Source organism: Podarcis muralis, chromosome Z (assembly GCF_964188315.1).
Source record: "Podarcis muralis chromosome Z, rPodMur119.hap1.1, whole genome shotgun sequence".
Classification (NCBI taxonomy): Eukaryota; Metazoa; Chordata; class Lepidosauria; order Squamata; family Lacertidae; genus Podarcis; species Podarcis muralis.
In genome coordinates, this window is record NC_135673.1 from 39,099,106 (window position 1) to 39,171,194 (window position 72,089).

Here is a 72,089-nt window from a genome sequence, read left to right on the forward strand (position 1 = left end):
GAAAGCCTTAATCTTCGGGCACGTCCACCAAAGGTGATAAAAGGTACCTTCAGTTTCATTACATTTCCAACACTTATTATCAGGCAAATGGTAAATTTTTGCCAGCTTGACTGGAGTCATGTACCACCTGTAAATCATTTTCATAATATTTCCTTTAGGGCATTACATGCCGTAAATTTTATACCGGTGTTCCACAACCATTCCCAGTCAGCAAACATAATAGTTCAACCATAATGTCAAGCTATGGTTTAGCATTCTGCTCAGGCTCATACACTCCCCAATCTCTGATGAGATTTTAAGGATGAGATCTCAAGCATCAGTTTCCTGTTTTCTGCTCTTATAATGCTGTTGTTAAGTCTGAACTGGACTGTGAGGCTGAAACAAGCCAAGATCAAACTGTGGTCTTTTACCATACTTGCTAACAAAGCATGATTTAAATCAGAGGTAAGAAATTTCAAGACTGGTGAGAAAATCCAGGCTTCTAAGCCTCTCTAACCAACCATCAATACTCAATCCAAGCCACACACTCTTCCAAGTCATCCCAAGCCATGTCTCTCAGTGGCCCTGCTCTTCACACTCATTGAGTGTTTTTGCCTGACTGGAATGTGCCCTGATCATGTTTCCTGTTTTCCTGGATGTAGGAGAGAGGGGCATGTGAATGTGTACAGAAACTACCCTAGTGTACAAGGGCAACATTTATATTTGTTGCTCCACTCACTTTGTCTCTGGCCCCTTTGTCTTTGGGGTTGGTGTGCCTCTACCCACAAAAAGGTTGGTGGAATGTGACTCTCAGGCTGAAAATGTTTCTCCATCCTTGGTTTGAAACACCCAGTTTGAAACACCACGGAACAGGGTACGCCAGGTAGTTTAAAACAAGAAGCAGATGTTTCCAATTTCCTCTTTCTCGTCGCATCAGAGAAGGAGAGGGCTGGAAAAGAAGCAACCCTGAGGCATGAGCAGGTTCATTCACAAGATGCTAAATTATAATTGCACATGATATCCCAAGGAGCCTCTGTGTTAAGATAGTTGCGAAATTGAATTTAAATCCACACAGTCTCCGTTCTTCTTACTCTCTTTGATGCGAACATGAAATTAGAAATACACTAAGTGCTAAGTGTTCTAATCATTAGCGGAAGGATTAAATGAGGCCAGGGGAAAAAAATGGAAGAGATTAAGCCATTCCCATGCCCATCTTTGCAAATGTGATATGGATATCACCAAACATTTTGCTGAACGTTCGCTGTGCTAACCCTTCATTTCACCCACACTGTTTAAAGCGATTCCAACATTTCGTTCCTGCAGCACTTTCAAATACGTAAGTAAGTAAATAAATAAATAAATACACCCAGCTTTCTGGGATGGTTGCTTTTGAATTATTTGTATTTTAATCTCCCGGCTTGGGAAAACAGATAGAAGAGCCAAACTCTCTCCGTATCGTTAGCTGAGGTATAAATATTTGATCATGCTAATTGGCAACGGGACAGAAGAAAGCGGAGCCATGTTGTGTAAAGAGTGATGCGCTTTTGGGGTTTTGCAGTTTTCTTTGTTTCCCTTGTGTTAAGCAGATTTCACTTGGATGGGTTTTGGAGGCATTTGTCCATTTCCCTGGTTTGGGAAAGCTTTGCACTGAAGCTTAGGGCATTGTTGTTTCAGCTGTGATTAGTTCAGATGGAGAGCTTATGTAGGAGCTGGAGGCTTCACTCTGTACTGGCTGCTGGGTCCTGATCCAGGCAGGTGCTTAGCACCCTTCCCCCAACACAAATTCATATGCAGCTACAACAGTGGCATGGAGGCACCTGCCTGCTCAACATCTCCTCTTCTCCTGTAGTCCTAAACTGGTCAGGAACTCAGGCAACTGGTAAGTGACCTCTGGTCTGGGCAGGGATGGAGCAGAAATTCATTTTTGTTTGTATTTAAAAGCAAAGCTACCTGATTTACAATTTGTGAAACAATATGCAGACTCAAACATAGCCACTGGGGTGTGTGTGTGTGGGGAGTTCTTCTTTTTCAGTGGAGTTTTCCAAATATGTGATGTGTACAAAAACACATATGCTAGATTAGCAAAAAAGAGAGAAATCTGTACATTAATCAAAACTGCATACAAAGCTATTTATCAGGTGAAATTTGCCCCAAAATGCTGACAACTTTTGATGAGAAATAAAGAAAAAAACATCAACAGCACAAATTGCTGCAGAAATCTGGAGAACTGAATTAAAGATTGGAAAAATGAAAAACTGAGGGTACTGAAACGGATAAATCTGTCTAACCCTACCTGGGACAAGGGGTGCTTGAATCCAACAGATCTTCATCAAAATGTTTATTCGGCTTTACGCCCATCATGAAACACAACACAACAAAACAAATCAAATCAAATAAAACAGCGGACTCGTACAAGCCACAAGTAGTATAACACAGTTCACAACTCACAAGGACAGACATTAGCCATTCATAAGAAAAGTTTAAGATTAAGATTAAAAATTTTAGGCACTACACTAAAATCAATATCTGATGTCATTATAGAAAATTCTTATAACTATCAATAATCAGCTAACATTCCATTCCGTCTCTTGTACGAGAGGACGGCTGTTAGGAATTTAGCAACCTGTAGGGTAATATAAGGATCCACATCTTGAAGAACCCAGGCCAGCTGTAGGTTTACTGGATTGTCAGCCATAGGCTGGATTATGGGGTTTAGTATACTAGCACGGGCTGAACTGTACAAAGGGCAGATAAACATAACATGATGTAGAGATTCAGATGTTTTCATTTCACACGCACACATTGAAGGGACTTGGCCCTTAGTGAATCTATGTCTCAGCACGTTTGTTGGAAAGACATTGAACCTAGCTAGAGCTATGAAGGCATATCGGTGAGGCTGAGGGTACTGAAACGGATAAATCTGTCTAACCCTACCTGGGACAAGGGGTGCTTGAATCCAACAGATCTTCATGGGGGCTGGCAATGCAGGAGTTTACAGGTAAGGAGGGGAGGGTGCTACTGCCCCTGCTCTTCCTCTCAGGAAACCCCAGGTTTCATTGCACTGCTTTAGGCCAAATTCCAATGCATCTCAGAGCACAAAAATCTTCCAAAACAAAGCTGTGCATTGTATGCTTCCCTGGTTATGTTGTTTGAGAAATCCCACGGGTCATTTTGTTATTGTTGCTCCAACACTTCACATAGGATGTTTTTCTTTTTCTTTTTTTCTTTTTAAAAAAGCACAACAATAGCAAAACCTTTGGGATATTTTATGCCCCAGATACTTCGAAGGTGAATTCTATATGGGCACATATTTCTGCTTCCCCTAAATCTGTTTTTGTTTGAAATGTTTTATTCCAACACTTAAGCTTGATAAAGACTAAAAATTGGGGGAACATTTTTGATACAGTGGTACCTCTGTTTAAGAGCAGCCCTGTTTACAAACTATTCGGCTTACATACTCTGCAAAACCGGAAGTAGTGTCCCGGTTTGTGAACTTTACCTCGGTCTAAGAACGGAATCCGAATGATGGAAGGGCACCAGCAGCGGGAAGCCTCATTAGGGAAAGCACGCCTCAGTTTAAGAAGGGTTTCGGTTTAAGAACGGACATCCAGAACGGATTAAGTTTGTAACCTGAGGTACCACTGTCTTTTAATGTCCTACTCACTTTTTTTTTTAATGTAAAGGAAATTGGAAATTGAAAGGAAGCTGCTATGTATGGGGTCAGACCATTGATCAATCTAACTTAGTTAGATTGTCTACACTGGTTGTCAGCAGCTTTCCAGAGCTTCAGAGAGTGATTTCTCCTAGTCTTACCCAGAGATACTGGAGAATGAACATGGGATCTTCTGCATGCAAGGCAGATTCTCTACCGGTGGGCTACAACCCTTTCCCAAAGGTTGCTTTACACAAGATGAATGACAGCTATTTCCATGTATGAAATTGCATGGGAATGCTGCCATGTGCGAGAAACATATACTGTACTTTCCCGTATATAAGATGATGTTTTTTCATTTAAAAATAATGTTAAAAACTTGGTGTCATCTTATACACGGATAGTGCATATGGGGGCCGTGGGATTGGTTGCTCCCGTGAGCCAGAGATTGTCAGTGGCTAGTGATCGTGTTATTGGTGGCTGCAGCAAGGGCTGTTCTTGATTGGCTGTCGCTGCAGTAATTGTGTGGGCGATTGGTGACTCCTGCCAGCGAGGGGACAGATGATATGTGGCTTCTGCGGCGCGGTCAAGTGGAAGCATAGGTCAGGCAGGTGAACAATTTTTGGCAACCCCCCCTAAAACAAGCCCAACAACTCTGGGCAATCTCCCCCATATTTTAAATTTGGAGTACTCAAAAATAGGGGGCGTCTTATACATGGGGGCATCTCATACACAGAAAAATATGGTATGTCCATGCACATGCAATTGTGCAATTCTGTTTCATGCCCCACCCACTTCTTTCCAACTTCAAATCTGAGTTCATTTTGTGCAGCCTTGTTCTTAGGTAAGGTGCCTGCAGGAATGTCAAAGGAAGTCAAAATAACTGAAATAAGATTAATGAAATAACTTGGGGGCTTGCATATCTCTGGTTTGTTTTCAGCATGTGTACAACACTCATCATTTGCACATTTTCCTGTATAGTCTGTATAGTTCTTGAACCTATTTGAATGAATTAGCTCGTACTATAGTCATCAGGTTAATAAAACGTTTCTCTTCTCAGGGAGGTGAGGGGGACATAGTGTTAAGCAACTGCAGATAATGTAGTCAAAGATCCTGGTTGATGATATAATATCAGGGCTGGGGGAGGTGGGGAAATAAAAATGATGCAAGCTTTTAAGTACAGGCAATGATTGATCTCTGCATGTCAGACTGACACACAACTGTGCATGTGTGCATCACAGCAACCTCGAAGTGGCAAGAAAAGGGGCATAATGGGGCAGGACAGAGGTGAGGCAGGGGGAGCATAATGGGGCATAATGGACTGTAATGGGGCGAGGCGGGCTCATGTGTGCTCTGCCATCCTATGCAATGACCCAGAACGCAACCACCATGGAAACTGGGGGTTGCCTGTACAGGCAGCAACTGTTTTGCATGTGTTTGATTGGCACATGACACGGCTGGCAACACATGTGCCATTTTTGACCCTAGAAGGGGGTGGAATGGGGCGGGGCATGGAGGGGGTCAACAGGGGGTCAACATGGAGGAGGGCGGGGCATGGGAAGACCTGTATTCCTGTATTCCTGAGCACCAAAAACACTTCACTTTCATTACTGAAGACCTCAGAAGTGAAAATCCTTGACAACTGAATAATAGAAATATACAAAGAAAGACAATGAACTATATAAAACTTGACTTTGGAAACAGATTTCTACCTATTTATCTACATGCACTGGCATGCATTCGAACTGCTAGATTGGCAGAAGCTGGGACAGAGCAACGGGAGCTTACGTCGTTGTGGGGATTCAAACCGCCAACCTTCCAATCAGCAAGCCTTAGGCTCAGTGGTTTAGGCTGAGTATAATATTTACACCCTCCCCATCTGACTAGCCACTCTGGGCAGGTTCCAACATTTATAAAAACATAGAAAAACATTAAGCATCAAAACAAAGCTCCAAAGGTTGTATTGTTACTTATCCTCTTGGCTCTGGGGTTGCATAACTCCATATCCTCCAACATTTCTCCAATGAAAATAGGGATGTCCTAAGGAAAAGTGGGACATTCTGGGATCGAATCAGAAACAGGGACGGCTTCTGTAAATCCAGGACTGTCCCTGCAAAATAGGGACACTTGGAGGGTCTTTAGTGAGGCATTATCCTAAGGACACAATCTGGACAGGTCAAAACACTCATGACATTGAGCTGGGTTGGGGAGAGTTGTGACCTGGGAAGGAAGAGTTTTGAGGGACAAATAGAGAGTCTTTGATGGTGACATTTGGCTCCCAGGCCTGAAGTTCCCCACCCTTGGTCTTCACTGACTCTGCAGGTTCTCTCTTAGACTCTCCCATCACTTGCTACCTGGTCTTTTTATCTAAAGAGTCCAGGGTCCTTCTGCATGCAGTGCAGGTGATCCACCCCTGAGCTAGAATCTTGTTCCTTCTGACTGTACACAACTATAAAGTTACAAGCATCCCCCGCTTTTTTTTAGTTTACTCATGGGTAGAAATAAGTAAAAAGCATTACATTTTATTTTATTTTTTTACTTCCCAGAATCAAATTATAAAAGTAACAAAGAGACAGTAAACAGCTTTGAGATGAGTGCCTTGTATGACAACTACTGGATCATTAACCTTAAGTGTTCTATCTTGGTCCTATTATCTAGTAAAATACAATAAGTAGTAGACTACAACAGAGAAGTAGATGGCTCATTTCCTGATTCTTTTGCAAATATGTACTGTTTAAATGCAGCCTAAGGAGGGAAACTTTTTTTATAGATAGGAACATTGGGTAAATAAATGTAATTGAACAAATACATGCAACAGAAACACGCAGTCACTTGGCTCTTACTGACTCACCAACTGGAGTGTAGCTAAATTATAGAGTACAATGCTTTGCATGTTAGAGATCCCAGGTTCAATATCTGCCATCTTTAGGTAGGGTTAAAAACCTGGAGAGCTGCTGCCAGTCAGTGTAGACCAGGCTCTACTTTGTCTTTTGTCTCTGCTTTGCTATTTTAAGGGTTTAAAACAATGGGTTATTATTCAAGAGCCGCATAGTGTCCACAGCTCAAGCAACCAGTAATCCCCCACATCTGTAGGTGCAGACACATCAAGGGGACTACAAGCGGGCAGACAAAGCATGTTCTCCTTAATAGAGAGCACTTGTTGTGGTGGGGTCTAGCAGGCCACCCCACTGTTGCTGGGCAGATCTGTTTGGATGGCCGCAGGCTGTGATTGGGTGCTTGAATTTCTGGAGAGATTTTGATGTTGCCAATTTGTGGGTTGGGCTCAAAGGTTTTAAATATTGGGCAGGCAGCTTTGGGAGTCCTCTTTTGCTGCGTGCAAAATCCTCCCTGAACTGGGGATTCTGCGCTTGACCTTGCTATGCAGGGGCCTGGTAGGAATTTTGTCCATTTGGCTGATTGGCTGGAGCCATTTGGTTTTTGCCTAAAGGTAAAGGTAAAGGTACCCCTGCCCGTACGGGCCAGTCTTGCCAGACTCTAGGGTTGTGCGCTCATCTCACTCTAGAGGCCGGGAGCCAGCGCTGTCCGCAGACACTTCCAGGTCACGTGGCCAGCGTGACAAGCTGCATCTGGCGAGCCAGCGCAGCACACGGAACGCCGTTTACCTTCCCGCTAGTAAGCGGTCCCTATTTATCTACTTGCACCCAGGCGTGCTTTCAAACTGCTAGGTTGGCAGTTTTTGCCTACTGCTTAGCAAATCGTCACAACTTGTAAGGTTTGCAGTTACGCATTGGTTAAAAAATTGGTTGGGGTGGGGTAAGTGCCTACCCCTCCAATGCTGGTGTTGCAAGGGAATTCCGTTAAAGGAATCCAGGGGCTTGCCATGCTTTTGTCCAAGTCCCTGGCATCGGGCTTGGGTCGCGCAAGCCTCTGGGAGCGTGCGGGGAAAGGTGAGGGTCTGCTGCCCAGCTTCATTTCTCCCCAATATTGTTTTCCCTGACTGGCTTCCACTGGAATCCGGAAGTCAGTTCTGTCCCTGGACGGGGGAACAGATAGTCGGAACCAATGCCTAAGCAACCACTCACAGTTATGTACTTAAAGTTGTGGCCAAAATTATGCAAAAAAACCTTTTTAAAAAATCTGTGTGATGTGTGAGTTATTGGGGTGGCTTGGGGACCTCAACCCGCAAATTTAGATTAAGGTGTTTCTCATGCTTCTCACACTCATGCACCTGTTTCTATCCTCCATTCCAGCAAGCAAGAAACATTAAAAGACTCAAATTACACACTGAAGCCAGGCAAAAAACAGGGTGCAAAGCAGGGCTGGTGAGGCGTGTGGTTTGGGAGAGAGAGCGGCCTGGGGAGAGTCTCAAGGGCCAGACAGAAAGACCTGGAGGGATGAAGTTGGCTGCTGGGCTCCAGGTTTCCCTTCCCCAGTCTACAAAGATAGGCACCAAAGTTGCGGGTCAACAGAGGAGAACAACTTCTGCTCTTTTGCATCATCAGTAAAAGGTTGGTGCTGATGCTGTGTTGGGCTTGATAGACTGCAGTACAGTAAGTAGATTATCCTTCCATCATCACGCCTCTTTCCTTCCAATGTATTTCCCCCCTAGCGACATAGTCTGCATTTTTATTTTTACCAGCTCGCATTTCTCAGCTTGTCTCCATGATTCATCTCGTTGCTCCCAATTAATAATTATCTATAACTCTTCTAAATGGCTTTTTTGTTGTTGCAAGTAGCTCTGTCAGGAGAATCATCTTCAGTGCCCAAAATACCTGCTGCCAGCTCAAGTTGTTGCTGTGGGCTCTGTTGTGTTGATCAGGCACAGAGTCTCCTTCACGTTCCCTGCACTGCTGCTATTCTATCTATTCTAACTTTGCAGTCTTTGGAAAGTTAGAGGATTTCCAGAAGGATTTAAGAACAGCCTCCCCAAAGGTTCGTCGTGGTTTGCCAACATGATGCCCATGAGCACCAGTGTGCCCCCACTACTTCTTATGGTTCCTGCAAAAGTTTTGTTCTTTCTGCTTTGCACCAGTTCAAACCTTTGTACACAGAACACTCACACACCCGTCACATGACTGACTTTCAATGGATGCCAGGATCGGACAGTTATTCTGAGCAGATGAGAGGTGCAAAGTGTTTCTCCCTGTGAATAATGGCAGCCCTAGCTGGTGGTCTTTGCCTTCTTTGACAAGGCAGCTGAACGTGATGGTGGTGGTGGGTTTTCCTGCAACATATTGTGACCCCATCTCTTTTCCTGCTCTTGTGGGTGTGGCAGCTATTTGGTATTACACTATGCCCCAGAAGCAGCCATTTTGTGCCCACAGCACTTTCTCAATGTGCTCAACGGCTCAGAAAGGTTGGTGATCCCTAGCTGTCTCTTTCAGTCAAATGCCTCTGTTCGTTTCTAACACCTGATATTCGGACATATTCTGCCATGGAACATGGACACCCACTATCATAGTTGGGTTCTTTTATGAATCTGTCTCTTCTTTCTTTCTTTCTTTTCTACACCACTAAGCCTTTACTCTTTTTGTGGCAGTGAGCTGCACAACTTAATTATAAGCAGTGAGTTATTTTCACTCCTGGACGTATGGTTGGTCAGCTGGATCAGGCCAGAGCTCCATCTAGTTGAACATCCTGTTCTTGCAGTTGCCAAGCCAACCAGGTGCCTGTGGGAAGCCTGGAAGTAGCACCTGAGAACAACAGCACTATCATGTGGCTCCCAGCATGTGGTATTCAGAAGCATACTGCCTCTGCCATTGGAAGCAAAGCATAGCCATCATGGGTATCATGACTGATAGCCTTCTCCATTAATTTGTCTAATTCTCTTTTCAAGCCACACTTCCTTAGCTGCATGATCCTTATGGGATGAATAAGCTGCAGGTATATAATATTATTTTTGTGTGGCTAGAGTAATCACTTTAGGAAAGGAGTATTAGTCCACAAACTAGATTATATTTACTCTCCTGCTCATTCTTCTGATTGATTTTATGATAGTATATTATCTATATGTAACAATCATTGACCCTGCTTCATATTTTGTAAATTGTTTGTATCGATTGAAATGGTTCATTTTATATTTTATGATTTTCTTTAAAATTAATAACATTTTTTTTGTTTGTTTTTGTTTTAAGAACTATTATGGGAGAATGTCTCCCTGATACACAGCGGTGGTCTGTCCATTAAAGTGAAAGGTGCATTGCCCCAATAATCTTAGTCTGCTCTTCACTAGTACATGTCCACATTCATTCTTTTTGCCCTGGCAATTACCCTCCTCATTCTCAGTTCTACCCTTGTAGAACTCAGCAGAGAGAAAAATGAGGACAAAGCTAGAATTATCCGGCTCTGCCAGTCATTGGTTTTGGCCACAGGTTCCCCAACCTTGCACTACGTAGACCTTCAATCGCATCTGGCAAGGCAGTTCTTCTGGGAATGCAGAATGCATTGTTTGACTTGTATATTGTTTTAGGACAAGTTTAATCTGACAGCAATTATCCCACAGTTCCTGTTCCTCCAAATTAAACCATATTTTTTCTAAAACAACACTGCTCCATTAAATAAAAAAAAACAAAACCCCAGCATGGGGAACCTTATGCCTTGGGACCAAATGTGGCCCTCCAGCCTCTTATCAGGCCCTTGGGACTCTCCTAGACCACACTTTCCACCAGTGTTTTCATCTCAATGGAATGTGTCCTTGAACTCTGATTATGATTCTTGCTTGCCTGGGTGGAGCCTAGAGAGGAAGCTTGCCTACTGTACCGAGTTAAGATTTATAATAATGGCTCACCTACTTTTGCCTGTGGCCCCATCTACTCCTGACATGTGGCTCCTGGAAGGTTGCCTAGAAGGAAATGTGGCCCTCAGGTTAAAAGAGTTTCCTTAGCCCTGTTCTAAACTAATATCAGAATGTTACACTTGATGTTGATATAGACCTAAGTAGATCAAGCCATCAATGCCACTTCTGGGTCTTGCCAAATATGATACCAGTTGCATAGGCCAATGAAATACATTCAAATACATATATGTGGCTATGTCTGACCCATTACTCCTCATTCTTTCCTAGAGCAAAAGAACAAAGTGTTATAAAATGGAATCACCATAAATGCACAGCTATTTATTTGTAGCTGTGTATGGAAAGCTGTGGCACGTTGCACAGTTGAATCTGGTTGTGCTCCCAGCCTCATAAAAAAGAAAGAGGGATTGTTATATGATCCCACCACAATATATTAGAAGGCTGTAACCCAATAAAGGACCCACAGTTAGAGAGTAATGAGAAGCTATAATTTTGAAATGCTCTTCCAACGTTGAAATTTTTCCATTTCCACTCTTACATATGATTCTGATTTCAGGCACAATTAGCACCAGAATTAGAGGTTGTTGTGTGCAAAGATAGAGTTTAAAAGAAGGTTTATTGGTGTTTGTAAGCAAGTTCATATGTTTATATGTTTATATCCATCTGCATTTTAGCAGCTCTGTTAATGCTTTAAAAAGGCGGCTACACAAGGATATTCTGATATATTGGGAAATTAACATCCTGGTTGAAGCAGTAGCATAGCATGGAGGGGCACAGGGGTGGTTGCCCCAGGTGAAAATTTGTTAGGGGGTGCAAAATTTCCACACCCAGTGCTGCCTCAATACAGCTCTTCTGTAACTTGGCTCCGATGGACATGGCTTCTCCATTCGAACCAGGAAGTGACCTCTACACACAATGGAACTCTTTTTTTCTTATCTCTGCAGCTACAATATCCTGAGTGATATGTATGCCATTAGGCAGTTGAATTCACATGTATACTCTGTCTGTTTCCCTCCCACCCATGCCCTCCGTGTGGCCCGGGGCACTGGTATCCCACGCTACGTCACTGGATTGAAGTGAACCATGTCTAAATGCTATTGAAAGCACCAAGCCTTAAGTTAATCACAAAGAACATGTTTTGTTGCATTTCAATTTGTGATGGTGTCACCATTTTTTCCATATTAAATATATATATATATATATACATAATAATAACCAAATTTGGCTGGCTTTAGTGCAGAGATGGGAAACTTTCTTCAGCAAGGCCACATTCCACTAGGGCAATCTGCCAAGGACCCATGGTAGCAGTGGGGGAGGCCGGAGATGTTGGTGGGTGATCCAGTGGCAAAATAAATTTGGATTTACTGAACAGAAAAAGAGACTGCCCTGCTTCAGTTTTCACTGTGTCTACCTCCAATTGGAATTTTGAGCAATTCTATGCAGAGGTAAGTCTCTCTGGTTTTGATGGAATAAGCATACAGAGGATTATATTATCCCCCCCCTTTTTTTTACTATGACAAGTGAAATTAATTCTTCTTTGACTTTAGTGTGCCACAAACGTACAAGCCTACAAATGCATGTGCACACAGAACACACACAGAGAGAGCAGAAGCATACCAATTTGTACTCAGACAGTTGAGTAAAAACTTCTTTCCCTCAAGGAATACTGGCGGGGTGGTGGTGAGGGAAATGGTTTGTTTGCTTTTGTTCTTAAAAAACCCTTTTTATCAAATAAAATATGATGCTTTCCAGTTGTTCTGAAGCTTCACAGAAAAGACAAAAAAAAAAATAAAAATAGACACTTTATAAAGCCAGGAAAAATAAGGAGGGAATTAGCAGAAAATCGGAGGGGGGGCCTTTAAAACTTAATGCTTTCCTTGGTATGAGACAAGCACCAAGGATCTGGTAACAGGAGTGGTTGGTGGGGTGTCACGAGTGATGGGGTGCTGGTCACCTGGCTTTCCAACACCAAACATCACTGCCTGTAACTGAAAGTAGGAGAGACTTGAGACTCAGCTACATTAGTCAGAAAGCAACATTTTGTATGCATTATAAACATGCAACACCAGGTGGTGTTGTAGAGCAGAAAACTTTTTATGTGGTTTTACATAGGGTTTTTTTCTTTTGTTATAAGGATTTAATTTACAACTTATTTATAGCATCCCCCCCCCCCCAGTGTGTAGATCACCCTAGGTTGTGAGGTGTTCAGCACTGTGGTGGAAGCATCAGGGTAGCTCTCCTGCCATGCCTACAGAGCAACAAGCTCCCCACTGCCTCTTGCCTCATTCACCCCTGGTAGCTAGACGCAGTGCTCAGGGCTGGTAAGCAAAATAAGTAATGCCACCCTTCCTGCTCCACCAAGCACTACTATCTGAAAGTTCTTCTCTGGTTCTTTTTCTGAAATCCAAGCAGAAGAAGGACTTAAGAACGCCCACAGTGTCTGCTTGCTTATCTCCCACCACTAAAACTTCCTCCCACGTACTTTTTCTTGCTGTTCCAGTGGTATGAAAAATGGAAGAAGGCAGGTTGGTCTCTCTTCCTCTTCCCCTCTCTGACACTAAACATCCTGTTAGGGGTGCCTGGAAGGTATGACAATTTCTGCTTGTACTGTGTTGGAGTTGGGTCACTGTGCATCATGTTGTTATATTGTAAAATGCCCTGGGATTATTTTAAATAAGTGTGAGGCTAGAAATTTCTTAAATAACTAAATACTTTTTTTCTGAAATAAGTAGTGGGGGGATACTAGTGGTAATTCTTTCTTTCTTCTTCTTAGGGCAGAAATTGGAACTTCAGGTGCAGGGCCAAATGTGACCCTCTGGTCCTTGGGACTCTGTCCAGGACACACCCAGTGCACAGCTATGCCATCTTTCCCCAAGGCACACCTCTCAGTAGCCTTGCTTCACACCCTCCTTGAGTGTTCTTGCCTGGCTGGAATATGTCCTTGAACTCTGATCCTGCCTATTGCTTGTCTGGATGGAGGATGGAGATAGGTGTGTGACTGTGTGGAAACCAGTCTGCCATTAAAAGGTAAGATTTGCTTCTATTGCACCTTCCACTTTTGCCTCTGACCCCACCCATATGCCCCTTCCAGACAGCAGCCCACAAGGCAGGTCACCCTCAGTCTGAAAAGGGGTTTCTCACTCATCCTGGAGATAGAGGAGAGACATCATTTCTCTCCCCCCAACAACAACATCATTTGTCAAACCTCTGATGTTGCAAAGCTAATGCAAGAGAAGAAGTCAATCCTGCTTTGTAGACAAATGCAACACATGCAATGGAAGAAATGTCAGATCCATAGTTTCCATTAATGAGGCATCTCTGCCTGCATAGCCGATCCATTTGCTGTATGCTCCCTGGGGGGAGGGCTTCTTCTCTCTGATTTGTATGCAAGTTCTCTGAGACATGCTGAGAAAGACAAAGAAGTAAAACAGATGGGCTTGACAGATGAAACCATCATCCTCTGGTTCTTTTTTGGCCAAGAGAGCCATTAAACCTGTGAACTAGTCGCTTGAGGGGTGTAGAACACCATCAGGTACAGGTTGATGTGTCATTAGGCAGAGGAGAAAATAACAAGGTAAGCTTTCTTAGGCTCCTGCAGACTGAAGAGTATAAGGCTGCAATCCTCATGCTGCTAACTCTGGAGAAGTTCCAGCAAATATTATTGCTTTAGGTGAGTTCTTGTTGAGGTGGAAAAGCTGGGTCTGAGGAGCTACATGTCACTTTATATTCTCTCTTCCCAAATCCCTCCTAATAGAAAATTAGGGGGTCGGGAAGAAGAGTCCTAGGCTATGTAGACTGATGCCAACACCCTGTACTGCACAGGGAATTTATTGCGTGGCACAGCATTCCATCTTGACAACACCTGCCCCAGAATTGTGCAGGCCAGACAGGGATGGGAATATCTGTCAATTTTGGTTTCTTTCAGTTTGTTGTTTCCCCCTGGTTTTTAGTTCAGTTCTCCACACTTCCACATCGGTTTGTATTAAGAAAGCACACACATATTTGCATGCATTTTTTGTTTGGTATATGCATTTTTGCAGAGCATTCCTATGCAGATACTAACGTAGTATATACATATTGGTATACATTACTTGGCTGAAGAATTGCATTGCAAAATGTGGAGAAGGTGAGTTTCAAAACATGGCTGTGTTTCGTTTCACATATCATTTCAGAAAGCATAAATCAAATAGGTTTGAAATGAGACCTGGATTGAATTTCTCCCCCACCCACAATTCCAGCTCCAGACCACACTGAGAACTTAATGTTTGTTATCGTATTGATGTGTTACAGACCTTACAACAGGCTTGTAAGGTAGGTCACTATTATTATCTTCTCCATAAAAACATAAAGGACCCCTGACAGTTAAGTCCAGTAGCGAACGACTCTGGGGTTGCGACGCTCATCTCACTTTACTGGCCAAGGGAGCCGACGTTTGTCTGCAGACAGTTTTTCTGGGTCATGTGGCCAGCGTGACTAAGCCGCTTCTGGTGAAACCAGAGAGCGCATGGAAATGCCATTTACCTGCCTGCAGGAGCAGTACCTATTTATCTACTTGCACTTTGATGTGCTTTTGAACTGCTAGGTTGGCAGGAGCTGGGACCGAGCAATGGGAGCTCACCCTCTCAAGGGGATTAGAACTGCCGATTTTCTGATCGGCAAGCCCTAGGCTCTGTGGTTTAACCCACAGTGCCACCCTCTATTGCTACCCTATTATTGGGTATTGTGTCTATTTGACAATTATAAAAGTATCAGACAGCACTTCTCACAGGCTTGCTCTGGATTTTTTTTAGGATTTGGTTAATTGCTAAAATAAGCTATACGTTACTGTGATTAATTTAACAGAGGATTTTTTAAAAAATAATAATAAAATCTGAAATGTTTCAGCTTCCTTGTTCATTGACTGCTCTGGTAAAAATGAAATGATGCTGTTTCAAGGTGGCAGTTATACAGCTTTGAGGACAGAGTGCTCAGAAAGCTTTCATTGTTATAGAAATGCCAACAGATCTGACAATATCAAGAAAGGGAGAGAACTTCTGGATGCATACATGCCGAACACAATGATACCTCATGGCCTCTACCTGATTGATAGCACCAACATTGCCAAGCTTCAGGGAATGAAACCCTTCTGTTTTGTTAATCGTAGATGTGTGTGCACACGTGTATTACTTCCATCAGATGTGTGGGCATAGCATAGGTAAAGGTAAAGGTACCCCTGCCCGTACGGGCCAGTCTTGACAGACTCCGGGGTTGTGCGCCCATCTCACTTAAGAGGCCAGGAGCCAACGCTGTCCGGAGACACTTCCGGGTCACGTGGCCAGCGTGACAAAGCTGCATCTGGCGAGCCAGTGCAGCACACGGAAATGCCGTTTACCTTCCCGCCGGTAAGCGGTCCCTATTTATCTACTTGCACCCGGGGGTGCTTTCGAACTGCTAGGTTGGCAGGCGCTGGGACCGAGCAACGGGAGCGCACCCCGCCGCGGGGATTCGAACTGCCGACCTTTCGATCGGCAAGCCCTAGGCGCTGAGGCTTTTACCCACAGCGCCACCCGCGTCCCTGTGGGCATAGCATAGGGGACACCAAAGATGAATAGAAGGCACACACCTTTATTGCAACATAGGAAGAAGAAGAAGAAGAAGAAGAAGAAGAGGAGGAGGAGGAGGAGTTTGGATTTGATATCCCGCCTTTCACTCCCTTTAAGGAGTCTCAAAGTGGCTAACATTCTCCTTTCCCTTCCTCCCCCACAACAAACACTCTGTGAGGTGAGTGGGGCTGAGAGACTTCAGAGAAGTGTGACTGGCCCAAGGTCACCCAGCAGCTGCATGTGGAGGAGCGGAGACACGAACCCGGTTCCCCAGATTACGAGACTACCGCTCTTAACCACTACACCACACTGGAAGCAGCCGTATACCTGGCCAGGCTATCTGTTCATCTAGCACAGTTCTGTATATTCTGCCTGGTGGTGGCTGTCCAAGATCTCCAGCATGACTGCTACCCAAACCTACTACCTGTGATCCTTTTAAATGGAGATCCTAGGGCCGAGGTGGGTGCATTTCTCAAGCACTCCCCCCCCCAATTCTCTAGTGAAGGCCAGCTCCTTCACTCATAGTAAAAAAAACCCATGACTTTTATATAATAAAAATGGTGACTATAATAATGGTAGAAGTAGTAAAACAACAGCGATGTTATTCCCACTTCATAACAAATCTGAAACCATTTTCAGTGCTTCTGCACATTGCTAAACATACAGCTTCTCTCATTTGTTTGATTTACAGCTGATATTCAGAGGTTTCTAAATGGGGGTGGAAAATTGAGTCATGTTTCAAATTAGTTCACATCAAGCCATAGCACCACTAATGCAAAGGTAAGAATGTTTTCTGAAGCGGGGAAAACAAAGTTAGAGGGGGATATTGCCTTGTTAAAATTAACCCCAAGCTGTCTCAAAAATTAATTACACCGTGGAGGAAGCTTTTCATTTTTCTAGTGTTCCAGTGTCAGCCTTTTCCTTATCTCTTACAGTCACACTTTTTGACAATTGATTAGTACTGTTACTCTACAGAAGGAAAACACTAACGAACAGAGAGAAGATAGGGATTTAATTATTTTGGCATTTTTGAAGTCGCCCAGGGCCTTCCAGAGTATGTGTCCAACCATGTTTGAAGCTTCGTGCTATATTCCCCGGCTAGGGAAAGCTCTTTAGTGTACCAAAGGAGAAACACACGGTTATAGATGGATAAATGTGTCAATTTTGGTTTCTCACAGTTTCTCATTTTTCCCAGTTCAGCTCAGTTCGTCATATTTCCACATCGGACAGATGTTTGTTTTTTAAAAGGTCCATATGAGGATTACCGGTAAGTGCCCATGTCTCCTCCTGATATCCACATTTCTGTCTGGATTTTACCTGGGACTCAAGTACAAATGAGGGAGAAATTTAAAGGCATCCTCTACATCACTCTGAGCAATTAAGCAGTAGGCAAGGTGCTGAAGCAGGAGGAGACCAACTGAAATAGCTAGGGCTGGTGACCAGTGGTGGCCTGCAGGACACTCGCTTGCCTCCCATACGCAGAAGCCAGAAATTGCGGGTGGCACTGTGGGTAAAAGCCTCAGTGCCTAGGACTTGCTGATCGAAAGGTCGGCGGTTCGAATCCCCGCGGCAGGGTGCGCTCCTGTCGTTCGGTCCCAGTGCCTGCCAACCTAGCAGTTCGAAAGCACCTTCGGGTGCAAGTAGATAAATAGGGACCGCTTACCAGCGGGAAGGTAAACGGCGTTTCCGTGTGCTGTGCTGGCTCGCCAGATGCAGCTTGTCACGCTGGCCACATGACCCGGAAGTGTCTGCGGACAGCGCTGGCTCCCAGCCTATAGAGTGAGATGAGCGCACAACCCTAGAGTCTGGCAAGACTGGCCCGTATGGGCAGGGGTACCTTTACCTTTACCTTAAGGGGATGCCAGTGTAAACCCCAGGCATCAAGGGACAGCAAAGGAAGACAGTAGAGGAATCATAGTCATGCATGATAGAAATCTTCCTATCCTCACTTCTGTCAGGCAGCTTGGAAGGAATTTGGGAATCCACCAGAAAAAAGGACACCAGTTATTGCTATCTCTCCGAGTACAACACCAGCCCTTATTTAATGGTAGAACTCAATGTGGTATACCTATGGATGTATCCAATACTTCTCCTACTCAGTAGACCCTTTGGAATTATTGGACATGAATAACAAAGGTCCATTACTTTCAGCGAGAATTAGTTGTACAATGGTACTTTGGTTTATGAACATAATCCATTCCGGAAGTCCGTTCTTAACCAAAACATTCTTAAACCAAGGCATGCTTTCCCATAGCAGCGGGGGACTCAATTTACAAATGGAACACACTCAACAGGAAGCGGGACATGTTCTGCTTCCAAGGCAAAGTTCACAAACCAAAACACCTACTTCCAGGTTTGCAGCATTCTTAATCCAAGTTGTTCATAAACTAAGCTGTTCTTAAACCAAGGTACCACTGTATATAACCCCTGATTCCAAGATAGACTTTCACCCACTGATCAGACTTACATAGTTTCAGCAAGGTTATTGCATCCTGTGCTCTCAGACCATGCAAAGACTTCTGCAGAAAAACTGGGAACTTGTATACAGTTGCATGGATCTGCCTCTTGCTGATTTCATCAGGGTTCGTGTAGATTTGTGAACAGGACTTGTGGACTGAGATGGCAATTTTTGAACAGGAAAAATCATCATAATTCATCAGCTAGATAGGTTCCTCAAACCAAGAAATGTATCACAATTAGTTCCACTGGAGCACTGATTGGAAATAAATTTCTTATAAACATGCTCCAGGCAGGTCTCTCAAACACCCTACCAATTAATACATACATTTCAACTTTTCTGCCATTGGAAAATTGTATTCCTTATTCAGGCAGACAATAAATCATTATGAAAATACATACATCAGTGAAGCGGAAAATGGTAATTAATTGTACATGGGTATGGAAGGATTAAGAAGATTGAGCATAAATGGAAATGATCCGAACTTGCATTGGCTCAAGCTGATTTTCAGGCACCAAACCTTATTTGTTTACATGCACTAGTGCCCTTTGGATGCCCTAGGAAAAGGATAATGTGCTCTGAGCAAACAAAGGTCTGCTACAAGCTGATTGCATGTAATCGTTCTGCGAAAATATGCACGTGTTGGGGAAGGGGACTTATTTCTGTAAAAGCGTGACTATTATTTATTTGCTAAGTGTGGATCCCAGTGTTGTGGGCAACTAGATTTTCCTTCTGGAAAATAAATTCAAGGGAGATCTGCAGTTGGAATTTTATTAGAAACAGGAGCAGATCTAACAGCTTTCCCAGGTGGAGGCAAACACTTTGAAGAACAGTCTCTCTTTTCCTTTAAATATCAGTTTCCCTGACTTTTGCCCCAAAGCCTTACATGTCAGCATCAGTGTGCATACCCCTAACTAGGACGAACAAAGGTATGCAGAGATGTTTGTGTGGAAGGGGACTGTGGGTTCACCTATGCATATCCATAACCTGCCAAGTACCTTCTCTATTCCAGTGCCTATTGAAGCTCTTCCCACTTCAACAGGCCTTCCAAGCAGGTATCTTCATCTCAGTCTGTACCTGTATTGGATTTGGAAGGTTTATTTAAGGCTTTTTTTCTTTTAAAAGTTAAATAGTGCTATTTTTTTTTTAAAATGCTAATTAATTTGGGGATGTTTTATGTTATAGCTCAGTTGGTTAGAGCATGGTCCTGATAATGCCAAAGTCATGGGTTCAATCCCAGCTGCATATTCCTGCACTGCAGGGGTTAGATTAAATGATCCTCTGTGTTCCTCCCAACCCTGCAATTCCATTATTCTAAGTGATTCATAAATAAAATAAACAACATGTAGGCTGCATGGATGGGTACTGGCATGATTCTGGAGCTGAGTGTCATTACAGTGGTACCTCGGGTTAAGTACTTAATTCATTCCGGAGGTCCATTCTTAACCTGAAACTGTTCTTAACCTGAAGCATCACTTTAGCTAATGGGGCCTCCTGCTGCCGCTGTGCCGCTGCAGCCCAATTTCTGTTCTTATCCTGAAGCAAAGTTCTTAACCTGAAGCACTATTTCTGGGTTAGTGGAGTCTGTAACCTGAAGCGTATGTAACCCGAGGTACCACTGTATTATTACAATGTCTTATGTGCATTGCTTCAGTTAAGAAAGAATATGTAGCACTAATCATCTGTTTGAAAAGAGGAGAGTGGTGCTTCATCATCCGCCTAGGGATGGAGGAGAAATAGCATTAAGTTTACATTTAGAGATGAGTCCTGCCTTATTCACACTTTCTGAAACAATATGCAAACCAAAACAGCAATCTTCCAAAATTCTCATTTCTCTTAATTTTGCAATGCAGTTCCCCAGCCAAGGTGCATGGACAAAAATGCATATACCATGCCAAATCTTGCATAAAAATGCATGCATTTGTGAAGATAACATCGAAAATGCATTGGATTAGGGGAAATTGCTTTACAAGAATGTATGTAATAAGGCAAACCTGCACATGTACATTTGGAGAAATTTGCACCAAAATGTTGGTGACATTTTTTTCCTGCAAACCTGTGGATAACTGAACTTTTTTTATATATATATAATATTTTATTAAGGATTTTCTTGTTTTACAGAAGTGTAGTGCCTCGTATCTTTTTTTCCTTCCATGTAACATTTTTACAAATCCATTTCATTTGTTGAGGCATTAGGGGGAGAAGAAAAAAGAAAGAGAGAAGAAAAGGGGGGTGGAGAGAGGGAAGATGGATGGGGGTGGGGTCGGGTGGCGGTGTTTCTATTATGTTTAGTGTGTGTAGAGTTTGGTGTCAGCGTTGTTTGTGTTGTTCACTTGTGTTCCTTTGGTGGTGAGAGAGGTTGGGGTTGGCCTAGGGTGTGATTGTTTGCTTGTGATTGGCTGTGGTGATCTTTGTTTTTGTGCGTGGGTGAGGTGGGTGGGTGCTTTGGATCAGGTTAGCCATATTGATTTGTATGCTGTTGGTGGATTATTGTCATTGTCCTGTTGGACTGTGTGTGTGATAAAGGGGAGCCATACCGGGGTGAAGGTGTCTTCTTCTGTTTGTCCCCGTGTCAGTTTCAATTTATTAGTTAATTTTTCTAGTAGGGCTGTTTCCCATACTATTTGGTACCATTGGTCCATGCTTACTCCTGACAGGTCTCTCCAGTGTCTGGTTATGGTATTTCTGGCTGCTGAAAGCAGGTGGGTTATGAGTTCTTTGTGGTGTAAATGGGCATTGTTGTCTTGGAAGATGTTTAGTAGGGCCAATTCTGGGGTGATGTCTATTACTTGCTTAGTTATTGTACATATTTCTTGTACGGCTGTTGTCCAGAATAGTTGGATTTTGGGACACTCCCACCACATGTGGAGGTGTGTGCCTGTGGAGGTGCACCCTCTCCAGCATTTTGGTGAGGTTCCTGGGTGTATTAGCGCTAGTTTCCTTGGTGTTAGGTACCACCTGTAGGTGAGTTTCAGTGTGAGTTCTTTTCTTTTCGTTGATATGGATTTAAAGGGGGGTTTAGACCACATTCTGGTCCATTGAGTGGGGTTAATCTCATAGCCTATGTCATTCTCCCATTGTTTTTTTATTGCGTCTAGCGGATTTGCGGGATTTTGGAGCAGTATTTTGTATATTGCGGATACCGTCCCTTTACCGTTTCCCTTTGTTGTTAGGAGGAGGTTTTCAAAGGTTGTCAGGGGCCTAGTTGCTGCTGATTTTACTGTTGGGTTGTTTAAGAGGGCATGTAGTTGGTGTTGTGTTAACCAGGGCATTTGGGTGTCTTCTAGTTTGTCTTGTATTTCTTGTGTTGACAGGGGTTTGTCATTTTTATAAAAGTCTATTAGGCAATATAAGCCTTTGGCTCGCCAGGTTTTTATCTGGAGGTTTTGTGCTGCATGGTGGGTTAATGGGTGGTACGCCAGGGGGGTTAGTGGGGATGGGGTTGGGGATAGTTTGCCTATTTGTGTTTTCCATGCTTTGAGCATGGTCTGTGTGTACCTGTTAAGTGTTGCGGGGATTTTCTTTAGTTTGTTTGGGAGGAGTGGGTATGTTGTGGTGCAGGTGTTTTCAATTGTGTCCCTCTCTAGGTGTACCCATTGTTAAAGAATGAGAAACAGAGAGAAAATGAAAATGACAGATTCATCCATTGCTTCCTCCACCCCATTCTGTTAAAAGTTTCCACCCAGGAACATGCTAAAGGCCAAGAGAAAAATCCCTTAAACAAAAACAAATAAATAATGCATTGTTAGTGGCTTTGCCAGTCATGTTTGGTTTGGCATACTTTGTACAACCTTGTCCTGCTGGCCTCAGTGAATTCTTCCTCCTAACCACTGCATTTGGCACCAAATAACTAAATGACAAGAGACCTGAAAACACAATTATATCTGCTCATTGCGTGTTGAGTTCCGCAGTGCCACCCCCAAAAAATTCACACAGCACACGTTCATTTTTGTTTAAGGTTTTTGGCATAATTTTTGGCCACAACTTTATTAAAATACAGAAAATGTGAGTGGTTGCTTAGGCATTGGTTATGACTATCTGTCCTTGCCCCCGAGGACAGAGCTGAAACTTCCGGGCACCACCGGAAGCCAGCGTGGGAAACAAGTATTGGGGAGAAATGAGGCTGGGTAAATGCAGTCCAACACCTCTCACCCTCATGTTCCGGTGGGGCTTGCACGGCCCAAGCCCGGCACCACGGACAAGGACGAAAGAATGGCAAGCCCCTGGATTCCTTTAACGGAATTCCCATTCGCATCATTTGGAGGGATAGGCACCTTACCCCTCCAAGCACCAATTTAACCAATGCCTAACCGCCAACCTTACAAGTTGTGACGATTTGCTACGCAGTAGGCAAAAACCAAATGGCAACAGCCAATCAGCCAAATGGCAAAATTCCTACCAGGCCCCCGCTCAAAGGCGAACGACCCCATGACAGGCATAGCAAGGTCAAATGAACCCAAGAACCACCCTATAAAAGGGAGGGGGGGCGGGTGATCCGATGCAAAACAGCCAAGAGGACGTCCCCTAGTCCTACTCCTCAATTTATAGACTCTGACTCCTCCTCCAAATTAGCCACACCGAAAAATCCCCAGCAACCCAATTTAACCCCCTACCAGCTTGGGTTCTCCAAATTTGCCTAATCATGATGGTGGCCTGCTCCCCAACCGCAACACGTGCTCTCTGCTAGTGAGAACACGCTTTGCGTGTTGAGTTCCGCAGTGCCACCCCCCAAAAATTCACACAGCACACGTTCATTTTTGTTTAAGGTTTTTGGCATAATTTTTGGCCACAACTTTATTAAAATACAGAAAATGTGAGTGGTTGCTTAGGCATTGGTTATGACTATCTGTCCTTGCCCCCGAGGACAGAGCTGAAACTTCCGGGCACCACCGGAAGCCAGCGTGGGAAACAAGTGTTGGGGAGAAATGAGGCTGGGAATTCAGTCCAACACCTCTCACCCTCATGTTCCGGTGGGGCTTGCACGGCCCAAGCCCGGCACCACGGACAAGGACGAAAGAATGGCAAGCCCCTGGATTCCTTTAACGGAATTCCCATTCGCATCATTTGGAGGGATAGGCACCTTACCCCTCCAAGCACCAATTTAACCAATGCCTAACTGCCATGGAGCCCACAGCTCACCGCCAAACCACTCACAGCCCCAGCCAAGACCTCAGCTTGACCACCACCGCACCTAACCAAGCCTCATTACCCGAAGCCGAAAGGTGCACGCCATCATCTCGGAAGAAGGATGGCTTCTGAGCAGAAATCTCAGGATGAAAAATCACATCTCCGCCCAACTCCAAGACCTTTCTCACCACTGCGGAGTTGATGCGGCTCCTGGCTCTCTCAATGGCGGCTGGGCAACGACTGCCCCTCCAAGCGCGCCGTTGTAGCAGCCTTGACCAAAATATTTTTGCTGTTGGCACCATTGCCCGCAGCGCCTCCAAGTCCGACAAAATTGCAGCACGCAGGGAAAAACAGTCCATAGAAACCAGGTCGTTCTCACCCAGCTGCACCACAATGGCCGATGGGGGTCCTTCCCATAGCAACTGCCTCCGAATCCGAGGCAGGAGCTCCGACCAGCGCATTCCCCGTCTGGACAGCCAAGACAACTGAATATGCGGAGGAAGGCCGAGACCTGGACCCATTCCCTACTGCCGTGCTGCGACACCAGCCCAGTGGATGATGCTGTGTAAGATAAAACAAGCAAAAATTGTCAGACACCAATAATGTTAACGAACATAACCTTTGAATGCATTTGATTTACAATGACCTGTATTTTATTTCCACTGCCTTATTAACATGCTTTCCGGCCTTCTCGGTGGTAGTTTGTCCAGGCATTGGTTCCCAACTAGCTGCACCTGACCTCAGCAGGGCAGCCCTGACGACTGGGCCCCACCATATCGTCAGTACCAGCAAACATTGTGGGGGAGCAATGCATCCCAAGGCAATCGCATCCCGCCAGGTGTCGTTCCCCATAGGGGAAAGATGCACCCCATCTGCCCTAAAGAGGGGAACAGCCTTGAATTAAAATAGCAGGGTGCAATATTACAGAACCACGTAAAGCAACGACCTATTTTATTTGTTATTTATTTACTTTATTTATTTTATTCTATTGTCCACCGCCTTATTAACATGCTTTCTGGCCTGCTCGGTGGTAGTTTGTCTAGGCATTGGTTCCCGACTAGCTGCACCTGACCTCAGCAGGGCAGCACTGACGACTGGGCCCCACCATATCGTCAATACAAATAAACAGCGTGGGGGAGCAATGAACCAGGATCAGACTCAAGCTCACCCCCACATGCTCCAGGGAACTCTTGCGTGGCCCTACCCCTTGAAAGGGGTCGACAAAAGCATGGCAAATCCTTGGATTCCCTTAATGGAATATCTTTGCACATTGGAGGGGACAGGTGCTCCAACCCCCCCCCCTCCAGACCACCTTGAACCAATGCCTTGAATTATTTTGAGTCCAGGGAGAGCTGCCATCAACTCAATCCAAGCCCTCTTGCATGCGGGAATGCAAACTTATGCTGGAGGAAGACAGCAAACATTCTCGCCCAGCTGTACCACCAGCACTGCGGGAGGACCTGCACAGGTCACACTCAACCGCACCAAAGGAAGGATCTCCTCCCAAAGCATTCCCCATCTAGACATCCAGTATAGGTTCACATGGGCAGGAAGACTGAGATGGCGCCCCAGTCCAGACTCGTCAGAGCGCTTGCCAGCCCAGTGTACAATGCTGTGGCCCAAATGTGCACAGCTGCTCCTATGAAAAAAGGAAATAGCAGACAAGCATCAGCACAGACATCATTGTGACACTTCCTGATATAACCCTTGTCAGCGTCAGACTTCCAATGACCCGTATTCACAATCCTGTCTACTGACAGGCCCCCAGTGTGCAGCCTTTGCAGCAGCACCTAATCGTAAGGAATGAGGCGTTCAGCGGTAAGCAAGCCGCAGGCCGTAATAACTGGTGCACGACGTAAGCACATTGATGCCTGGCTAACGAGAACCCATTTTCATGCACTAGGAGCGGGCCAACCCCCAGGGAATAAAAGCCAAATATTCTGTTATCCATAACTGGGCAAGGGCCCTCCTCACCTGTGGCGGGAAGCCTGACTGTGGCACTCCTGCCCACTAGGTCTGTTTTAGAGTTCCCAACTCTAATGACAAGCTCCAAAAGATAAGGAAAAGTCCTGAAGCAATAAGCCTCCAGACTCTCAGCCCCGTGCTGGCTCCAACAACCATTTTCCCAACCCTCAGTGCGAAAATGCAATGGACTACTGAAAGGAGTCTCGCCTTGATCTTTAACCAGCAGACAAGTTTTAACTTGTTGCAGATACTGCATAGGTAAAAATTGACTGACTTCCTGCCCACTGTCTATGAGGTTGGAGCCTATTCCAACCTTCCAAGGCCCTGCGCCCTACAAACTTTATACAAGGGCCTCTGAAAAATAAAGCTTCAGTGTAACAGACATTGCAGCGGACTGAATTCTGATAGTTATAACCGCATGCCCAATCTGCAGCAGGTGGACCAAATACTGCTGGATCTGCTCAGAGGATGGGAGCTAATTCATCTAAATGGCCGAGAACTGCCAGCTTAAGGCTAAGAAATCCATCCAGGCCTTCCCATAAGGGGTAACAGCAGAAGGGGAAATGGAAGCTGCTGCTCTCTGTAATCACTAATTGTTGTCAATCAATCAATCAACCTTTATTGCATTAGCATACAGCCATAGCAAGGATAAGACAAAAAATGCTTGAGACAAGCAACCAATCAAAATTCAAAGCGATATTACCGGCGTTATGACATTTAAATACCCTAAGACAATAATGTAAAGATTTAGTTGCCAGCGCCGAGAATCTAAAATGCGGGTGTGTATAAAGCATATAATGGCCCAAAATAGGCTTGGTACAGTAGGTTAAAAGGTAGGAAGAGAATTAAAACAGGTCCAGGTCAAAATGTTGTTGTCAAAATGCCACAGGTGGTCTGGAAAAATCTGGCAATAGCTGAGTCTGGCGCCCAGGATCTGAAGCGCTTCATCTGAAAATCGGATAGAGTGTCAGCGACAATATTAGAGGATCCCGTACTTTGGAGAGTAGAAAGCACAATATTAAACCTTAAGTGGCGCAGCTCGAAAGCATGAGCGGAGGGGTGGAGACTGTGCTAGAGCGTGAGGACTGTTTTGCCAAGACGCTCACCACTACCTGGTTATCAGACCAAAAGCAGATCCGATGGTCACTGAACTCTTCAGGCCACATGTGAACTGCTACAATGGGGAAAACTCAAGAAAAGTCATGTCACATGATTGCCTCACCACACCAGGCTTGAGGCCATAGCTTTGCACACCAGCAGCCCTTGAAATAAAACCAAGGGCAAAGGTCCAGCAGCACCAGCATGAACCTGAAAATCCCTGTGCGGGTTCAAGGTATCCTGCCATGGCGAACTACTATTGCATACATTCAGGAATTGCTACCATCGCCTAATATCTGCCTTCACCACACTTGGTAGACATACACAAAGGTAAGGGAACCTCAGGCCGCAGGCAGCCTGGCCTAGTGGGAAGATTAATTAAGTGACCCAGCAAGATTGGATCTGAGGAAGCATCACTTGCTACAGAGGAAGTATTACAAAATAACTTCCTTCAAGGCAGACAGCTTCTCCATAGGCAAGTGGTATGTTTTAGCAACAATATCCAACTGGATCCCTAAATAAAATGGGAATATGGGCAAAAGGTATTGAGCTATTGCTTGCCAGCTTCCAGCCCCCGCTTGGGCAGGGGGCATCTTGTGCTGCCATCATGATAAGTAAACTTACAGGGCCGACGCTGGCCAGAACCCCTAAAGAAGTCCCGACAAAGCTGCCGCCGAGCCAGCTTCCTTTTCAGACACACACTCAGTGCAATGCAAAAAACCCACTCCGTGCAGTGCACACACTCTCCCTGCAATGCAACTACACACTCCGTGCAATGCAAAAAACACGCTCTGTGCAATGCAACTACACACTCTGTGCAATGCAAAACACACTCCCTGGAATGCACATGCATTCTAAACTAAACTCCATGCAATGCAACTACACTCCATGCAATGCAACTACACACTCTGTGCACTGCACACACCCTCCGTTCAATGCAATTACATACTCTGTGCAATGCAAAAACACACTCTGTGCAATGCAACTACACCCTCCATGCAATGCACACACCCTCCGTGCAATGCAACTACACACTCTGTGCAATGCACACACACACACACACTCCGTGCAATGGAACAAGCCACTTTGTGCAATGGAACAAGCCACTTTGTGCAATGCAACAAGCCACTACGTACAATGCAACAACACACTTTGTGCAATGCAACAACACACTCCGTGCACACACACCCTCCAGCAATACACACACACTCCGTGCAATGCAACTGCAAATCTCTCACGCAATGCAATGCAATTGCAGCCCGTGTAGCGCCATGCTCTGCAACGCACAGAGCAAACTGCAATGCGGGCACGCAAAGGTGCTTTCTCCCACTTGCATATTGCAATTTGGTGCCCGTTACATCCCTCGCAGTGAGGTAACCACCAAAAGGACCTAAGTGTCCAGGTAGAGCAATGGGGGAGCATGCAGCTGTCCCATACAGGGACCAATCCTGCAACCTAAACATTACCAGCACTATGCACTGACCCAGTGAAACCAATGCTTCATGGACCACATGGGGACACTATTCAGGCCGAAAACGCTTCCAGGCCATCGAATTCTAGGGCAAAGCCCTATGCTCACCTGCTAGGCCAGGCATAAATGTTTTCAGTGAAATAGCAGAGTTGAGCTAGCCCACAGCTTGTCCAGGTACCCCTGCTTGCCCTTTTAGAGGGAAGCACCCCTTCAAGAAACCCAAAGTTCTTTTATCACAAATGGGCCGAACTACCCAGCAACAGAATAGCCCAAAAGGAGCAGTTTATTTTGTTTTGTTATAACAATGGCTAAGAGGGGGATATGAACCCTGTCTCCCAGGTCCTAGTCCTACACTTTAGCCACTAAGCCACAGTGGCTCATCTCTAAAATGGCAGTCGCCACTATCAGGGCAAAACAAACTTAAAAGAAAATAACTTGTTCGGAAACAGCATAGTTCAAGAGCATATACAGAGTGCTCATAGTCCTTGGAGGCACAGGGAGCCTCTGGGGCCCTCTGTCTGCCTCAGATAAACATTAGCAGCAACTGGGCCTGCAAGCAGATACATTCCTATAGCGAGAATGTCATAGCAATATTAAAAGAACTCAAATTAGTGCTCCCACCCAAGGCTAGCTTAAAATTTGGCCAACAGTGCTGCACACACTCAAAATAAGCCAACCTTTGGGGATACTATAAACGAAAGTGATTCCAGCTAAGCTGGGAACAGCCCTGACTAGCTCCACAATTTCAGCAAGAGAAATGGGGAAAACCTTTTTGCGAAAGAAAGCCCCTAACGGGGGCTCTCTCCCTATTGGGAAAGGCAAGCCACAGATACAGGGAGAATCTTCCCACTGGGCAGGGTAAGGGGTGGGGTGGGAAATCGAACAGGAAAAGGGGGAAATTAAATTATTTAAGGGACTAGAGAGGATTAAAAAGAAAGGGGAAATAAAGAAATAAAGAAATGTAACCAGACAATGAGAAGATTATCCAAGCGCTCCATGTGATCCGATGCAAAACAGCCAAGAGGACGTCCCCTAGTCCTACTCCTCAATTTATAGACTCTGACTCCTCCTCCAAATTAGCCACACCGAAAAATCCCCAGCAACCCAATTTAACCCCCTACTAGCTTGGGATCTCCAATTTTGCCTAATCATGATGGTGGCCTGCTCCCCAACCGCAACACGTGCTCTCTGTTAGTGAGAACACGCTTTGCAGACTGGGTTCAAAAAGAGGTCAAAGCAAATGCAGATGTTCAACATTAATGCTCAAGTAGCCATTAACACTAATGTTCAAATGGTAGCAAGCAAAGAGTGTTTGCTCGGAAAGGGGGGCGGGATGTGAACGAAGAAGAGCCAGATCAGAGACACGGACACAGCAAACGTTTCTCACTGACAAAAGGTGACATAAATAATGCTCCACTGCCCACACATTTATAATTCTAGAGAAAGTGTAGGAAGGCAGGGAGGGCCTCAGCCAGTCACCTAAAAGGACCTAAAGGACAATGAAGGCCAAGAGGTTAATTGATTGGTTGATTTCTAGTGGGGTGGTGGTGGTAAAGGATTTATTTTAATTACCATTTAAATTTTGTAATGTATATAAAAACAGAGAGATCAATTACAGCAGGCAAAAATTAAAAGCTGGAAAACAAAACTATAAAACAGGTACATAGAATGAGTAGTTGCACATGAGTTAAAATAACAAAGCCCAAGTAAGGACTACCAACTTTATCAGATTGTATAGTTCCAGAGTTGCCAGGCTTGTGACAAGGGCTGCCTTGAAAATGATGGTTTTGCTGTATCTATCATAAAGGAATGGCAAATCATATAAAAAGTGTCTAGCAGTTCTAGTCCTTGTCAAAATCTCAAATTATGTGTGATTTTCTCCATTATAGCTGTATTCCAGAGTGAGCGGCACCAAGCGTCCAGTGTAAGATTCATGCTGCCAAGGTCATGTATGAGACCAACTGTTCGTGCTTTTGATGGACAACTGAGAGGAGTATCAAGGAAGTAAACAGGCAGCAAATGAGGTACAGAGATATAGCCTGGTGGCCTCTCTCAACAACATGCTATATGTCTGGAGACAGCATAATATCGGAGCTGTGGAGCAGGTAGTGACCCTGGGAACACATGATTCCTAGTATGGTGTGGATCCAGCTTGGTGGTGTATAGTCTTACAGTGTATAGTACCTACAGTACTTTCCCTCCAGACTAAGAGCAGGGAGGGGATAAATCGGCATGTGCCTAATGCTGGCTGGCATCAACACTCAACAAAGTCCTACACTAAGCAATGCTAGGGTACACAATAACTGAATGCTGATGGTATAACTAGATATAAAAGCTGGCTGTATGATTGCTACAGAACTCAGTGGTACTCCTAATCTGAATTTCTGTGTTGATTCTAACATTTATCACAAAGTTGGGGAAACTTTTTTTCAGCCTGAGGGCTACATTTTGGGGGGTGGGATCCAGGATCTGTGTGTCAGTGGTAGGAGGAGCCAGAAATAAAAATTGGGGGGGGGGGGCAATTGATGTAAACCTTTGTATAGTAGGCTGCCTTCTACACATGCTCACACATCCCCCTCTATTCTTTTCCATGCAAGCAATAAGCAAATTTAAAGACACATTTTAGGTAGGTAAAGACACCTGAGGAGAGTATGAATTAGGATCACTGAAGGGTCTGATCTGGGGAAAGGGGACATGGCTGGGGAGAGTCCCACAGGCCAGGTGGAGAGACTTGTGGGAGGCACATTTGGCCCCTGGGCTTGATGTCCCATGTTCCCGATTTAGCATTTCTAATCATATGATCAAGTCTCCCTTAGGATTGATACACTAGAAACCATACCACTGTATTGTTCCATTTTTTTATTTTATTGTACAGAGCAATCAACAAGAACAGAGTGAAACACTTCGTTGCCTGGGTAGTAACAGCAACAGTAGAGTGAACTCTTTAGAAGCAGGGAGGGACAATTCCAGATGTTAGTAGGACTAGAGTGATACACCTACATGGTATGCTACAGGAGAAAGTTCTCTCCTCTGGTGAGGATAGAAAATGTGGCTTCTTATGTGCTAAGTTTATCAAGCTACATTGACACCCCAAAAGAAAAAAAAATGCAAAGAAAGAAATGAGGTATATCGATGCAATTGTACAGATTCTGTGAAGGCTACAGTCCACCATGCATGCTGCAATTCTCACACTAATTTTTTAGAAACTCTCCTAGTTTAACTGGAATTTAGGAGGAGCAGAAAACATGGTGCAGAGCACTGGTTCAACTGAAGTCATTGCGCAACAGAATGTGTTTGCACAATAGAACTTCCCTACTCTCACCTCTCCCTATTGTCCCATCCCCTCAACCCTCTGGAACAGATTTCAAAAGAGGGAGAAGAGGGAGGGGAAGTTCCATTGCACAAGCAGAGGGGAAGTTCCATTGCACAAGCAGAATTTCTTATACTTTTATAAGGAATTTGTCAGATTCAGGCCAGAAGAATGAAAGGAATTGAACACAAAGGGAAATTTGCTCATACCTATCTTTCACCACTAATGTTCCAAGAAACAAGATACAGGGTGTGACACCATTACTCCAGAGTTACTCTCCCTCCACTCCCTTTCCTGGGATGCTTGTTTTGGGAATAGTTCCTGTTACTTGGACATGTTACTTTTACCGGTTTCCTTCATAGCTAGGTTGACTATAATTTTGGTTTGAAGGCCACATATCCCTGTGGAAAACCCTGTGTTGGGGCTGCATGGTAACACTGGGAGAGGATGAAGTGTAAAAGTGGGTGTGGACTGACAGCTTGCTAAAAATACCCAACTATTTAATTTAAATGAATTCATTATTTACTCTTGCATTCAACACATACTTTATTTTTTGCCTTTATGATAAAAAGCACTAATAATTCATTTGTGCTTAAAAAACAACTCACCCACACCCCACAGAGGACGCTCACTTATAATTTATGTCCTATAAATTCCATCTTAATTCGTTTGAAAAATAGTTACAAAGGGCATGTCTTCATCATGATTCAATATTTGCAATAGCATTTCAGTTGGTTTGAAAAACCCTGTCAGAGGACTACAGGATACAATGGATTGCTTGCCTAATCGGATTTGGCAATTTTCATGAGCTGATAAAATATAGATGGTTCTAACTTTTATTCTCTTCCAACCAGTTTGCAAAATGCACTTTTTGTAGCTTAAGCAGAGAAGGGCAGATTATGTTCTTCTGTTCTCAGAGTTAGCATCTGTGCGGTACATGGTTTCTTCCTCTTGGTGAGTGTTGACTCAAGGTTTGGGGCAAGATTCCTTCCATAGGCTCTCCTCTCTCAGTGTATTGCCTTCCTCATTGCAGCAAGTGCCCATTGGGACTGGTAGGGTAGAAAGCAGGGAGCCCATGCAGTAAGTGGAGCCAGAAACAATGACAGGCAGAGCTAACTAATCCCAGCTTCATTCCCATTCTCCTCCCTGTTGAATCCCACAAAGACTAAGTAGCAGAAGTAAACTAGCAGCCAAAGCCATCTCCTGGACTGGAAGGAAGGCAGGTGAGAGGGGCAGGCTGTAGACAGGCTGAGGTTGGTGTGGCAGTGCTCCACTTACCCCAGTGGACCAGCCTCCACTGTCACTAGGGTGACCATTCCTAGTCATGCAGCTCCTAACACAGGAATATTCCCTGGTGGCTCAAGAGTAACATACACATACACACACACACACACACACACACACAGCTGTGAAATAATCTGACCTTATTGCTCCACAATTTGGAGTAAGACTTAAAAAAGAAGAAGTGTGTTTTTGTGGGTGGGTGTGCACATGCATGCACGCACACACAATTTATAAATGACAAGACCTGGCATCAGTATAGGCATTGGCATGGCCCCACAAGTGTGTGGCAATTTCAAAACAGATGGTACCTAAATAAGCTGTAATACTCCAAGGGCAGAACTGAATACTTCCCTCCAATGCCTCCTCCTTCAGGGCTTGTTTTAATTTGGTGCCATGCTTCATATTTTTGTTGCCTAGATCTTGTTAACTAAAGAACAGGTCGAGCCCAAATAAATTGAAGCTGTTCTCAAAGTGATAGGTTTGGCATGATTTCACTGCACAGCAGCTGGGTCATGATTTTCTTTCTTTTTTGTCTTTTCAAAAGCTAGAGATTTCATGGAACTTTCTTCAGATGATTACGCCTCTTAATTGTTTCCTACACAGGCTTCTTGGAGCATGCAAATTGGTGTAGCCCAGCAGCCTGCTTCTTTATGGGCTGCGCGAGGAGTGATTTGCGTGACTGCGACATGCAATGGACATGCAGATCATAGAACAAGCTCATCAGCACACAATCACTGTTACGGGGGAGGAAGAAAGTGGCTGATTAAAAAAGGATAAAGCAGAGACAGAAGCTCATTCTCTCCATGCCAAGCATACAAATGCAGAGGTTTATGAACTGCATTCCAGGGAGATGGGAATGGAGGGTTTCCTCAACAGGTGCCAGTCTGGATGTGATTACAGCTGGGATCTCTGTGCTAAAAGGCTAAGGACTGTATTCCCACCTGGGTAGGGATGTCAATGAATTCTGACAAAAACAGGTTCACTTTATTGCCTACTGTTCCATCTCTAGAATGGAAATCAGTCCAGTGAATATGACTGGTATTCTGTGTTGCTGCTGCTTTCAGTCGACAAATGATGCATAATTGATTACAAGTTCTTTACCTCCTAATCCACCTTTTCTTTGCTTTGAAATCCATTGGGTGGACTACCATGGTGAAAATGTAAAAAATATATACATAATTTGCCTAATTAACTACATAATTAGCACACAATCAATATATAACCAATTGTCTAAATGATGAAAAGCATGTAATTTTGCCACAGCTGACAGTGAGATGAATGACAGTGACCTGCAGTGGAACAGAAACAGTGTTGCTCATCAGCAACCTCCTAAGGGTGGGCATGGCCAGAGGCAAATGCACACAGAGTAACAAATGTGACCCTTACCTTTGCACAGTTATCATCATCCCAGCATTATCACACTTCATGGACAAATTTCAGCTAAGCAAAAGCACTTGAGCATAACACGGGGCAGGGGCAGTGTATAGTATGGCCTGGAGAAACTCTTGAGGGCCAGATAGAGGGACCTGAAGGGCTGTATTCACATGCATATCCTATTCGCCGCTCCTAGTTTAAAGCTACATCTGTCTAGTTGCATATTGGGGTGCAAAGTCTGATTTTTACAGAAGAAACAGTGCATGGGGGAAAATGGGTTCTAGGCCTGCTGTCCTGCTGTGTAGCTTATGTCTCTGTAGCCTGTAATTGCAGGCACTTTTCTTTTCAGCTGAGCTCCAGTACCAGAAGTGGGTTCAGCTGCTACTTTGGCAGAGAGCCTTCCAGCAAGTGGCAGGTGAAGGAAAAACCATAACCCTCTGATTAAATAGTCATCTTGATGTTTTCAATCAGACCTCACCCAGCCCATTTCTCCATGATTAAGATATGTTTTATCTACACATCTGTTGCCATCATGTCTGGCCTAACATTGGAGAAAGTGCTGTCAAATGAGCCTCTGGAATGATTCTGGTAAAGTGCTTGCAGTAACTCTGTAGAATGAAGAGTGAATGATGGTAGGTGGGACCATATTCATTCCAGAGGTATGAGAAGATAAACTACTGCTTGTTGTTTGAGTTATTGATAAGACGGCTGATTCTTGATAGAGACTCCATGTCCCAGTTGTGTATATGAAAATCTCAGTACCTGAATTACCGGGGACAACCTTTGCAGCTCCATTGGCAGGATCCCAGGGAACAGTGCTCCAGAGTGAAGACAGCTGACCTCCCATCTACCTCTGGAGTTTAAAAATGTAGGAAATGTCAAGCCTTCTCACCACAGTCTTATGAGGGGTAGCCACTACCAACCCTTTGACCATCCTGGCCCAGCCGTTTCTTCTTACTGCTGTTGCTGTCTTGACAACTTTGAGTACGTGAGTGGGGAAAAGAGGAAGGAGAAGAAGCCGCAACCTCTGTACATTTTGTGTTCTCTCTCTTTCTTAGGATTGGGCCCAGAGGGGGAGTTCAGCAAATGGGGAATGGAAATAAAGGTACGGAGGAGGAGGAGGAGGAGTGAATGTTCTCAAGAAAGGCACTGAGAGTATCTGTTGTCTGCAGAGCAGGATAGGTATTTGCTAAATAATAAGTAATAAAATAATAATACAGCATCCGAAAGAAGAGAAGATTCGTAAGAATGAAAACAGTACTTAGAAAATAGGTTATTAAATATACAGTCTTTGCCATAAGAATAGCAGCATATTCATAGAACTATGTTTCTTAAAATTATAGCTTTAACTTAGAAAGGTGGGAGAGAGAACAACGTTTATATACTGTCACAGGAGTCACTGAATGGGTTTTTCTCCTCCTACTTTCAATGCTTATATAAATCCGATGGGACTCTACTGTATAGTCAATGGAGGCTGGTTCATTAGGATGAATAGGACATTGTCCCACTATCTAGTTTGCCCCCAGCAAGCCCCACCTGCCTGCCTCCTGTCTTTCAATCACTTCTGTGGGTGGCACTGCCTGTCAGCTTTCCCCTAATCCTTAGCCTCAGTGTTTCTCTTGTAGAACTCAACAGGGGTGAGGCTGGGGGCAAAGTTTGTTGGCTCCACCTGTCTTTGGCTCTGGCTATACTGTCTATAGTGCACACTTGGTGAACTTCCTTGGCAAGTATAAACAGGCAAGGGAGCCACAAAAGCACAGCGTTGGAGGGGGCCTTGTAGATCCTCTTGACTCTGCTCAAAGGAAATTCAGAGCTGGAGCATTCACCATCAAATGGTCGTTCAGCCTGTGCTTGAAGACTCCAGTGAAAAAAAGACAGTCACAGAACCAAGAAATTACACAGAACAAAAGAAATTACCATGAAAATCCCTGAAACGAGAAGTAATCGACTATAGAATAACAAAAATCAAAAAATAAACTAGAATTAAACAAAAACTTAACGAGATGCCAGCTACAAAACTCGTTTCACTGAACTAATCAGTTTCCTCAGAAGGAAGTAAAGAAATTATAAGATTTTAAGTGATATCAAACAAATTCAAGAGCAGGGCTGGAAATGCTTCCTCGAGTTTACAAAAAAGGTATGAAAACCTCAATGACAAGTTTTAAACATAGCCCTATTTAAGAGAATCGAGCAGTAGTGATAAGAAATTGAGGTTTTAAAGTTTCAAACAAATTCAAAAAACAGGGCAGAAACTCAAAAAAGTTTTAAACATAACCCTATTTAAGAGTACCGAGCAGTAGTAATAAGAAATAGAGATTTGAAGTTTCAAACAAACTCAAAAACAGGGCTGAGGCTGTCCTGGCTGCTGATGTTAAAGAAAGGTATGAAAACCTCAATGACAAGTTTTAAATATAGGCCTGTTTAAGAGGACCAAGCAATAGTGATACAAAATTAAGGTTTGAAGTTTCAGACAAACTCAAAAACAGGGCAGAGATCAAACAAGTTTTAAACATAGCCCTACTAAGAAATTGAGATTTTAAGTGCTTGAAGACTCTGCAGTGAGGGAGAGGCCATTGCCTCTGTGGTTCATTGGTTCCATTGCAAAACTACTACCACCAATAATTATATTCTATATTCACCTGTTGGTGGTGGTGGTGGTGGTGGTCGTCTTCTTCTTCTTCTTCTTCTTCCTCTTCCTCTTCCTCTTCTTCTGATTCCTTACCCATATGTCACCATAAGGTTCCAGGCCAGAGTGCAATAATATAAAAATACAAGATTGCAGTAATTAAAAGAATAGAGTGGGTTCTCATATATGTGTGCATGCGCATATACCTATTGGGCTTATCAGTAATTGCTATAGAGATGCCAACAGATCCAACAATATAAGCCAGGAGGGATAACTTCTGGATGCATGTGCTGGACATATTAACACTGTATGGCCTCAATGTGGAAGGTTGAATGAAGCCCTTCTGAGCCTTACACCCTCAAAGCCCTATAACTGCACACAGCATCATTTTCATCAGAGCAACTGATTATGTCAGAAGCTGAAACATTTTGATATAAGAATTTAAAATGACTGTTTTGTTAGACACTCTCTCTCTCTCACACACACACACACCCTTCATGTGTCAAAGGCCAGGGCAAAGCAGTTTGTCTACTGCAGGGATAGGGAAGTCATGTCCTTCAAGATGTTGCTGGAACACAACTTTCTGACCGTTGGTAAATGGGAGCAGACACCCTCAACTTCTCCAGCCCTGGTCAACAGCATACAGAAGAAGCTGTACAATGAGGATGGCAGACACAACACTGTAGGGGGAAATCCCATATCCTGGTGGCTGCCACAGAGAATGCCCTCTCCCTGGCCGCCACCACCCTGAGTATCTGAGGGTGGTGGAAGAACCAAGAAGGCCCCTTCTGCTGATCTTAATGCCCAAGAGGAACTGTGGGGAATGAGGCTGCCTTTCAGATATCTGAGAGAATCTATAGCTCAATGGGGGAGGGAAGCACATGCCTTGCACAAGGAACATCCCAGCCAGGTACCTTTACAATACATCATGCAGAAGGGCCACAAAAGACTGCTTAAATCAGGCTAGACAAGGCTGAATAGATACTACTGAGCTAGTTTGGTCCATGAACTGACACAGTAGTTAGCAACTTCATACATTCAGTTTTTGAACAGAAGAGATTCATTATCTTAATGGCATTTCTGGACCTAAGTTCTAAATCCCTGCAATCTCCCAAGTTACAGTGTGCAGGGTACAGAAAGTCTCTTTGTATCTGATGCCACTGCAAGAACATGGTGCTGGACTAGACAGTTTGAGCCAGCAAGTTTGTTCTTATATTCTTATCCATCAATAAAGCTTTGAACATACAGGAAACTGGAGACAGTGCATTAGCCCAACTGACATTAATCTATTTTCTGAATATTATCTTCTTTCTGAAGAGTGCTGGCCAGTATCTTCCCAAGTTAGTTTGTGCAATGTACTTAGAGATTATTTGTGACGGGTGCTGCTCAGTTTCCAACTTTCTAAGTTCAGTTTGATTTGGGATCCATAAATTATCTTGGCTGCCACAGAGCTGATTTCAAACACCACCAGCAAAAAGAAAAAAAAGGGGAGGGGACTATTTTGAGGCCAGCTTCTAAAGGGATGCACACTGTAGATCACAGAACTACATTTCCCAAAAAAACACACAAATTCAATATTCTTTGCTCCAGTTTCTAGCAGATAATTTTGTTGGCTTTCTCAGCAAATGTTGCTAATGCTCTAAAGATGAGAGAGGCTTCAGTATGAGAAAAGCTTTACCAAGCTCATTCATTAGAAAGTGTTTTCGTTGCATCTGGCTTCAGAAGGGCTGCATTATGAGTAAACAAAAATGCAATCCCTTCTCCCTTTCCAAAGCAGTCAAAATATTTCTTAGCACCTTGATAGCATCCGTCTATTTCAGAGCACCTTACCGATGTGATTAATCATCCCAACTGTGTAAGCAATTATTATTCCACCTGAAGGAAAATAATGCTGGTCACAGCACTAAAGCATGTTCATGGGCAGCTGGGGAATAAACACCCAAATTCTGGTGCATGCTAGCTATTTGACCTTGGGTAGGTCAGTTTACACATTTTCTCTCTGTCTCCTTTGCAGCATGGTCAAAAGGATATTTGTAGCTGTGTTTTGTTTTGGTGTTAAACAAAAATAAAAGCATTGTAAAAAGAAAAAAAATGCAGCAATTATGTTGCAAAAGGCACTGGTTGGAGGAAAATAATGAAGTGCAGGGTGCAATTTTATGTTCTCTTGTGGAGAATCCCAGGGGCATAATATATTGTGGACCTAAAAGGGATGCGGGTGGCGCTTTGGGTTAAACCACAGAGCCTAGGACTTGCTGATCAGAAGGTTGCGGTTCGAATCCCCGCGATGGGGTGAGCTCCCATTGCTTGGTCCCAGCTCTTGCCAACCTAGCAGTTCGAAAGCACAAAGTGCAAGTAGATAAATAGGTACTGCTCCGGCGGAAAGGTAAACGGCGTTTCTGTGCACTGCTCTGGTTCACCAGAAGCGGCTTAGTCATGCTGGCCACATGATCTGGAAGCTGTACACTGGCTCCCTCGGCCAATAAAGCGAGATGAGCGCCACAACCCCAGAGTCGGTCATGACTGGACCTAATGGTCAGAGGTCCCTTTACCTTTACCTTTATCCATCTATAACTGGTGATACCCTCATTTTAGCAGCCACAGAAATCATCACCAGGGGGCATCTTCGGGGCAAATCAAGGAGACTGTGGATTAAAAGCTCCTTTGTACAGGGGAGTCTGGGGTAGGGGCAGCACAAGCTCTAGAGCTGATGTAGTTATTTCATTCCCAATGGGTGTGTATACTTATATGGGAGACTCACTCACTTCGAAGGAGGAATGTCAGGGTTATAAATGCATGCTCTGTCAGGATGGGTGGGTTGCTCCCATGTGGAAATGAGGCACCGGCTCTAGATGACAAGGCAACACCCTGCTGTTCAGATGCTGCTGCCTCCTGTTCTTTCTCCTCCCTCAGCTGACCCAAGCGCTTCCCAGCTTCCTCTGACAGGGAGACCCAGCACACCTACACCCTCTTCTGAAGTGGGTAAAATAGCGGCCAAAGAGGAAGACCCCCCTCCCTCTTCCAACACAGGTTCCCACCATTCACTCCTTCTTCTGTTTCTCCATCTCCTAATTTCTCTTCATCCATCAGAGACTGCTAATCCAAGCTTGATCCCAATGGTGCTGCAGGGCTCCTGATAACAACCAGACTCTAATATATGTCAGCTCCTCAATCTCAGCAACTGGTCTCACTAAGTAAGCATGCAGGCTCTCAAGACTTGCCTAGCTGCACATTGCTTCCTCCTTCATTGTCTACTTGATCCAGTGGAATGGCCAAGGATCTTCTTGGCATGTAGGAGGTCCCAAGTTCAATCCCCAGGTAGAGATCCAGGTCTGAAATCCAGCCAATCAGTGTGGACAATACTGAACTAGACAGACAATGGTCTGACTCAGTGTATGGCATATCCTTGTGATGTAGAAACTGACCAGCCTATCTTCAGCCATGTGATTTGCCTCTGACCCTTTGGACTTTGGACTGCTGTGGTCTCCCAGCTGCATCCATGTATCTGAATATGCCTTAGGCCCTGCACCTACAAAATTGGTACCCATCCCTGATTCTGCAAGGAAGACCCATGTGATGAGCCCTCACCCATGTGGCTTCCTCCTTGAAATGATCTCTCAGCAGCACAGGGGCTGCTCTCAAAGATATGCTGGGTGGTCTAAATAGCACAAAATAGCACAAAAGAAGGCTACATACAACTATGTATAGAATTGTTTCATTTCATTCTACTTTGAATTGTGCTTTGTCTCCCTTTTCCTCTCGAGCTGTGCTGCTGCTGCTGTACACAGCAGGTGAAGAGGCTGACATCTTTTACACTCCCTGGCTTATCATTGATTGGAGACAAGAATTCAGAGACTCTAGCACTGGCAAGCCTCCAAAGATGCCCACCCACACAAGTACAATGTTTAAAAATATACCAAATTGTATCTTACAGATGGAGATAAGGAGGTAGGAAAGATAAGGCTGTTAGAATAGACAGGCAAACCCATAACTTCACAGAAAGGTTTTCTGCGGGTAGGAAGTGCTCTGCTCCCAATTTCATTGCAGCTTGGTGTTTACATTCCTTTGACCTTATGCCGTGACTCTATGGTCAAGGGAGATACTTCTCTCTCTTTTTGCCACCAGTATATATTACTGAATACAGAATTCTTAAGCAATGGATTTCAAATTATCCTCTCCACCTGGATCCTGAGTGTCTGCTATTCGGCTCTGCTTTCTGAGGAAACAGAGAGACCCCATCAGGCAGCAGCACACAAATGCTCTAGTCTTCCCTGACTGTAGGAGCATGCACTGTTGGGTGCCACTTCCCAAAAAGACTGAGCTGCTGGATGTGGTCAAAGGGCAGGACATTTTCCATTTAATGGCATTTGAACCAATGACCATCATGACTTCCCAGAACATGTGGCCAACCATTGTTGAAAACAGAATGCTTGTTGAGGCGGACCCTTTTCTGAACAAACCAAGTTCTTTTTACATCCCTTGGAAAAGAGGGTGCTGTCTTATACTGAGTGAGACCATTGGTCAATCTAGCTCAGTATTGCCAACATGGTTTCTTCCAGCTGTTGTTGGTTTACAACGCCCATCATCCCTGACTATTGGCCATGCTGGCTGGGGATGATGAGAGTTGGGAGTCCAAAAACATCTGGAGGGTACCACATTGGCCATCCCTGATTTTCAGTGGCTGGGCAGTGGCTCTATTGGGTTTCAGACAGGGAACATTCCTAGCCCTAGCTGGAGAGGCTGATGATTGAACCTAACATCTGCATACAAAGCAGATGCTCTACCACTGAGCCATGGCTCTTCCTTAAATTATTACATTGGTGTCAACAGGCCTAATCTAAGGTCTTATCCACACTTCCTCTTGTTCCACTGCTTTCCCCTGGGGAAACCTGCTTTTTAAGTGCTCAACTGGAGCAAACAACAACCCAGGTTTTCTCTGGATTGATGTTTGCTCCGATTGAGCACTGGGGGGGAGGGCGTATCCCTGGGAAAGGAATAGAGCAAGGGGAAAGCTGCTCAGTCGCATGCTCTCTATGCACAGGACAAGCAGAAGTCTGGACAAGCCCTAAGTCTGGATCCAAGCCAATGGCTTCTTCTGAAATATGGATTTCAACGGTAGTGTTTAAAGTATGTGTTTAACTCACTCCAATTGAAACTTCAGGGCTTTCACAGTCCTAATGTCTGTGTTGTGCCCAACATTTGTGTGGGCAGGAGGGAAGAAGCAATTTCATGATGCACAGAATTCCAGTGGTGGCACATAGCAGAGTGGAGTGATGTTTAATAGGAAATTGCTGACAGCTCTCAGTACCTCTCTGAAATTGGCCCATTAAGAGCATATGGCATTGTGCAGTGTATAGCTTTGTGCAGCATTAAAACTCCACAAGGAATTGCATTCCAGGTTTGTTAGCTATGAATGGAACATAAATGAGAGTTTTTAAAGTCCTCAAAGATGTTTAAGAAAACCCTTTTAATGCATTCATGGAATGCAATGACAGCATTTTTATTTTTATTTTTTACATCTCATCTCGCCAGTGAAATGCTTATGGCACAAATCATTTTATAACAAGTCTTGATATGCAGGTGGGATTTATATCCCATTGTGGATCTGCTTTGCTAGATACAGACAGCATCACAAAACAGTTTGCTGGGACATTGGAAGATTAGTAAAGGCCTCCAATTTTTTGGAGTGGGTTTGGGAGAGACATTTGGAGGAAATAGGAAACTCAAGTGCCCAAAAGGATAGGCAGAAATTTAAGCCATGACTTCCAACCACCTTTGACTCCCACTTAACATGTCTATATAGCTCCTTTAACACATTACGCACCCACATGGTATATATGTAGGCATCGCCCACATGACCTGAAACCTTGTCTGGACAAAGGTTCATAATCGTGTGGACAGAGTGTACATATTAGGGCTGTTCACCAGATTCAGTCAAACCCTGTACTGAAGTTGGGCCAATTAAGGAGGACCTGGGCTTCAGTCAAGTTCAGAGGTGACAACCCCAAATCTCCGTGTGGGGAACATGCTGGGGCTGCCTGCCTCTTCTTCTTGCCTAATATCCCTCCCTGTGACAGCCCCAGATTGCTCCAGCCAGCCCAACTCCACTCAAGATAATCTGGGGTTGCCACCACTGAACATGCAGCCAGCAACTACATGACCTCTCTGCCCCTGTATGTATTTTCCAAGTGTGAAAGGGAGGGTTGTTATCTGCAAATCCACATGGAAGAGGTCTGTATGCTTAGGCAGGTGTTCATCTTTACTCCAGCAACATACCTTCCCATTCCAAAGTTCAAAAAGTCTTTCAAGCAGATATGTTCAAATCGGGGTTTGTCAGTTCCGCATATGCAAACGAAAAGGGGTGTGTGTGTGGAAATAACCCTAATGCTCTGTGCATATGCATTCTCTAGGACATGTGGTAGGCTGGGAATTCCTAGATCGCAGCAAAACTACCATTATAATTCATAATATTCTTGTTTGTTCTGAGCATTGATGGAGCATGCAATTGTATTAGAGAATTATATTGCACAGTGTATTTTGAATAGATAATGAAGGGCTGGGCGCCTACTCTAAAAAAGTTACACCGCTAAATATGGAATTCAAATCTCATACAATGGAAACCATAATCTTCAGTAACGGGTTTATTATAACCTGACATGCATAAGCATTGTTAATGCAAGGAGCAGTATTTTGACAGAAGAACATAGGAAACTGCCTAATATCAAGTCAGATAATTGGTCCATCTAGCTTGGTATTGTCTACACAAGCAATTGTCATAGGCTGGAGCTTATGAGATAGTAATCTAAAACTTTCGGAGGGCACCAACTTGGTGAAAGCTGCTTTATGTTGACTGGCAACAGCTTTCCAGGGTTTCAGAGTCGTATTTTCCCCAGCCCTACATGAAGATGACAGAAACTGACATGAAGAATCCTGGCACAGAAAGTGCCCTTCTGAGTCTGATGCTCAATTGCTACTGGAAACTGCAGAACATAAAGCAGTTGGACCACATTCCTTACTAACAAGACACCTCGCTAGCCAATGAGTTCAAATCTGCAAATAGCACCAGGCAGCCAGATTTTCAGAAATGGCGAAGATAAACCAGATGGCATAGGTGCTTAGCTTCAGATAAAGCATAGACACCCCCCACCCACACACTTCCCAAAAATGTTATAGTTGTTGAGAGTGTACCCCTTGCAGAAAAAAAGTTTTTAATAGTAAAAAAAAACAACCCCACACAAACCAACTATGCATACCTTATGTATTTGTAGTTTGCCTGCCATATCAAGGTTTGACAAGGTATTTTATAGCAAATGAAATTCACCCCACAATAGCCTCCCCCAAATTCAGACACTCTCTATATATTTTTGCTTTTTCAATCTTTATTAAGTTTGATCATTTGTACAGTTATTCCATTCATTATTCAAGACATAATATGCTACACACCCAAAAAAAGAAAACTGAAATCGTTCAACATCAAATAATACTGCTACGTTAAGTCTTAAAGTCTTTAGAAATGACTTCCCTCCACCTCATTGCAGCTCTTTGTTGTTGTTTAGTCATTTAGTCATGTGCTCTTTGTGACCCCATGGACCAGAGCACGTCAGGCACTCCTGTCTTCCAGGAGTGGCTCCTTACCCATTCCCTATTTTTTAACTGTGTCCTTTTTCTTCTTTTTCTTCATTCATCCTACATACTGTACATTAAAAAGGTAAAGGTACCCCTGCCCATTCGGGCCAGTCTTGCCAGACTCTAGGGTTGTGCGCTCATCTCACTCTATAGGCCGGGAGCCAGTGCTGTCCGGAGACACTTCCGGGTCACGTGGCCAGCGTGACAAGCTGCATCTGGCGAGCCAGCGCAGCACACAGAAACGCCGTTTACCTTCCCGCTGGTATGCGGTCCCTATTTATCTACTTGCACCCGGAGGTGCTTTCGAACTGCTAGGTTGGCAGGCGCTGGGACCGAACGACGGGAGCGCACCCCGCCGCGGGGATTCGAACCGCCGACCATGCGATCAGCAAGTCCTAGGCACTGAGGTTTTACCCACAGTGCCACCCGCGTCCCTCATACTGTACATTATCTACCTGTTATCTACTTTGCGAAAGTTAAACAAAGCATATTAATGATTTTGTTGGGAACAGTGTTTTTCTAAACAGGCTCTGTAACAATCCCACTCCATTATGAATTTTTGGTTTGATTGGTTATGATTGCCTCTGTCATTTTTGCTAGTTCTAGGAATTCACATAATTTAGTTTGCCATTCTTCTTTCGTAGGGGTTTTCTCTCCCTTCTAATTTTTAGCAATCAGCATTCTCGCTGCTGTTGTTGCATATAAGAAAACCCTCCTCTTATCATTTGGGACATCAGTTGTTAAAATGCCTAGAATAAAGGCTTCAGGTTTTTCACAAATGTTTATTTAAACATTTTTTAAAAAATTCATCATAAACAATATCTCAAAACTTTTTAATTTTTTCACAGCCCCACCACATGTGGTACATTCTGTTCCTTCCGCTTGGTTGCATCTCCAGCATAGGCTTGAATTTGTTTTATATATTTTGGCCATTTTGCTGGGGGTCATGTACCATCTGTAAAGCATTTTCATAAGATTTTCCTTTAATGTGTAAGAAGCAGTAAACTTTATATCTCTTTTCCATAATTTTTACCAATTGTCCATCTGGATGGAGTAACCAAAGTCCTTTGACCATTTAATCATCACATCCTTAACTTCTTCCACCTTAACCTCCCAATCTGGCAGGAGTCTGTACAAATTCAGACACTCTAGATGTTTTGGAGTCGGACATCTCCCATCAGTATCAGGCAGTGTGGCCAATATTCAGATATAAAATGAGAGCTGTCATCCAAAAACATATGGATGGGTGCCAGATTTGGAATGAATGCCTTTAAAAATTCTACCCTGACCCTGGGCTTGTTCACACTCTCTCCTTCACATGTGATGGAAGAATTGCCTGATGAACAGCAGCTGCATGTGTGGACTAACACCATTGATAAATATTTTAGTTTACATGATCTCAGTCAACAGGAAATTTCTTGGCATTTTCTGATCAGGTGAAAATGAAAGTATCATATCACCCAGCTGATATCACCCAGCTAGTCATCAGAAACTAAAGCAAGGAAGTATTGTGGTGCCTATTTTTGCACCCATTACTGGGCTGGAGAAATGCATTGCAAAATCCCAAAAAGTGTGAATTTTGATGGATGATTTATTACCTGCCTTCAGCAGCAGGTCCCAGGGCAGGCTTCAACAATCTAACATTAAAATCAGTTTAAACATATTGCAGCCAGAGGAATAGGATGACCCTGAACAGAAACACATCTTAGATGTCAAAGGCCAGAGTAAATAAATGCTTCTGTTCACATATTTTATTGCAATTTAAATTGGTTTTTCTTGTTTGCATTTTAGTGTTGTAACCTGCCCTGGAACTTCAGGGTCAAGGGTTTTGTTTTTGTTTTTTAAAAATTACATTGTTAATAATAAAAATGAAACATTCCAGCAATAAAAAATTATGAATTTAGTAGATTTACTTTTAATTGGGAACTGAATACAGTGGTACCTTGGTTCTCAAACTTAATCCGTCCTGGAAGTCTGTTCCAAAACCAAAGTGTTCCAAAACCAAGGCACACTTTTCCCTAGAAAGTAATGCAAAATGGATTAATCCATTCCAGACTTTTAAAAACAACCCCTAAAACACCAGTTTAACATGGATTTTACTAACGAGACCATTCATCCATAAAATGAAAGCAATAATCAATGTACTGTACAATAAAATAAAACAGTATTGTAGATGATAAAAATTAAAATTATTATTTTTTCTTACCTGCACTGATGATGGTCATTGTTTGGATGGGGGGCTTTTATCCATTTCTGCAGTCACACAATCAATCAATCATTCAGTAGCTGAACTGGGTTCCACATAGTCGCAAAAACAAATTAACTGAAAAAGCCTCAAAACAAAAAAAGCAAAATAAATAGCAAAAACAAAAGCACCAAATATAAGCTCCAAATATCAACTTAGAACACTGCAATCAGAAATGGAAGGCTTGAATTACAATAGAGGGAAGCAAATGAGCAGCACAACAGGAAACACAGGGACTTAAAACGGAGCATGTTCAGCTTCCAAAAAATAGTTCAAAACCCGAAACACCTGCTTCCGGTTTTGCAGCGTTCGGGTTCCAAGTTGTTCATGAACTAAGCTGTTCGAAAACCAAGGTACCACTGTCATATTTCTCCTCCATCTCTACTCAGTATTGGGGTAGATATCCAAATCCTTTAGCATATTTTCCCAGGGTTAACAAATTTGTAGTGCACTTGTGTCTGGGAAGAATCCAAGCAGAACTAGTTATCATCCAAAGCCAGTCCCAGCCAGCTCATTCCCCTCTGTCTTCCACCCTCTTCCCTCTTTCTACTGTCATCTTCCTATATTTCCATCACCATCCTAAGTGTTGTTCCACTTTCCTTTCAGCTGCCCCTTCCTCCTTATCTTAACATTCCATACTTCAAATCAGGGATGGGGAACCTGGTCCTCCAGGTGTCATAGACTCAATTCCCACCATGCCCAGCCAGCATGACCAGTTGTCAGGGATGATAGGATTTGTATTCCAGCAGTGGCTGGAGGGCTACAGGTTCCCCACGTCTGCTCCAAGCAATGTCCTCAAAACCTAAACATGGCTCATTACACTAGTCCAATGAACCAGGAATTCTGAAACTCAAAAACCCAGCTGAGGAGTATTTCAGGAGCACCCCTCCATAGAAAATGTTGTTCATAAGGCAGTGATAAGCATAGGCAATACCACCTATGATTAAATGAGAGTCTTACGACCTTCTTTTGTGTGTTTTGGATCCGAGACATCTGTGATTACAAAGCAAACAAATGTTTGCTTTGAGCCAAAAGCAGCATTTTCAGCTAGAACAAAATGTTCTAGCCTTACTTTATCATCTTTCTGACAGATGGCACGCTTGTTTATGTGTACGAAACAAATGCATCAACACAACAGGAAGCCCAGTATTCCATTAAGATTTTATACGAGTGTCTGGATAACCTTGGGCAAAATGCAATTTCCCCCCTCAGTCCATAAGAACATAAGAAAAGCCTGCTGGACCAGGTCAACGGCCAATGGCTCATCTAGTCCAACATCCTGTTCTCATAGTGGCCAGCCAGATGTCTGTGGGAAACCTAGTCTCTGTGTATGAGGCAAACTTGACATTGGCTACAATACTGATAATCACTTGCAGAGGTGTGTAGAGGAAATTCTGGGAAACTATAGAATTCACGATCAGAAAATGCAGCAATGGCCACCATTTAAGAGGGCATTCAGATGTGGAGATTATGGAATTAGTTTTAGTGGTTATAATGTTAGTGGTTCTGGATGAATTTCTAACATTCCTCCCCCCCCCCCCAATTATTTTTTGTTGAATTACCAGATTTTAACCCAATTTTACAAATTATACAAATTATTTCCAGATTAATACAATTTTGTTTAAGTGACTTTCCACGTGCTGTGACCTTATCTTCTTGATGTTACTGCATTTATGTGACCTTATCTTCTTGATGTTACTGCATTTACAAAATTATCATTGGCAACAGCTGCACTCTTAATGATTCTATCGCATTATTACATTATTTAACCTTTTCATATGAAAAGTTTATGAAAAGAGTTTCTAACATCCCTTTTACAATACATTACCTGTTGTGCTGTGGAACTGTGTTTTTGTTGACCAACATACTAAAATGTTGTGATATATTTCATTAAAACTAGTGGGTGTGGCATGACACAACATCATCAGACACGACACTTTGTGTATGTGAGCTTATGTTTCCCCATGATTCACCCATAAAAACTGCAGGAAATAACTGTATGTTACTTCCCCAAATTTTGTCCCATGATTTCCTGGGCTAGCAGGGTTGTAAATAGACATTTTCTGCAAGCAATTAGCGTGGAAATGAGTGCTGAAATTCTACTGGATTCTGCTAGGTTTTCAGAAGTGAAAGATCATGTCTCATGTGAAAGATCACACAAAACACAATCATCAGGAAAATGGAATAGGGTGCTGTCTGGCTGAAGCCTAAGATGGCTTTAAATGAGGACTACACAAATTTATGGAGAAAGAGCCTTTAAAGGCTAGTGAGAAGAGACTTAACCTTCCTTCTTCCCCATGTTCCTGTTGGAGTTTTTCAGAGCTACACCATATTATTGGGGGTGGGGTGAGAGATCAGCTGTTGCAGCTTCTGAGAAATCTGGTTGCCGTTTCCTGCATTTGACACTTTTGAGGAACAGTCTGCTGGTTATATTATTTGTTAATACCTGTCTAAACTGAATTTTTTTTCTTTTCATAACAAACTGTGGTTTAACATGCCAGCATAAACAATATCAACTAATTTATTTTTGGATTTATATTTCCTATTGTACAATGAATTTAAAATGTTATAATGATAGTAGTAGCAAACTGAATTGTTTATATGAATTGATATTTTCAGCTTTAATGGTGTATTTGGATAGGGCAATGCACCAAGACCAAATCATGCCAATTTGGTGAGATCCTGACTTTTTCTGCATTGGGTGGAGACAGCCTTCAATTGCCATGGTTGGGTGGCAAGGTTTTATTGTTACATCCATTATTCTTTGCTAGCATTTCCTTTTTTCAAAGTTTGTGTTTCTTCTGGTTCTCTGCATTAATTCTCTTATTAATTAATTAATTAATTAATTAATTAATTAATTAATTAACATTAATTCTCTTATTGCCTTTAATAGCTTCCTTGCTTCTGATAGTTAACCACGCTGTCACCCACTTGGCCTTGTGTAGTGCCTTTCCTGTTCTACAATACACATTCTAGCCAAACCTCTATTACTGTGATGATGATGATGATGATGATAATAATAATAATAATAATAATAATAATAATAATAATAATTTATACCCCACCCATCGGGCTGGGTTTCCCTAGCCCAGTGTTTCCCAACCGGTGTTCCGCGGCACACTAGTGTGCCGTGGAACGTTGCCTTGTGTTCCGTGGGAGGGAGGCGGGCGAGTCGGGCGGTGAGAGGCGGGGCGGCGGCGGCGAGCACACGTGGGGCGGCGAGCGAGCGAGCTCCCACATCCCATCGCCGCTCGCTACTGGGCCTGCGCATGCACGAAGTTTTCACGCATAGCCACTTCCGGGCCTGCCCCAGGAGGTGGGGTTGCGGGCATCACGCCCTTCCCCACGTGAGCGGGGAATCCCATCTCAGCCCCCGCGAGAGCAGGGGAATCCCATCCGGCCACGCCTCCTGGCCAGCCAATCGGCTGGCTGGAGGGGGCGTGGCTTGCCCTATTTAGGGCCGGAGCGGAGGGGGCTCGCCCTCTCTTCTCCGGCTAGCCCCATCGCCGCTCGCTACATCCCATCGCCGCTCGCTACTGGGCCTGCGCATGCTCGGCGAGCACACGCGGGGCGGCGAGCGAGCGAGCTCCCACATCCCATCGCCGCTCGCTACTGGGCCTGTGCGTGCGTGAAGTTTTCGCGCCTTCGGGATTCCCTTCAGCAGGCATCAAGCAGCCTACCTCCCTGCTTTTTCCAATTAAGGCAAGCTCCACTCTCCTGCCCCTCCGTGTTTCTCACCCCAAAGCCTTGTGGGCAGCAGGAAGTGGGGCCGTCCTGCCTCTACCCCACGCCGGGTGGCTGCTGACACGTCCCTTGGGCAGGAGAGGCATCCGGCTGGATGAAGGCAGCGACGCCAGGGGAACGAAACAGCACGGCAGGTCTGAGTTGGCGCCTGGAAGGACACAGACTGCTTCATGTCGCTGCATTCCACAGCTCCGAGACTGGCAGGTGAGTGCGTGCACTCCTCTCTCTCATTTTATTTAATGTGCATTTTAGAAGCATGTGGAAATATCCTGCGTCATCAACCACTTTGGGGAAAGTGTGCGTGTGTGTGTTTGGGGCTAGATTTCATGCATGCCTTTTTTTTTTTAAGTTCTCCTCCTGCTTCATCCACATTCACCCCCCAAAAGGCTATTTTCTGCGTGCTGAATAAATTCTGCAACTCAAACGGCACGAGGTGCCAATGCATCGGGGCTGTGGAATTTATTCTGCTTGCAGAATTCTGCAACTCAACCGCATTTTGATGTTGGAAACTGCCAAGGAGTTCCCCCTTCTGGCAAACAAAGCTATTTTGACATTGCTCCCATTTTCCACTACATATCTCTGTGAGTTGAGCTTTTCAAGCATGATTGCTATAAAAACTAAATACAGAGAGAGACTGAGAGCTGTTGACGAAGAGCTACGTGTGTGTCTTTCTTCGATTCCAGCCAGAATATCAGCTTTGTGTTCAGCCAAACAGGCCCAGGTTGCGCACTGAATCAAGTATTTTATAATTTTTCATATTTCTGTTTACTTACTATTTCATAATAAAGTAATTATAAAATACTTTCTTTGTGTTTATTTGATTCCTATTAAAGAGAGTTACTTTATATATAGTCAATATAGGCACAGAGTTAATTTTTAAAACATTTTCTAATGGTGGTGTGCCTCGAGATTTTTTTCATGAAACAAGTGTGCCTTTGCCCAAAAAAGGTTGGGAAACACTGCCCTAGCCACGCTGGGCAGCTTCCAACAAAACATTAAAATAAAATAGTCTGTCAAACATTAAAAGCTTCCCTAAACAGGGCTGCCTTCAGATGTCTTCTAAAAGTCTGGTAGTTGTTTTTCTCTTTGACATCTGATGGGAGGGCAGGTGCCACTACCGAGAAGGCCCTCTGCCTGGTTCCCTGTAACTTTGCTTCTCACAGCGCAGGAACCGCCAGAAGGCCCTTGGCGCTGGACCTCAGTGTCTGGGCAGAACAATGGCGGTGGAGACGCTCCTTCAGGTACAGTATACTGATACTGAATAACCCCCAAGCATTCCAGAGCATTTTAACCATATTGACTTTCCCTTTTATGTTCATCACTGGGGTGTAGTAAGTTCTGAATGTCAAAGATAAAGCAAACCAATTCAGACCTGATTTAAAGTCTAATCCAGTTGTGCTCATTCTAGATTATTCAATTCTAAACTGAGTTGTGTTCACTCCTTTGCTTGTACTATAGGAAAACAGATATGTCTATCTATACGAATAGAAATGATACTTCGTGGGAGGGGGTGTCCAGGCGCTCTATAGCTGGTATGGGGTACCTATGCCTCTCCAGATGTTGCTAGACTCCAGCACCCAACACCCGCAGCCAGCATGGCTCGTGGTCAGGGATTATGGGAGTTGCAGTCCAACAATATATGGAGTACCACAAGTTCCCTATCCTTGCTCTATAGGAAGAGATAATAAGCACATTATCCAGCTTCATAAAACATGCCTATCAGTATTACTAGAAAAGAGTGCAAACTTACTTTCTCCTCCTAGGACTTTATTATGCATTTAAGTATTGTGGTTTTTTTTAAAAAAAATTGGCCACTTCATTCATGAAGTGACTCATTGTTCTTATTATCGGCACAAGTGAAGACAAAAAGGCAAAGCAATTATTAAAGCATCTTCAAAAGCATTACAAGTAGGAATAACTGAATTAGAGTGACGCAATTAAGGGATGTCCACATGTCCACTTGAGTTCCATTAATGAAGAATCTGATGAAAACCTAAAAGCTTTGTTTACATTTTACCTTTACTTAAAAGCTTATGTTAAATATGAAGAACTCTGATGCACAAACCATAATGATTAAGCTTATAAAAAGTTGGGATGGGAGGAAGTAAAATCTTGTCACATCATCTAACCAATGATTGCTTTTTGTTGTTATTTGCAAATATGTCATAAATTGATGAGGAAGCAACTGACTATATGATTATTCCTGAATTGTGGGAGTGAAAGAGTGGCTTATTACATACTGCTAGGATAGAGGAAGGGGGGTGCTGTGGGTGCAGGCCGCCCCAGGTGTCACCACTGGGGTGTGTGTGACAAAATGCCAGATGTCACTCACCACGGGGCCTGTGGTGCACCTGAGCCACGCGTCTCTCCTGGGAAAGACTTGGTGGCTTGGGCGCACACAGGCTCCGCGCTGCCCAAACTGCCCACCCACTGCCTCCCCCCAGCTGTAGGTCAGCTGAGTGGGGGGAGGCAGGCAGACTCCGGAGGCCCCATGGTGTGCCTGCCCCTATGGGTGGTTCGTCCCACCCTTGCCCTGCCCCTATGGGTAGCGCGCCCTGCTCCTGTGCACGCTGCCCCAGGCGCCCGAGCGGCTTCCTCCACCGCTGGATATAGGGAGACTGTAGTGCTAGTTGAATGAAACTAAATTACTGAGAACAGTTCACAAAGCTATCATCATGCATGAAGTCAGTGGAGTCTTCCTTCAACAAAGTCAGTGAAGGACCAACCTGGGGATGCTCAAGGGTAACCAACCTCTTTAGGCCTATGGGCACACTTGGAGTTTTGAAAGCATGCTGTAGTGGATGCCCCTCCCCACACAGAAAGACAAGAAGAGAGAAAGTGCACACACACTTCACTTTTCAGAGTCAGTAGAACTTTACTCAGTGAGTGTCCATTGGGGCTGGTAGGGTGGGAGGCAGGGGGATCAATGACAAGCTGCAAATAAGACAGCAGGAAGATTGGGGCTGGCTGATGGCAGACGGGGATAGGTATGTAGGGAAGTGCCCCATTCTCCTAATGGAGTAGCCTCCAGTGACTTTGCTGCAAAAAGCCCAAAATTTAACTGCCTAATTCTTCAAAGCTATTACAACTAAATGTTCTAAGGAATTTGCATTTAATTTTGAAGTGTCAAAAGGAACCTCTGAAGTGGAACAGATAGAGAGTCATAAAATGTTCCAAAGTCATCCATAGATAGGAGAGTTCTAAGGGGCCCAAAGTATTCCCACACTTACATCCTTCTCTGTTTTGGAGAAATGTGATGAGACAGACATCCTGCTGCAGAAGAAATATTTGCAAAGGGAGATAATGGAGAGACCGTGAAGATTCACCTTTAGCTGACTGACTTCTTAAACAGACTGAATCTTGGCATAAGCACCTTAATTCAAACACTTGTCACCAAAGATGCACTTGGAAAGAAATGACCACTGCAGAATATTGAGCAATTGGAACTGAAGAGAAAGCAAGTCAGAGCTTATTGACAATTTGATGCTGCATCATACATTGAAGGCTGGAAATATACGAGTTCATCCTGAGAAATGTAATAAGGCATTGTTTTCTTCTCCACCATGCCTTCATCACGTGCAACACTGTTTCTGTTCCACTACAGATCATCTTCCACCCAAAACTACATTATCCACTGTGGTGAAGTTTCATTATACTGTCATTATGTTATTCTACTCCACACAAAGGAAACACAAGGCAATGGTAGATGGCGCATCATATGCAGAGTGAAAATAACAGCAATTAATACTGAATGTATTCACTAGATTAATTTCCATTCCGAATAGTGGGATGAATAAGCATACATCTCCAATTTATGCTCTCGTTTTTGGTTTAATCAAAATTCTGCAAAATCCCTACTCAGTCTCCACTTCCTCCTTTACTGCTATATGCTGGGGAACAATGATTTATTTCCCATGAAACACCCTGGCCATCTGGGGGGAAAGCCAGCTCAGAAGCAGTAAATCAATGTATATTTTTCACTATGGCTGCCATCTATATTGTATCACACATGTGGCAATGAAGCCTCTCAGATTGACTTATTGAGCTGCTGCAGGGGTAGCCAATAAGGTGTCCTCTAGATGTTGTGGACTCCAACTCCCATCAGACCCAGCTGGCATGGCCACTGGACAGAGATGATGGGAGTCAACATCTGGAAGCAGGGGCACAACCTACTGGGGTCCCAATGCTTTTGCCCCCTCCATTGTTTATTTGGGGAGGACCACCCCTACGTTCAAAAAGATCAGGTCCAAATGCAGAGATGAGCATGACACAGCTTCAGTGGTGAGCTTCTCCTTCTCCTGCTGTGGAAGCAGCCCCTGGCAGGGGACAGTGGCAAGAAGAGGAGGAACCGCCAGCCATTGAACCCCTGCTGCCACCATGTTCTGCTCTGCCCCCTGGCTCCTCCCAATGTCCTGATATGACATTGACCCTCCCCCCCATCTGCCTCACAGATTGGCATTTCTGTCTGGAAGGAACCAAGTGTCATGAATTGGTTGGATGTAGAGGAGTGGTGGGAGACCCAAGCTGGGGGACACCCACAGGGGAAGAAGGCTCAGAGCCAGGAGATTGGTGGTGCATGGTCAGAGGGAGAAGAGGGAGCAGACCTGGAGGAGAAGGTGTTGGAAGCTGAAAAGGCAACAGGGTTTAGTGAGCAGGAAGCTCCACCCCCCACCTCCACCCCGATTTCCCAGAACACAGAGAGAAATGAAGATGGTGCAGCAATGAGAGACAAGACGACAGAGCCTTAGACTGCTGGGAAAGGAACCAGGAGGGGATCCTTGGGGCAAGACCTACTGGGAAGGGTTGCTATGATCACTAGGCGTGTGCTTTTAGGTTTCTTTGAATAAAGAGCTAGTTTCACTGACACTGGTTGCTTTATTGCTTTATTGCTGACCTATGCCTGACTCTAGCTCCTCACATCAAGGTGTCTGTCCCTAAGTAGGGATCAATACAACTGTCAATTTCATTTCTTTAGGTTTATCATTTTTCCAATTTTAAATTCAGTGCTCCACATTTCCAAAATAATTTCCCAGATCCAGTTAATTTAATTAATCAGCATTTTAGTGCAAATTTCTCCTAATAAACACATTTTATACAGATTTTTATGTAATATACACATTTCCCCAAGCAATTTCCCCTAATAACATGAATTCCTGTATGCCCTTTTCACTAAAATGTGCATTTTATCCACATTCTCCCCTTAATATGTGCATTTACATACATATTGTTTGGCTGCAGAAGGATAGCTATGTGTCAGTCCACATTTGGTCGGAGAAGTACAGATAATGTAGATTCATATTAAAATTCTCCTTTCTATTCCTAAGATATTGGGGTGTCATGGAATGCAACAATCCTGATAATCAAGAGGCAGTAAAATGAGATGGTTTGATGAATTTCAGATATAAGATCTAAATAATGAGCCAGCTGGCTGCAGGCCTCTAGCTGTGCTTGCATTCAGAAATGAGCCTAGAACATTACCCCAAAGTCTATGAGACCATGGAAGAGAAAATAACTTCAGTAGTGGGTAGAGGTAAGGATAGCTTATTCTTCTTTTTAAAAAAATAATATTTATTACTTTTACAACAATTTAAACACTACAAAGAAAAACCAAAAAAACCAATACATTACAATACAAAGACACTACATAACACTAAAACATTAAACTAACAAGACAAAACAAAAACAATTTAAAAACACATTTAAAAAAACAAAAAAAGAGGGGGGGAAATTCCAATATCTTATCTTTCTTTCACATATTTCCACAACCTCCTCACACCTCCCTTTTTGTATTCCACTTCTATTAATTATTTCAGCAATTCCTTTCCATCTTCCTCTGTTTTCTATCCTATAATTATCTTAACACATTTTGACCTTATTTTCCCTTTAATACTCTATTAATCTATTTGTACTTAATTCCTTATAACCTTTCTACTAAAGCCATATCACTTCATTCCAACATTCTTCTAACATTCCTTAATTTTACAATATTTCTGTAAATAGTCTTTAAACTTTTTCCAGTCTTCTTCCACCGACTCTTCTCCCTGGTCTCGGATTCTGCCAGTCATCTCCGCCAATTCCATGTAGTCCATCAACTTCATCTGCCATTCTTCCCTGGTGGGTAAATCTTGTGTCTTCCAATACTTCACGATAAGTATTCTTGCTGCTGTTGTTGCGTACATAAAAAAAGTTCTATCCTTCTTTAGCACCAATTGGCCGACCATGCCCAGGAGAAAGGCCTCTGGTTTCTTCAGGAAGGTATATTTGTATACCTTTTTCATTTCATTATAAATCATCTCCTAGAATGTCTTAATCTTTGGGCATGTCCACCAAAGGTGAAAGAATGTACCTTCAGGAGGTAAGGATAGCTTCACTACATCCCTCCAGAGGGCTCAGCTCCTTACCTAGTCCCAAAGCTCTACCCTCTTCACTGGTGGAGGAAGAGGAGTGCGGGAGGAGAGCACCGTCCCCAGCAGCACGATCCTGGTGGGGTGCCATCACGGATGCCCCCCCCCCGCGCTGGGCACCACACCCCCAGGACACATGCCACACCCCTGTGGGCGGCGAGCCACACCCCCAAGACGCGCCACTCCCCTGCAGGCAGCGTTCCACACCCCCGGGACGCGCGCCAGCCCTGCCTCCACCTGCTCTCCGCTACCCCCAGCCAGAGCATGAAGCTCCACCACTGACCCTCTTCACTAGTGAACTGCACCCCAAGTTCTAGCTTCCTCCATACTGGCTCTCATGGTATGGCCATTGGTTCTTGGCCTGGTAGTCAGCTGCCATTTGCTCACATAGGCAAGACCAGAGAGGAGCGAAAGGGGCAAGTGTTTGCCTAAGAAATAGAAACCTTTCCTCCTGTTGGTGTAAATCTTGTGGAAATTATAACAGGCATAAACTGGAAATTTAAATAAGGTTTCAATAAGCATGCTCACTTGACCTGTTTGAACTCTCCTATCTGATGATTCTGAAATGTTTTAAGATTCCATTAAAAAAAAATCAATAGGATTTACTTGGGAGAAAATATGTCAAAGAGACTAGTATGAACATAAAATATACAATCATTTGTTTTTCAGACATTTAGCATGTGGGGTAAGGTTCACCACATCACTGTGATGCAGATTACCTCTTCAGTGCTCTCCCTTATGTTCCCAATGGCTACTCCACAAAATCATTAGATCAGGGAAATGCATTTGCTAAGGCAAGAAGTGTGTGTACAGGTATTCATGTGTGTGCATGAGAGAAAGCGTCATAGGTATAAAAACATGATATTTAAAGCTGGGGAGGAACATCAGATGTACACTAATCACTTTCACTTCAGATCTCTCAAAAGGAAGGATCTGCTGCAACAAGCTTTGAGAGTTGTTCCCTTGAAACACATCACAAGTCACTTGTACATCTTCCTTTGGCAATTTCACCAGATTTGGGTCATGTTTATGCATCCTTTCAAGTGTCTCGAGTAAAAATTTTGCTGCTGCTATTTTTCTTTGCTGCCTTAATTTGTTTACCTGTTACTAAACTCACTATTGATTTAAATTAACTTTGCCAAGGCTCATTAGCTCAGTTAACTTGCATGCACTTTAAACACACTCGCATATGTACACAGGCTGATGTGCACACAGAAATACCTGAGTTGTTTCCCACCTGTTTGAGTAAACAAAATACCAGCAGCTCTTTACTCTGTAGGAAAGGGGGGAGGGGGGAGAGGGCCCTCTTGTGAAATAAAAGGCAAGATATCGGGAAATGGGATTTGGAGTGTTTTGCAAACCAGAAGAAGAGTTTCAGTTTATAGAGACAGAGATAGAAAGAGATATGAAAACCTACCTGTGAAGGACTCTAGATCTGAAGTGCGTAATAACCTGGTGCAATGTCTGACCCCATATGATGCAAGAAGCCTCTGATTTGACGAGAATAATGGTGGCTTCATTTTCCAATCTTGCCTGATCAAAAGGCTAGTGCCTTCATCCTACACGTGGAAAGGCTCCTTGTTGCTATGTAAACTGCTGATATGTAAACTATTTTTATATATGCAATTTGTTTTATAATTTGTTAATTGCATGGTGAAATTGTTCTGAGGTGGTTTGTTGGAAGGTGGTTTGTTGTTGAAATGAAATACAATAAAGCAAAACAAAGCAACAAAAAGCTTCTGTAACAGAAGCTTGTGCAGATTACCAGGTGACTGAAGAACATTATAGGGCATGGGGGGATGCACTTTCAGTTCCCAGGACTTACTACATCCATATTCCAATGGACACACCTTGGGCAGCATGGGGTAGTGCAGAATCAATCTGTATTGAGCTTTTGTTTTCCAAATGGAACTATACGATACGATACGATATGATAATCTTTATTGTCATTATTCCGTACAGAACAACGAAATCACTAGACTATGAGAAGGCATATTTTATAGACATAAAATATGCAAACAGTGTGCAGCCTAAGTCACATACCCTCCAACATTTCTCCAATGAAAATAGGGATGTCCTATTCAACAACAACAACAACAACAACAACAACAACAACAACAACAACAACACTATTTATATCTGGCCCATCTGACTGGGCTGCCCCAGTCACTCTGGGTGGCTTCCAACATATATAAAACATAATAAAACATTAAGCATTAAAAAAAAGTATCCCTATACAGGGCTGTCTTCAGATCGCTTGGTATTGGAGTCGAATAACTCCATACCCTCCCAAATTTCTTCCATGAAAATAAGAAAAAGTGGAGCATTCCAGGATCAAATCAGAAACTAAAATGACTTCTGTAAATTCGGGGCTGTCCCTGGAAAATAGAGACACTTGGAGGGTCTGAAATGACAGCCCTTTGCCTAAATTGGGCTCTTAGACAGCCTATTTTGCCTTGCATAGACTTTTGACTTGAGCATGACAATAGCATGCCCGATTCATATTCTTCTGTTATGATTCTTCTGCGGACTGCTGTTGCCATTAAGGTGATGCTTCAGGCCGAATCTCCCCACTTCAGTTGTGCCAGTTTTCCTGTGTAGCAGGAGTGGGGATATTTTTTTAGTCCAAAGGCCACTCTGTTTAGTGGGAAACCATGCATGTGAAGCCAGATGCAAAAGTGGGCAGAGAATTGGATGCAACTCTTTCCTTAGGCTACATTCCAGCCAGTCAGAGGTTTCTAACACCAACCCACCCACACTCCTTTCATTCCTCCTTCTTGGTAAGCAAAATGCATTATCACAGTTCAAGAACACACATTCCTGTCAGGCAAATGCATTTGAGGATGGCACGGAGCAGAGGTGATAAGAAGAAGCAGCCTGGGAGGAGGGACTGTTGCCCAGAGAGAATTCTGAGGGCCAGGTAGAAAGCTTTGGAGGGTCACATGTAGTCACCAGGCTTGAGTTTCTCTACCCTTGTTGTACAAAGACGCCCCACCATATCATTTTCATTAAGAAGAAAACACATTAGAGCCCCAACTTCATCATACATTTAAAACCATATTATACCACTATAAACATCCATAGCTTCCCCCAAAGAATTCTGGGAACTGTTTTGAATAAGGGTGCTGAGAGTTGCTAGGAGGCCCCTGTTTCCCTCACAGATCTACCATTCCCAGAGTGGTTTAACAATCAATTCCTCAGGGAACTGAAGTTATGTGAGAAGAATAGGGGGTCTTCTAACAACTCTCAACACCTTTTACAAAACACAGCTGCCAGGATTCTTTGTGGGATGCCACAACTGTTAAAAGTCGTGTGATACTGCTTTAGATTTATAGTGCAGATGGGGCCCAGGTCTTTCCTAAATGATGCCCTCAATTTTAGTTGCCAAACCTAGCAAATGTTAAATGCTGGAGGTGCAGTGATGGGGAGGAACAATGTCTGCGTCACAAATGAAAAGCAGCGAAGGAAGTGTCACAACTTCATTTTACAAACATAACGCATTGTCATGGCAACATGACTCCTAGCATTCTGTTTTTTAAAAAAGGGAGCACTGAAATGTGAAGAGTGATGCAAACTCCTTCCACAATGTGACAATTGTATAAAGAAGCCTACGTTGATAGTACACAGTAATTCAAACAAATACATCTTGAGATCTTTTATACCTAGACAGAGAGATTATGCATAATATTGTCTATGAACCCTGTTAGTTTGCAAATTTGTGCTATTTGTTCAAAACCTCACTAGGGATTGAGGCAGAATTATATGAGTCAGAATTTTGGACTGATCGTTATAAAGTTATGGAAAACCCTTAAGAGTTTAGAGGGCTAGAGAAAGAGAACCAGACTTGCTCAGAATTTGAAATGTTACAAGATGCAAAGGTTGACAACCTTTTGCGCACATTCAATGAGCACATTCAGAATTTTGAGAAAGCCCAACAGTCGTAAGTCACAAAATGGCTGTCCCATATCACAAAATGGCTGCAGTGGGGCCATGGCATAATGACAGCCACTACTAAAAGAACAGAAAAAATACAGGACCACAAAACTGGATGCTTTCCCCATCAGCCACCCCATCAATGGGGAAAAGGCACTTACATCAACCACTGGCACCCTCACAGATAGAAGCTCTTTGCCCACCCATCCTGTTCAGAACAGGTAGGAGAGTAGGCATCCAATCTTGGCATCTGATGAATAGTGGGTATGTTCAAGGGAGAGCATCTTCAATGCAGGACCTGAGGAGGAAAAGCAAACAGTCTCTTGTGTAATGCTGAGTTTTGAGGGGATAGTTACTGAGATATTCTACAGACACCCTAGGAGGCACCCTAGACCCATGCAGAGAGGAAGGGGGAGCTCAGGGACATAGAGGACTAAGCTGGTCAGGGAGCCCCACCAGGGACTTGGCTGCCTTTTTGTTTTATCCTAACAAGATTCCCACCTGGTGCCTCAAGCAAGCTCTGAATGGGCCTGCTGGTGGGCCTTCTGGTGCCCATGAATGACAGACTGGTAACCACTTTAAGGCTTAACACACTTACATGTTATTGCATTGGCAATTAGGGCAGGGAACATGAGGCTTGTAGACTAGTTCAAGCCCTGTTGCTGGAGGCAGAGTCTCTGGCAATATCACTGCAGCTGTAGTGTCTTGTTCACTTTGGAAACAGACATGAAACAGCAGGAAGAGGGGCCTGGAGGACCTCTTCCGTTTTCAAAGCAGCAGCATTGGGAAGAACTGTCTGATGGTATGTGCTGCTGGACATAGAAGAGGCTGCCTTGGAAGGTGGTAAGCTCTTCTTCATTAGAGGCTGGGGTATGGTGAAACAGTAGATTTCCTGCATCGGCATGGGATGATCTCTGCATTTCCTTCCAACTCTCGTAATTCTGTCAGGCTGCATATCAGGCAGTTGAGGGACAGAATAAATGCAGAAGGCTTGCCTCTTTGACTTTGCTGCTTAAAACAATTGCTGCTTAAAACAATCATATTTTTATAATTGATGAAGGAAAACACAACATAGGACTGAATTAAGTTAATCAATGTCTTTTCTGTCCATGCCTCATCCAAGCACTACTTGATGATGTTGGGCTGTGAATCCTAAGCCAATATATAAATATGCTTGTGCCACTTTGATCCACAAGGACAGATTGCTTGGCAAGGAATAGCACAGGGCAATGATGCTAGAAGAAAACCCCAAGCAAAGCACGCTATGGTCAGGGAGCATCCTAACTTCTGCCTCAGGGCGATTCATTCGCTGCTTTCATCCCTTTCCTAACTTCTTATGTTTGTATGCCATGTGTTATGTAAAGAGCATTGGAAACATGGTGCCCTCCTTGAAATAAATTGCTTGGCCCAAGTCTATCCATCAAATTATAAAAAAATAAAATACTGCTTTTCAACTGGGATTTGCTACTCTTCAGACATGAAGAGATGATAGGTGGATAGATGCTTGAACGAGCTTGGAAATTGAACAATTGCTGATGTGGAAGAGCATCCTCTTGGTTAGCGATGAATCGCCTCAGTCTGCACTGAAGCATCCCTATCTGTGCATACAAGACTTGCACTGAAAGATGCAATAGAGCTTTGCCATGTTTTCAGGCCAAGTACAAACTTGCGTCTGTTATCACCTGTTTCCTAAATCTCTTCTAAAAGCAAGAGATGCCAGTGGGGTGCCACTGCTTTGTTTTCTCCCTGGCCCCACAATCAATAACCTAGCAGAAATCTTCCCTACTCTTTTGTCCCCAGGATGCAGAAAGGTTTAAGTGATGCAGTCCCTATGTGCCTGCTACCTCTATAACTTGTTTCACACACCTCACTATAGACTGAGCAGGACAGGACCACTGTAGAACTTACATGGTTTCATCAATGAATTTTCACTGTAGTAAGTTTACTTGTCTAAGGGGGTTCATATACCCCACCAGACCAGTCTATCAACTCCAACATGGACAAAGCATTAGGGTTGATGGAATATGTCTTCCTCGGGGGTACAGAAAATCTCCCCATGTGTCATCATTGCTACCCCTCAAGTCATCAATCTTTTGGACATTAGCTCTCCTCTCCTCACTGTCATCTGAGCCCAAGAGTGGCTAGATTATCATTTCACTGAATGCATACCACAGTGTGGTTGGCAAAACAACATCCACTACAGCCTTCTTCTGCAGCCTGAAATAAGGCGTGGTGTGGACCTTCCACCCAAGATTGTTTTACTTTGATGTTGAACAAGCAGGGGTAGTACATGCAAACAATGCATTCTACTATCCGTCTTAAGTTGTTGAGGGTTTTGCCTTTGTGACCATTTTTTGAAACCCATATGCAACAAAGCCTGTTTACTGTTGTTAACCACCCTGAATGGCTCACTGGACCATCTTTAAGAAATGCCAGATCTGTGTGAAGTTTTCCTGTCCTTATGGCCTGTGTGATCCAATTCCCATATGCTTGATCTGCAGACAGATCCTTTATGACAGTGAAGTAAGAGGTTCTCCAGTTGAGAGTTTGGCAAATGAAGGATCAATTTCAAGATCTATAGCATCTTGCCAATGCTACCTGCCCACTTGCTATTTAGAAAAGATCTCCCTATTAAGCATTGTGATCAAGTGTCACAGGGGTCACTCACTGGTGTGGAGGGCACAAACCAACCAGATGCTTATGACTAAGCTACCCAATGCATGGTACCACCCTCCCAGCCAGTGCTAACATTTGTAGAATGATCTCCAATGGCCTGCAGGCTCTTATCAATGTCCTTGTTCATGAAATCTACAAGACTATTAGCTGGTTTTTCTCTCGAGCCTTTATCCAGAGTGAAGATATCTTCCACCTGGCTCACTGCACACAGAATAATGCCATTCTGTGATGAAGCTGGGGAACTGCTGATCTGAATTGTCTGCTTTCAACCTAACTTTAGTTGTATCCTCACAGCTGTCAAAGAAGATGTAGTCAATTTTACCCTTCTGACAAAGACCATCAAATTCCTGATCCAGGGATTTCATGACTTTTTCATTGTATCCAATGAAATTATACTCAGAGTAGACCAGTTAAAACAAGTGAACCTCAATTAATCACTACCCTTAATTTCAATGAGTCTATTTTGTGGGTGTGGTGGTGGTGTTATTCACATTTTTGACATAACACCACACAAATCAATAACTGATTGAGTAGTACCCTGTTCAAAACTAGAGTGTATTTTTGGCCACTGCCACATATATTTCTTTAATTTTACTTTCAGAGAAATACTCCAAAGATTGAGATTTCTTGTCCATTAGTTGAAGAAGAGCTATTTACATTTGTGAAGAGCTCACATCTGTGTATATTTATTGTATGCAGCTGCTATGCTCCTGTTGGTTGTCAGTTTATTGGTGTGCAACATAAAATCGTGCCTATCGGTAGTGTCTGTGTGACTCATTCCTTTCAATATCCCAAACATCAGAGTGAGCTTCTCTGTCAAATCAGTTTGCCATAATTTGGCATCCAATTATTCAAATTGGAAAGTCAAGACTTTCCAATAATGTGCCACCATTAATGAGGCTACTTTGAGAATGACTAAAACTATGTATATGTACATTAGAAGCTTGAAATGCAGTAAGGTTGTTTCCCTCTGCTACTTTCCAAGTCACTTTTTATTTCACTTTTATGTCGCTCTGGAATTCACTGACCCTAAAGCCCTGCCAGGCTCTTTCCTTGTTTGTTCTTAGGTGCCTGGCCAAGATAAAAGGTAAAGGTAAAGGTACCCCTGCCCGTACGGGCCAGTCTTGCCAGACTCTAGGGTTGTGCGCTCATCTCACTCTATAGGCCGGCGCTGTCTGCAGACACTTCCGGGTCACGTGGCCAGTGTGACAAGCTGCATCTGGCGAGCCACTGCAGCACACGGAACGCCGTTTACCTTCCCGCTAGTAAGCGGTCCCTATTTATCTACTTGCACCCGGGGGTGCTTTCGAACTGCTAGGTTGGCAGGCGCTGGGACCGAACGACGGGAGCGCACCCTGCTGCAGGGATTTGAACCGCCGACCTGACGATCAGCAAGTCCTAGGCACTGAGGCTTTTACCCACAGCGCCACCCGCGTCCCACAGCGCCACTCGCATCCCAAGGTACTACTGTTCAATTGTGCATTTTACTTTACCAACGGCTGACCATGTTCTACCTCAGTAAAGACAATAAGAAGAGTCCCATGGCTGGATCAGGCCAATGACCCATCTAATCCAGCATCCTGTTCTCACAGTGAACACCCAGACCATGGTTGCTATCTTGGACTTGCACCTACTCAGTCCTGGCGAGTTGACTTACTGAGAACAAAATTAACCTTTTAAGTTACATGCTGAATGATCTCAGCTGTTGCACTTCCAATTGGCTTAATTAATTAATTAGTAAAGGAAGCTAGTAGCAGTTCGAAAGCACCTCCGAGTGCAAGTAGATAAATAGGGACCGCTTACTAGTGGGAAGGTAAACGGCGTTTCCGTGTGCGGCTCTGGCTCGCCAGATGCAGCTTTGTCACGCTGGCCACGTGACCTGGAAGTGTCTCTGGACAGCGCTGGCCCCCGGCCTCTTAAGTGATATGGGCGCACAACCCTAGAGTCTGGCAAGACTGGCCCGTACGGGCAGGGGTACCTTTACCTTTTTAAAGGAAGCTAGAGAGACCGTCTATTGTCTGCTGAATGCCTGGGATTAGTGCCTTGCTGATTTAGTTTTTAGGAGAAAATCTACTTTGTACCTTTGTACACACACACACACACACACACACAAATCAGTACAGAAAGATATATTTTAAAAATAATAAAAATAAAAATATATTTTTATTAAAGATTTCTTTGTGTACAAAAACACATGCGTTGTCTCTTTTTTCAAGTTGTGTTTTCTACAATTCAGTTTCATTTGGTGTGAAACATTAGTATTACATACAATGTTAGGTTGGGAAGAAAAGAGGGAGAAAGAAGGGGGAATGGTGAGTGGGGTCAGGTGGTTATGTTTCTATTTTTCTACTTAGCGGGGGGCGGGGTTGTGTCAGTGTCACTTGTGTGGATTCTCTTACTATTCGTTCATTGTGTTTCCTTGGTGGTGAGAGAGGTTGGGGGTGGCCTAGGGTGCATTTTAAGGAATCCACTTCTTTTTTTAAAAAAAATCTGTCATGTGCACAGTAAGCAGCCTCCCTGCCCTCCCATACTTACAGAAAAGACTGGTTTTTCAGGAAACATGGATCCATGGAAAGGCTCCAGAATGCAGACCATTGTCGAATGAAAAGCACCCCCTTCCCACCTGGAAAACAAGAAAAAGTGACAAAAGGAACCTGTACCCCACCCATGAGATTTGCAGACAGATTTTCCTTCCATTTTGATGTTTTGGGGGTACATTTACTTTTACTCAATAATTGGTGCAGAATGGTCAAAAACTGCACACCCAAAAATGGCAGAGCTCTAATTGTTTTATTCCAGTACGTTTCCGAGCACAATTCAAAGTGTTGGGGCTGACCTTTAAAGCCCTAAACGGCCTCGGCCCAGTATACCTGAAGGAGCATCTCCACCCCCATCGTTCAGCCTGGACACTGAGGTCCAGCACCAAGGGCCTTCTGGCGGTTCCCTCACTCGAAGAAGCAAAGCTACAGGGAACCAGGCAGAGGGCCTTCTCAGTAATGGCACCCGCCCTGTGGAACACCCTCCCACCAGATGTCAAAGAGAACAACTACGTACCAGACTTTTAGAAGACATCTGAAGGCAGCCCTGTTTAGGGAAGCTTTTAATGTTTGATGTATTACAGTATTTTAATATTTTGTTGGAAGCCACCCAGAGTGGCTGGGGAAGCCCAGCCAGATGGACGGGGTATAAATAATAAATTATTATTATTATTATTATTATTATTATTATTATTATTATTGCAGTGCTCTACAACAGTGGTGAAGATCCTTCAGTCCATGGAGGTAATTAAGTATCCCCATTTGCCCCACAAGTCTGTTTTGGCTTTGCCATAGTTAACTGAGGTATGCCTGATGTCATATACGAGGTCAGTTGTGAGTCAGGCCAGGATGTGGATGGGCCAAAGGGGTGTGATTTGTACTTTCAAGTCCTGAAAATCAGCTGTGCCTTTGCCCCCAATGTTTAATTTCACACTGAATGTGCAAAACCAAGTCATCAGATGCCATTGGGTGAATGACAGGTGGGAGGCCCACACTGCCCATCTGTCAGACTTGGTCCATGGCAGGTGGGGTGGGGAAGATAAGGATGCAGACAACTATATGGAATCTTTCTCCTGCTCTGCGATTTAGGCTTTCATCCTACTCTCATTCTGATACAGAAACCTACATTGAAAATTACAAAACACAACTGCAAGCATAGCCACCTTTGTAAGTTGAGTCAATCAGATCAGGGCTCACAACAAAAGCCTGGCTTTAGGAGACCTGTCAGAGCAGAACACATTTAACAGTTTCCGATGGGAAAATGCATAGAAGAAAATGACAGGTTTGCTTTTCTGTTGTCTGCTAGCAAGAAATGTGAACTTTTCAAGTGTGGCTGTGCCTCAGATAAATACAAGGGCAGCAAAAAGATTGCTGTGGAATCAGAGTGACCAGTCTGCACCCCTACAATTTCAGTGGTGGTTTGCTGACACTTGAGAGTGCCTTCACAAAATCTGGCAAGAAGGCGAGATACAGTGACCCCCACATTGCTCCTGTGAAAGATTGCCACATCAAGCACACCACTCAAGGCACTTCCAACTGTGGAAATAACCTTTCGTAGACCCCTAATGGGGAAGCTGTCAATGTAATGTGCTCATTATTGCATGGAGCTGCTCCTCATGTTGATCAGAGCAGCTGCTTGGAATACCTTGAACAGCAAACTCTGGGGAATGTATATGAATGCCAGACAGGGTGTGATGAGGTGGCATAGGTCACTTTAATTGGTGTTGCCTCTGGATGACATGAAGGTACCCTTTTTACACTTAAAGCCACCCCTAACCTGAGTTTCATTCATTGGGTACATGTCAAGATTGATAGCATGGCACACTATAGCTTTTTTACCAAATAAATAAACAAGATCCTAGAAACATCATTGTTTCACCCCTGATCTTTCTGCAATATAATTTGTAGTCTAGGAACTAAAAACACACAGAAAATACATAGTTGTGACTATAGATAGAACTGTACACATGTACAGTGGCTCCTCTTTTAGGGAGACTGGGGCACTTCTCCACCAAACCCAGTCTGCTCTCAGCCAGAACCTATGCTTGCCTTCTCACAACTTGTCATAGTGGTGTCATTGGCAGTCAGCTCCCTTCTCCTTATTATGAGCGCTGCCCTTGTTGAACTCAACTGAGAGAAGAATGGGGACAAATCTTAGATGAGTTGGCTGTGCCTGTAATTAGCTCTGGCTTTACCTACACTTCACCTCCTTGCCTTCCACCCTGTTGGTTTCAATAGCCACTGGTGACCAGGCACCACTGCATACCTGGAGAGAGATTTTGAATTGGGACCATGAAATCAATTGGCATTATGGGGTAATATCCCGTTTGGACTACTGCAATGCACTCTATGTGGGGCTACCTTTGAAGGTGACCCAGAAACTACAACTAATCCAGAATGTGGCAGCTAGACTGGTGACTGGGAGCGGCTGCCAAGACTATAAAACACCAGTCCTGAAAGACCTACATTGGCTCCCAGTACATTTCTGAGCGCAATTCAAAGTGTTGGTGGTGACCTTTAAAGCCCTAAACTGCCCTGGTCCAGTATACCTGAAGGAGTGTCTCCACCCCCATCATTCAGCCTGGATACTGAGGTCCAGTGCCGAGGGCCTTCTGGCGGTTCCCTCACTGCGAGAAGCCAAGTTACAGGGAACCAGGCAGAGGGCCTTCTTGGTAGTAGCGCTCGCCCTGTGGAACACCCTGCCACCAGATGTCAAGGAAATAAACAACTATCTGATTTTTAGAAGACATCTGAAGTTTTTAATGTTTGATGTTTTATCATGTTTTTAATATTCTGTTGGGAGCAGCCCAGAATGGCCAGGGAAACCCAGCCAGATGGGTGGGATATTAATAATAATAATAATAATAATAATAATAATAATAATAATAATAAACAGGAACTTAAGGATTTGACCCCAAATCACCTTCTCCCAATCTCAGCAAAATGAGTTTTTGTACAAACTCTAATTATGATGTCATATTGTCTCACACGTGTGCACACGTGTGCGCACCCCACCCCCCACAAATATATATATCAATGTGGTCAGTGTCTTCTTTTAGAAGATTCCCAAAGTGGCAGATTTACAGGATTTAAGACTGGTTTTCACAAGAGATATTATGAGCAAGGTCACTGCAGGGCATGAAATTTTCATCAAGATAATGGCAGAGGGGCCAATAATACAAACATGTTTGCTTTGTTGAATGACATCAGTGGGCAAAAGCCTGATCTTTACTGAAATGGTATAAAATGCTGAGCAAGGGCTTCATTGTGACTTGCAGCCACTTAGTAGCCTTATCCTCCATGAATTTGTCTGGTTGGTTCCACATCTTGTGGAAACCAATCTTATTGTTTGACAATGTGTGAAGTAGTCCTTTGTTTTGTCACTCCTGAACCTCCCACCATTAAACTTGTTTGGATGACACCCAGGTTCTACTGTTATGAGAGACAGATACACATTTTTCTCTACACTGTCTCCCTATGATGGTTTCTACCACAGTGAGGGGACCACCAGACAGTGGCGTAGCGTGGGGGGTGCAGGGGGGGCCGGCCGCACCGGGCGCAACATCTGGGGTTAGGGCAAATCCACAGGTTAGGGGGCGCAAATCCACGGGTTAGGGGGCGCAAATTGCTTGACTTGCCCCGGGTGCTGACAACCCACGCTACGCCACTGCCACCAGAAAGCCTTTGGTGCTGGATCTCAGTGTTCGGGTTGAATGATGGGAGTGGAGATGCTCCTTCAGGTACACAGGTATTCCACCCCCCAGGAGGAAGCATTGCCTGTGACAGCCACCTAGTGTTCCCAAGTGATAAGACCAGTGCTAGATGTGTAAGTTTTCTGGAGGTGGCTCTACTACTGAGTCAAGGCAGACAAGGAGGAGCTACAATGCAAGAAGGAGCAAAAGAATCTTGCTTGGTCAGATCATTGTCCATTTAGCTCAGCACTGTCTCCCCTGCCTGGCAGCATCTCTCCAGGTTTTCAGACATGGGTCTTTCCTAGCATACCTGGAGATGATGGGATTGAGCCTGGGACCTTTGGCGAGCAGTTTGTGCTCTGCCACTGAACTGCAGGCTTCCCCCAAGGAATCCCACCCAACCTGGATGAATGCTTTCACTCTTATATGTGATCATGAGAAGAAAACAGAGATGCAAACTCCATATGCCTTAGTCAGTAGAACTTTAGAACAGGAGTAGCCAACATGGTACTGAATTATTTAAAATTTTAAAAGATGATGCTGTTAAGGTGCTACACTCAATATGCCAGCAAATTTGGAAAACTCAGCAGTGGCCAGAAGATTGGAGAAGATCAGTCTACATCCCAATCCCAAAGAAGAGAAGTGCCAAAGAATGCTCCAACTACCGCACAATTGCACTTATTTCACACGCTAGCAAGGTTATGCTTAAAATTCTACAAGGCAGGCTTAAGCAGTATGTGGACCGAGAACTCCCAGAAGTGCAAGCTGGATTTAGAAGAGGCAGAGGAACCAGAGACCAAATTGCAAACATGCGCTGGATTATGGAGAAAGCTAGAGAGTTCCAGAAAGACATCTACTTCTGCTTCATTGACTATGCAAAAGCCTTTGACTGTGTCGACCACAGCAAACTATGGCAAGTTCTTAAAGAAATGGGAGTGCCTGATCACCTCATCTGTCTCCTGAGAAATCTCTATATGGGACAAGAAGCTACAGTTAGAACTGGATATGGAACAACTGATTGGTTCAAAATTGGGAAAGGAGTACGGCAAGGCTGTATATTGTCCCCCTGCTTATTTAACTTACCGGTATATGCAGAATTCATCATGCGAAAGGCTGGGCTGGATGAATCCCAAGCCGGAATTAAGATCGCCGGAAGAAATATCAACAACCTCAGATATGCAGATGACACAACCTTGATGGCAGAAAGTGAGGAGGAATTAAAGAACCTTTTAATGAGGGTGAAAGAGGAGAGCGCAAAATATGGTCTGAAGCTCAACATCAAAAAAACGAAGATCATGGCCACTGGTCCCATCACCTCCTGGCAAATAGAAGGGGAAGAAATGGAGGCAGTGAGAGATTTTATTTTCTTGGGCTCCATGATCACTGCAGATGGTGACAGCAGCCACGAAATTAAAAGACGCCTGCTCCTTGGGAGAAAGGCGATGGCAAATCTAGACAACATCTTAAAAAGTAGAGACATCACCTTACCAACAAAGGTCCGTATAGTTAAAGCCATGGTTTTCCCAGTAGTGATGTATGGAAGTGAGAGCTGGACCATAAAGAAGGCTGATCGCCGAAGAATTGATGCTTTTGAATTATGGTGCTGGAGGAGACTCTTGAGAGTCCCATGGACTGCAAGAAGATCAAACGCATCCATTCTTAAGGAAATCAGACCTGAGTGCTCACTGGAAGGACAGATCGTGAAGTTGAGGCTCCAATACTTTGGCCACCTCATGAGAAGAGAAGACTCCCTGGAAAAGACCCTGATGTTGGGGAAGATGGAGGGCACAAGGAGAAGGGGACGACAGAGGATGAGATGGTTGGATAGTGTTCTCGAAGCTACAAACATGAGCCTGACCAAACTGCGGGTGGCCGTGGAAGACAGGAGTGCCTGGCGTGCTCTGGTCCATGGGGTCATGAAGAGTCGGACACGACTAAACGACTAAACAACAACAACAGCCAACATGGTGAGATGGGCCTTAAGTCCCATCCTCACTTTTCATAGACTATGCTGGCTGGGGATGATGAAACAATAATCCAACTAAATTGGAGAGCACGACATTGGCTTCCCTTGCTTTGGAATACATCAAATGAATTTTGTCAGTCTCTTTTAAAAGAATAAAGAGGAAGAAAGGCCACATCCTTAAAAGGTTTTACTCCCACAAAATCTATTTTTTCCTAAAAGCCACGTCACAAAATTTTCCTAGCTATGTTTGAAAAGAACAGGTGGGGGGAGGGATGCAGATGTAGTTCGTAAGGAAAGAAATCTACATGTAAGAGAACTGACAGGAACAGACCTTTTTGGCGACAACTTTGTTCAAGACTGCTCTGACTGTCACTCATTTAAAGAACTAATTAATGCATTACAACATTACGACATCCCCCCCAAAAGCAAGATAAAAAGTCTTCCCCTCCCAATAATATTTGCTGTGTTTCTGTGGTGATGTTCAAAATTAATTACAGTATGGTGACATTTAAATAGGTATATTGAAATAATTAATCTGTTAACTTGCCTGCTTATGGCTTATGAATGGGTCAAAGGAAAGAAGTGATTT